Source organism: Lonchura striata, unplaced genomic scaffold (assembly GCF_046129695.1).
Source record: "Lonchura striata isolate bLonStr1 unplaced genomic scaffold, bLonStr1.mat Scaffold_90, whole genome shotgun sequence".
NCBI classification, from domain to species: domain Eukaryota; kingdom Metazoa; phylum Chordata; class Aves; order Passeriformes; family Estrildidae; genus Lonchura; species Lonchura striata.
The window spans coordinates 782,135-854,223 of record NW_027461189.1 but is presented as its reverse complement, the minus strand read 5'-3'; positions in this window follow the sequence as shown (position 1 = coordinate 854,223).

Below are 72,089 nucleotides of genomic sequence, written 5' to 3'. Positions count from 1 at the left end.
AAATCGCACAAGCCAGCAACAGCGACTGCAACACCATGTCAAAGCCACCTGGACGAGAGAGGGAGGACTTTATTTACAAGCGAACGAAAGTGGCCAGCCCAGAGAGGGATCATGCATCAAGGTTGTCCGAGAAACACCCGGACGATAAATACACGATAAATATCCGAGACCGAGATAGTCAGAGCCATCAGGGAGGTACATCTCAAATCCGAATTCCGGGACTGCAAACACAGGTGTTCATCACTCTCCGGACACGTATTGTTCAACTTGCCACAGAGAAAAGAACTCCACATGAATACATGCACTTTGAAAAGGAAGAAAGGGGACTCTGGCTCAGGCAAGGAAAATCGTATAAAAATGGGTCAGACAGGACGGTCGGTGTGAAGCATAGAGGACCCTCTGCTGCAGCTGTCAAACCTGTGTCTCACCCGGTGGCAATCCCGGGCTCCACATTGACTTTTTTTTATAGTGGCTTTTTTTCATTTTTCTCAAAGTTTATATTTGGTACACTTAATAACTTTTATTAAATTAATAATGAATATCTTGGAGCCTTGCATTTGTAACATGTTTATCACATTCAGTTTCTCATGATAAGCCTATCTACTTCTGCTAATTCTGAGATGGGGAAAATGAACTGTCATGATTCCCGCTTCCACTAGAGGATTGTGACATGGGCTGACTTTGTGATGCCAGAGTCTTCTGTGCCATCACAGCGCAACTGTATGACATCCCAGAGTGATAGAGCAGCACTGGCTCTGTGACATCACAAGGGGGATTTGTGAGATCTCAGGGTGGGCTGTGACATCCCAGGAGGCAGTGTGACATCTCAGGGGCTCTGTGACCTTACTGTGGAGGTCACTTCAAGCCAGCTCCCACTCACAGTTCCTCCCAGAGAAGTCCAAAGCTGCTCGTGCCCGGTGGCATCCCGTGTCCCTCTGGGTCCCCCTGCCCCTGGCGCTGCAGCCTCCCGCTGAGGATGTTCGAGGAGATCAAGCCCAGAGCCTGACATGGGGACAGGGGCTCAGGGCCGTCACAGTTGGAACAGGGAGACAGGGACCCCCTAGCAGCATCCCTGTGCCCCCAGGGCCAGAGCTTGGCCAGGGCTCCTTCACCCTCTTATGAAGGAGGGCTTGAGAGCACTTTAAAAATCCCCAGCAGGGGAGTAGCATAAAACAGCTTTAAGATTAAGTGACAGCACCACAGAGTTCCTTGGCAAGAGTCACTCTGCTCCTGACTGGACACTTCAGGCACACCAAGGAAACAAAGCAACAACAAAACCAAACAAAATCCAGGCAATCAAACCAAAAAGGAGTCAAGAACTGTCCCGGTGTCTGTGTGTCTCTGTGTGTTTGTGTGTGTGTGGGGGTGTGGGGGTGTGTGTGTGTGTGTGTGTGTGTGTGACGAAAGGACAGTGAGGGCAAGGATAAAAGGAATACAGCCTAAAAGCTAAAGAGAGCTGTGGAATAACACTTAACAATATTCAACTTTGCTTATAACTTCTATTAAGCTTCACAAATTAGCAAAAGAACAACTCTTAGCAGCATTTAACTTTGCTTCCAACTTGTGACTTTGTCGCTATAAGACACGTGAAAGCACGATGCGAGCCACCTGCTATTTTCAAGGTAAAGCGAAAAGTTTATTCTCTGACTCCAACTTTTATACTTTCCCAAAGGTGACATTGGATTGGAGAGTGAATGGACCACCTGTCCAAAGACATTGGACAAAGCACTAGTACATCAAGTTTTTCCAGCCCCATAAAAGATTGTAAACAATATGTTGTTGAGTGAAATTGTGTGGGAAGGTTCTCCAACAGAATGGAAACTCAGAAGGCTTTAGAAAATCTTAAGAATCAGGGTGACATGACTTAACCTTACTTCCAGGCCTGACTGGCTCAGCTATCCAAGGCAATCAAAGCCCTCAGAGAGCAGCATTTCTGCCACATTTCCCTGAGCACAGGCACTCCTGTGTGCACACAGACACAAAGAGTCACTACAAGGCACCTGTGAGAAATTCCCCTGAGCAAAGGGAAATGTTCCCTATGGAGGCTTTGGCATCTCCCCAGGAAATGAAGGGTTGAGCCTGGAGCAGACAGTGTCTGTGATGAGCTCCAGAGGAGCTGAGCCCAGGGGCTGCTGGCCAAGGCCCTGGCCCAGTGAGCATTTCTCAGCTGGCAGGGCGGCCTGAGAAGGGGAAAGGGGAATGCACCAGACCAGGAACCATGGAACCAAGGGACCATTGTTACACTGTGGGGCCATGTGAGAAGAAGTGACCATTGGGACACTGTGGGGCCTTGTGAGACCAAGGGACCATTGGGACACTGTGGGACCATGTGAGATCAAGGGACCATTGGGATACTGTGAGTCCTCATGGATTCATGGACACCACTGTGACATTGCTGGGCCTCATGGAAGCAAGGGGACCCAGGTGACGCCGTGTGCCTCAGTGGAATGTAGGCATCATTGTGACACTGTGAGGCCCCATCCAACCAAGGCTCCATTGGGACACTGCGAGACCCCACGGAAACAAAGCTCCAGGGTAACACAGAGAGGCTGCCTGTAATCAGTGCTCCATTGTGACCCTGTGGAGCCAAAGGAGAGCGTTGTGACACTGCAAAGCCCCATGGTCCATTGGTCCAAAGGTCCATTGTGACATTGTAGGACTCATGGAACAGAGGAGTCACATGACACTGTGGGGCCTGTGGAACCATGGAGAACATTGTGACACTGCAAGGCCTCAAGGAATCATTAGGACTGTTATATGTCTATAGGATAATTCGTGCAAATAAAATTGTCGTCTATTTTATAGTTATGTGCTGTTAAATTATACTCTTATAAGAAGTTTTTAAATCGCACAAGCCAGCAACAGCGACTGCAACACCATGTCAAAGCCACCTGGACGAGAGAGGGAGGACTTTATTTACAAGCGAACGAAAGTGGCCAGCCCAGAGAGGGATCATGCATCAAGGTTGTCCGAGAAACACCCGGACGATAAATACACGATAAATATCCGAGACCGAGATAGTCAGAGCCATCAGGGAGGTACATCTCAAATCCGAATTCCGGGACTGCAAACACAGGTGTTCATCACTCTCCGGACACGTATTGTTCAACTTGCCACAGAGAAAAGAACTCCACATGAATACATGCACTTTGAAAAGGAAGAAAGGGGACTCTGGCTCAGGCAAGGAAAATCGTATAAAAATGGGTCAGACAGGACGGTCGGTGTGAAGCATAGAGGACCCTCTGCTGCAGCTGTCCAACCTGTGTCTCACCCGGTGGCAATCCCGGGCTCCACATTGACCTCTTTTTATAGTGGCTTTTTTTCATTTTTCTCAAAGTTTATATTTGGTACACTTAATAACTTTTATTAAATTAAAAATTAATAACTTGGAACCTTGCATTTCTAACATGTTCATCACATTCGGTTTCTCATGATAAGCCTATCTACTTCTGCTAATTCTGAGATGGGGAAAATGAACTGTCATGATTCCCGCTTCCACTAGAGGATTGTGACATGGGCTGACTTTGTGATGCCAGAGTCTTCTGTGCCATCACAGCGCAACTGTATGACATCCCAGAGTGCTAGAGCAGCACTGGCTCTGTGACATCACAAGGGGGATTTGTGAGATCTCAGGGTGGGCTGTGACATCCCAGGAGGCAGTGTGACATCTCAGGGGCTCTGTGACCTTACTGTGGAGGTCACTTCAAGCCAGCTCCCACTCACAGTTCCTCCCAGAGAAGTCCAAAGCTGCTCGTGCCCGGTGGCATCCCGTGTCCCTCTGGGTCCCCCTGCCCCTGGCGCTGCAGCCTCCCGCTGAGGATGTTCGAGGAGATCAAGCCCAGAGCCTGACACGGGGACAGGGGCTCAGGGCCGTCACAGTTGGAACAGGGAGACAGGGACCCCCTAGCAGCATCCCTGTGCCCCCAGGGCCAGAGCTTGGCCAGGGCTCCTTCACCCTCTTATGAAGGAGGGCTTGAGAGCACTTTAAAAATCCCCAGCAGGGGAGTAGCATAAAACAGCTTTAAGATTAAGTGACAGCACCACAGAGTTCCTTGGCAAGAGTCACTCTGCTCCTGACTGGACACTTCAGGCACACCAAGGAAACAAAGCAACAACAAAACCAAACAAAATCCAGGCAATCAAACCAAAAAGGAGTCAAGAACTGTCCCGGTGTCTGTGTGTCTCTGTGTGTTTGTGTGTGTGTGGGGGTGTGGGGGTGTGTGTGTGTGTGTGTGTGTGTGTGTGTGACGAAAGGACAGTGAGGGCAAGGATAAAAGGAATACAGCCTAAAAGCTAAAGAGAGCTGTGGAATAACACTTAACAATATTCAACTTTGCTTATAACTTCTATTAAGCTTCACAAATTAGCAAAAGAACAACTCTTAGCAGCATTTAACTTTGCTTACAGCTTGTGACTTTGTCGCTATAAGACACGTGAAAGCACGATGCGAGCCACCTGCTATTTTCAAGGTAAAGCGAAAAGTTTATTCTCTGACTCCAACTTTTATACTTTCCCAAAGGTGACATTGGATTGGAGAGTGAATGGGCCACCTGTCCAAAGACATTGGTCAAAGCACTAGTACATCAAGTTTGTCCAGCCCCATAAAAGATTGTAAACAATATGTTGTTGAGTGAAATTGTGTGGGAAGGTTCTCCAACAGAATGGAAACTCAGAAGGCTTTAGAAAATCTTAAGAATCAGGGTGACATGACTTAACCTTACTTCCAGGCCTGACTGGCTCAGCTATCCAAGGCAATCAAAGCCCTCAGAGAGCAGCATATCTGCCACATTTCCCTGAGCACAGGCACTCCTGTGTGCACACAGACACAAAGAGTCACTACAAGGCACCTGTGAGAAATTCCCCTGAGCAAAGGGAAATGCTCCCTGTGGAGGCTTTGGCATCTCCCCAGGGGATGAAGGGTTGAGCCTGGAGCAGACAGTGTCTTTGATGAGCTCCAGAGGAGCTGAGCCCAGGGGCTGCTGGCCAAGGCCCTGGCCCAGTGAGCATTTCTCAGCTGGCAGTGCGGCCTGAGAAGGGGAAAGGGGAATGCACCAGACCAGGAACCATGGAACCAAGGGACCATTGTTACACTGTGGGGCCATGTGAGAAGAAGTGACCATTGGGACACTGTGGGGCCTTGTGAGACCAAGGGACCATTGGGACACTGTGGGACCATGTGAGATCAAGAGACCATTGGGATACTGTGAGTCCTCATGGATTCATGGACACCACTGTGACATTGCTGGGCCTCATGGAAGCAAGGGGACCCTGGTGACGCTGTGTGCCTCAGTGGAATGTAGGCATCATTGTGACACTGTGAGGCCCCATCCAACCAAGGCTCCATTGGGACACTGCGAGACCCCACGGAAACAAAGCTCCAGGGTGACACAGAGAGGCTGCCTGTAATCAGTGCTCCATTGTGACCCTGTGGAGCCAAAGGAGAGCGTTGTGACACTGCAAAGCCCCATGGTCCATTGGTCCAAAGGTCCATTGTGACATTGCAGGACTCATGGAACAGAGGAGTCACATGACACTGTGGGGCCTGTGGAACCATGGAGAACATTGTGACACTGCAAGGCCTCAAGGAATCATTAGGACTGTTATATGTCTATAGGATAATTCGTGCAAATAAAATTGTCGTCTCTTTTATAGTTATGTGCTGTTAAATTATACTCTTATAGGAAGTTTTTAAATCGCACAAGCCAGCAACAGCGATTGCAACACCATGTCAAAGCCACCTGGACGAGAGAGGGAGGACTTTATTTACAAGCGAACGAAAGTGGCCAGCCCAGAGAGGGATCATGCATCAAGGTTGTCCGAGAAACACCCGGACGATAAATACACGATAAATATCCGAGACCGAGATAGTCAGAGCCATCAGGGAGGTACATCTCAAATCCGAATTCCGGGACTGCAAACACAGGTGTTCATCACTCTCCGGACACGTATTGTTCAACTTGCCACAGAGAAAAGAACTCCACATGAATACATGCACTTTGAAAAGGAAGAAAGGGGACTCTGGCTCAGGCAAGGAAAATCGTATAAAAATGGGTCAGACAGGACGGTCGGTGTGAAGCATAGAGGACCCTCTGCTGCAGCTGTCCAACCTGTGTCTCACCCGGTGGCAATCCCGGGCTCCACATTGACTTTTTTTTATAGTGGCTTTTTTTCATTTTTCTCAAAGTTTATATTTGGTACACTTAATAACTTTTATTAAATTAAAAATTAATAACTTGGAGCCTTGCATTTGTAACATGTTCATCACATTCAGTTTCTCATGATAAGCCTATCTACTTCTGCTAATTCTGAGATGGGGAAAATGAACTGTCATGATTCCCGCTTCCACTAGAGGATTGTGACATGGGCTGACTTTGTGATGCCAGAGTCTTCTGTGCCATCACAGCGCAACTGTATGACATCCCAGAGTGATAGAGCAGCACTGGCTCTGTGACATCACAAGGGGGATTTGTGAGATCTCAGGGTGGGCTGTGACATCCCAGGAGGCAGTGTGACATCTCAGGGGCTCTGTGACCTTACTGTGGAGGTCACTTCAAGCCAGCTCCCACTCACAGTTCCTCCCAGAGAAGTCCAAAGCTGCTCGTGCCCGGTGGCATCCCGTGTCCCTCTGGGTCCCCCTGCCCCTGGCGCTGCAGCCTCCCGCTGAGGATGTTCGAGGAGATCAAGCCCAGAGCCTGACATGGGGACAGGGGCTCAGGGCCGTCACAGTTGGAACAGGGAGACAGGGACCCCCTAGCAGCATCCCTGTGCCCCCAGGGCCAGAGCTTGGCCAGGGCTCCTTCACCCTCTTATGAAGGAGGGCTTGAGAGCACTTTAAAAATCCCCAGCAGGGGAGTAGCATAAAACAGCTTTAAGATTAAGTGACAGCACCACAGAGTTCCTTGGCAAGAGTCACTCTGCTCCTGACTGGACACTTCAGGCACACCAAGGAAACAAAGCAACAACAAAACCAAACAAAATCCAGGCAATCAAACCAAAAAGGAGTCAAGAACTGTCCCGGTGTCTGTGTGTCTCTGTGTGTTTGTGTGTGTGTGGGGGTGTGGGTGTGTGTGTGTGTGTGTGTGTGTGTGTGACGAAAGGACAGTGAGGGCAAGGATAAAAGGAATACAGCCTAAAAGCTAAAGAGAGCTGTGGAATAACACTTAACAATATTCAACTTTGCTTATAACTTCTATTAAGCTTCACAAATTAGCAAAAGAACAACTCTTAGCAGCATTTAACTTTGCTTACAGCTTGTGACTTTGTCGCTATAAGACACGTGAAAGCACGACGCGAGCCACCTGCTATTTTCAAGGTAAAGCGAAAAGTTTATTCTCTGACTCCAACTTTTATACTTTCCCAAAGGTGACATTGGATTGGAGAGTGAATGGGCCACCTGTCCAAAGACATTGGACAAAGCACTAGTACATCAAGTTTTTCCAGCCCCATAAAAGATTGTAAACAATATGTTGTTGAGTGAAATTGTGTGGGAAGGTTCTCCAACAGAATGGAAACTCAGAAGGCTTTAGAAAATCTTAAGAATCAGGGTGACATGACTTAAACTTACTTCCAGGCCTGACTGGCTCAGCTATCCAAGGCAATCAAAGCCCTCAGAGAGCAGCATTTCTGCCACATTTCCCTGAGCACAGGCACTCCTGTGTGCACACAGACACAAAGAGTCACTACAAGGCACCTGTGAGAAATTCCCCTGAGCAAAGGGAAATGTTCCCTGTGGAGGCTTTGGCATCTCCCCAGGAAATGAAGGGTTGAGCCTGGAGCAGACAGTGTCTGTGATGAGCTCCAGAGGAGCTGAGCCCAGGGGCTGCTGGCCAAGGCCCTGGCCCAGTGAGCATTTCTCAGCTGGCAGGGCGGCCTGAGAAGGGGAAAGGGGAATGCACCAGACCAGGAACCATGGAACCAAGGGACCATTGTTACACTGTGGGGCCATGTGAGAAGAAGTGACCATTGGGACACTGTGGGGCCTTGTGAGACCAAGGGACCATTGGGACACTGTGGGACCATGTGAGATCAAGGGACCATTGGGATACTGTGAGTCCTCATGGATTCATGGACACCACTGTGACATTGCTGGGCCTCATGGAAGCAAGGGGACCCAGGTGACGCCGTGTGCCTCAGTGGAATGTAGGCATCATTGTGACACTGTGAGGCCCCATCCAACCAAGGCTCCATTGGGACACTGCGAGACCCCACGGAAACAAAGCTCCAGGGTAACACAGAGAGGCTGCCTGTAATCAGTGCTCCATTGTGACCCTGTGGAGCCAAAGGAGAGCGTTGTGACACTGCAAAGCCCCATGGTCCATTGGTCCAAAGGTCCATTGTGACATTGCAGGACTCATGGAACAGAGGAGTCACATGACACTGTGGGGCCTGTGGAACCATGGAGAACATTGTGACACTGCAAGGCCTCAAGGAATCATTAGGACTGTTATATGTCTATAGGATAATTCGTGCAAATAAAATTGTCGTCTATTTTATAGTTATGTGCTGTTAAATTATACTCTTATAAGAAGTTTTTAAATCGCACAAGCCAGCAACAGCGACTGCAACACCATGTCAAAGCCACCTGGACGAGAGAGGGAGGACTTTATTTACAAGCGAACGAAAGTGGCCAGCCCAGAGAGGGATCATGCATCAAGGTTGTCCGAGAAACACCCGGACGATAAATACACGATAAATATCCGAGACCGAGATAGTCAGAGCCATCAGGGAGGTACATCTCAAATCCGAATTCCGGGACTGCAAACACAGGTGTTCATCACTCTCCGGACACGTATTGTTCAACTTGCCACAGAGAAAAGAACTCCACATGAATACATGCACTTTGAAAAGGAAGAAAGGGGACTCTGGCTCAGGCAAGGAAAATCGTATAAAAATGGGTCAGACAGGACGGTCGGTGTGAAGCATAGAGGACCCTCTGCTGCAGCTGTCCAACCTGTGTCTCACCCGGTGGCAATCCCGGGCTCCACATTGACCTCTTTTTATAGTGGCTTTTTTTCATTTTTCTCAAAGTTTATATTTGGTACACTTAATAACTTTTATTAAATTAAAAATTAATAACTTGGAACCTTGCATTTCTAACATGTTCATCACATTCGGTTTCTCATGATAAGCCTATCTACTTCTGCTAATTCTGAGATGGGGAATATGAACTGTCATGATTCCCGCTTCCACTAGAGGATTGTGACATGGGCTGACTTTGTGATGCCAGAGTCTTCTGTGCCATCACAGCGCAACTGTATGACATCCCAGAGTGCTAGAGCAGCACTGGCTCTGTGACATCACAAGGGGGATTTGTGAGATCTCAGGGTGGGCTGTGACATCCCAGGAGGCAGTGTGACATCTCAGGGGCTCTGTGACCTTACTGTGGAGGTCACTTCAAGCCAGCTCCCACTCACAGTTCCTCCCAGAGAAGTCCAAAGCTGCTCGTGCCCGGTGGCATCCCGTGTCCCTCTGGGTCCCCCTGCCCCTGGCGCTGCAGCCTCCCCCTGAGGATGTTCAAGGAGATCAAGCCCAGAGCCTGACATGGGGACAGGGGCTCAGGGCCGTCAAAGTTGGAACAGGGAGACAGGGACCCCCTAGCAGCATCCCTGTGCCCCCAGGGCCAGAGCTTGGCCAGGGCTCCTTCACCCTCTTATGAAGGAGGGCTTGAGAGCACTTTAAAAATCCCCAGCAGGGGAGTAGCATAAAACAGCTTTAAGATTAAGTGACAGCACCACAGAGTTCCTTGGCAAGAGTCACTCTGCTCCTGACTGGACACTTCAGGCACACCAAGGAAACAAAGCAACAACAAAACCAAACAAAATCCAGGCAATCAAACCAAAAAGGAGTCAAGAACTGTCCCGGTGTCTGTGTGTCTCTGTGTGTTTGTCTGTGTGTGTGTGTGTGTGTGACGAAAGGACAGTGAGGGCAAGGATAAAAGGAATACAGCCTAAAAGCTAAACAGAGCTGTGGAATAACACTTAACAATATTCAACTTTGCTTATAACTTCTATTAAGCTTCACAAATTAGCAAAAGAACAACTCTTAGCAGCATTTAACTTTGCTTACAGCTTGTGACTTTGTCGCTATAAGACACGTGAAAGCACGATGCGAGCCACCTGCTATTTTCAAGGTAAAGCGAAAAGTTTATTCTCTGACTCCAACTTTTATACTTTCCCAAAGGTGACATTGGATTGGAGAGTGAATGGGCCACCTGTCCAAAGACATTGGTCAAAGCACTAGTACATCAAGTTTTTCCAGCCCCATAAAAGATTGTAAACAATATGTTGTTGAGTGAAATTGTGTGGGAAGGTTCTCCAACAGAATGGAAACTCAGAAGGCTTTAGAAAATCTTAAGAATCAGGGTGACATGACTTAACCTTACTTCCAGGCCTGACTGGCTCAGCTATCCAAGGCAATCAAAGCCCTCAGAGAACAGCATTTCTGCCACATTTCCCTGAGCACAGGCACTCCTGTGTGCACACAGACACAAAGAGTCACTACAAGGCACCTGTGAGAAATTCCCCTGAGCAAAGGGAAATGTTCCCTGTGGAGGCTTTGGCATCTCCCCAGGAAATGAAGGGTTGAGCCTGGAGCAGACAGTGTCTGTGATGAGCTCCAGAGGAGCTGAGCCCAGGGGCTGCTGGCCAAGGCCCTGGCCCAGTGAGCATTTCTCAGCTGGCAGGGTGGCCTGAGAAGGGGAAAGGGGAATGCACCAGACCAGGAACCATGGAACCAAGGGACCATTGTTACACTGTGGGGCCATGTGAGAAGAAGTGACCATTGGGACACTGTGGGGCCTTGTGAGACCAAGGGACCATTGGGACACTGTGGGACCATGTGAGATCAAGAGACCATTGGGATACTGTGAGTCCTCATGGATTCATGGACACCACTGTGACATTGCTGGGCCTCATGGAAGCAAGGGGACCCAGGTGACGCCATGTGCCTCAGTGGAATGTAGGCATCATTGTGACACTGTGAGGCCCCATCCAGCCGAGGCTCCATTGGGACACTGCGAGACCCCACGGAAACAAAGCTCCAGGGTAACACAGAGAGGCTGCCTGTAATCAGTGCTCCATTGTGACCCTGTGGAGCCAAAGGAGAGCGTTGTGACACTGCAAATCCCCATGGTCCATTGGTCCAAAGGTCCATTGTGACATTGCAGGACTCATGGAACAGAGGAGTCACATGACACTGTGGGGCCTGTGGAACCATGGAGAACATTGTGACACTGCAAGGCCTCAAGGAATCATTAGGACTGTTATATGTCTATAGGATAATTCGTGCAAATAAAATTGTCGTCTCTTTTATAGTTATGTGCTGTTAAATTATACTCTTATAGGAAGTTTTTAAATCGCACAAGCCAGCAACAACGATTGCAACACCATGTCAAAGCCACCAGGACAAGAGAGGGAGGACTTTATTTACAAGCGAACGAAAGTGGCCAGCCCAGAGAGGGATCATGCATCAAGGTTGTCTGAGAAACACCCGGACGATAAATACACGATAAATATCCGAGACAGAGATAGTCAGAGCCATCAGGGAGGTACATCTCAAATCCGAATTCCGGGACTGCAAACACAGGTGTTCATCACTCTCCGGACATGTATTGTTCAACTTGCCACAGAGAAAAGAACTCCACATGAATACATGCACTTTGAAAAGGAAGAAAGGGGACTCTGGCTCAGGCAAGGAAAATCGTATAGAAATGGGTCAGACAGGATGGTCGGTGTGAAGCATAGAGGACCCTCTGCTGCAGCTGTCCAACCTGTGTCTCACCCGGTGGCAATCCCGGGCTCCACATTGACTTTTTTTTATAGTGGCTTTTTTTCATTTTTCTCAAAGTTTATATTTGGTACACTTAATAACTTTTATTAAATTAATAATTAATATCTTGGAGCCTTGCATTTGTAACATGTTTATAACATTCGGTTTCTCATGATAAGCCTATCTACTTCTGCTAATTCTGAGATGGGGAAAATGAACTGTCATGATTCCCGCTTCCACTAGAGGATTGTGACACGGGCTGACTTTGTGATGCCAGAGTCTTCTGTGCCATCACAGCGCAACTGTATGACATCCCAGAGTGATGGAGCAGCACTGGCTCTGTGACATCACAAGGGGGATTTGTGAGATCCCAGGGTGGGCTGTGACATCCCAGGAGGCAGTGTGACATCTCAGGGGCTCTGTGACCTTACTGGGGAGGTCACTTCAAGCCAGCTCCCACTCACAGTTCCTCCCAGAGAAGTCCAAAGCTGCTCGTGCCCGGTGGCATCCCGTGTCCCTCTGGGTCCCCCTGCCCCTGGCGCTGCAGCCTCCCCCTGAGGATGTTCGAGGAGATCAAGCCCAGAGCCTGACACGGGGACAGGGGCTCAGGGCCGTCACAGTTGGAACAGGGAGACAGGGACCCCCTAGCAGCATCCCTGTGCCCCCAGGGCCAGAGCTTGGCCAGGGCTCCTTCACCCTCTTATGAAGGAGGGCTTGAGAGCACTTTAAAAATCCCCAGCAGGGGAGTAGCATAAAACAGCTTTAAGATTAAGTGACAGCACCACAGAGTTCCTTGGCAAGAGTCACTCTGCTCCTGACTGGACACTTCAGGCACACCAAGGAAACAAAGCAACAACAAAACCAAACAAAATCCAGGCAATCAAACCAAAAAGGACTCAAGACCTGTCCCGGTGTCTGTGTGTCTCTGTGTGTTTGTGTGTGTGTGTGGGTGGGTGTGTGTGTGTGTGTGTGTGTGTGTGTGTGTGTGTGTGTGTGACGAAAGGACAGTGAGGGCAAGGATAAAAGGAATACAGCCTAAAAGCTAAACAGAGCTGTGGAATAACACTTAACAATATTCAACTTTGCTTATAACTTCTATTAAGCTTCACAAATTAGCAAAAGAACAACTCTTAGCAGCATTTAACTTTGCTTACAGCTTGTGACTTTGTCGCTATAAGACACATGAAAGCACGACGCGAGCCACCTGCTATTTTCAAGGTAAAGAGAAAAGTTTATTCTCTGACTCCAACTTTTATACTTTGCCAAAGGTGACATTGGATTGGAGAGTGAATGGACCACCTGTCCAAAGACATTGGACAAAGCACTAGTACATCAAGTTTGTCCAGCCCCATAAAAGATTGTAAACAATATGTTGTTGACAGAAATTGTGTGGGAAGGTTCTCCAACAGAATGGAAACTCAGAAGGCTTTAGAAAATCTTAAGAATCAGGGTGACATGACTTAACCTTACTTCCAGGCCTGACTGGCTCAGCTATCCAAGGCAATCAAAGCCCTCAGAGAGCAGCATTTCTGCCACATTTCCCTGAGCACAGGCACTCCTGTGTGCACACAGACACAAAGAGTCACTACAAGGCACCTGTGAGAAATTCCCCTGAGCAAAGGGAAATGCTCCCTGTGGAGGCTTTGGCATCTCCCCAGGGGATGAAGGGTTGAGCCTGGAGCAGACAGTGTCTTTGATGAGCTCCAGAGGAGCTGAGCCCAGGGGCTGCTGGCCAAGGCCCTGGCCCAGTGAGCATTTCTCAGCTGGCAGTGCGGCCTGAGAAGGGGAAAGGGGAATGCACCAGACCAGGAACCATGGAACCAAGGGACCATTGTTACACTGTGGGGCCATGTGAGAAGAAGTGACCATTGGGACACTGTGGGGCCTTGTGAGACCAAGGGACCATTGGGACACTGTGGGACCATGTGAGATCAAGAGACCATTGGGATACTGTGAGTCCTCATGGATTCATGGACACCACTGTGACATTGCTGGGCCTCATGGAAGCAAGGGGACCCTGGTGACGCCGTGTGCCTCAGTGGAATGTAGGCATCATTGTGACACTGTGAGGCCCCATCCAACCAAGGCTCCATTGGGACACTGCGAGACCCCACGAAAACAAAGCTCCAGGGTAACACAGAGAGGCTGCCTGTAATCAGTGCTCCATTGTGACCCTGTGGAGCCAAAGGAGAGCGTTGTGACACTGCAAAGCCCCATGGTCCATTGGTCCAAAGGTCCATTGTGACATTGCAGGACTCATGGAACAGAGGAGTCACATGACACTGTGGGGCCTGTGGAACCATGGAGAACATTGTGACACTGCAAGGCCTCAAGGAATCATTAGGACTGTTATATGTCTATAGGATAATTCGTGCAAATAAAATTGTCGTCTCTTTTATAGTTATGTGCTGTTAAATTATACTCTTATAGGAAGTTTTTAAATCGCACAAGCCAGCAACAGCGATTGCAACACCATGTCAAAGCCACCTGGACGAGAGAGGGAGGACTTTATTTACAAGCGAACGAAAGTGGCCAGCCCAGAGAGGGATCATGCATCAAGGTTGTCCGAGAAACACCCGGACGATAAATACACGATAAATATCCGAGACCGAGATAGTCAGAGCCATCAGGGAGGTACATCTCAAATCCGAATTCCGGGACTGCAAACACAGGTGTTCATCACTCTCCGGACACGTATTGTTCAACTTGCCACAGAGAAAAGAACTCCACATGAATACATGCACTTTGAAAAGGAAGAAAGGGGACTCTGGCTCAGGCAAGGAAAATCGTATAAAAATGGGTCAGACAGGACGGTCGGTGTGAAGCATAGAGGACCCTCTGCTGCAGCTGTCCAACCTGTGTCTCACCCGGTGGCAATCCCGGGCTCCACATTGACTTTTTTTTATAGTGGCTTTTTTTCATTTTTCTCAAAGTTTATATTTGGTACACTTAATAACTTTTATTAAATTAAAAATTAATAACTTGGAGCCTTGCATTTCTAACATGTTCATCACATTCAGTTTCTCATGATAAGCCTATCTACTTCTGCTAATTCTGAGATGGGGAAAATGAACTGTCATGATTCCCGCTTGCACTAGAGGATTGTGACACGGGCTGACTTTGTGATGCCAGAGTCTTCTGTGCCATCACAGCGCAACTGTATGACATCCCAGAGTGATAGAGCAGCACTGGCTCTGTGACATCACAAGGGGGATTTGTGAGATCTCAGGGTGGGCTGTGACATCCCAGGAGGCAGTGTGACATCTCAGGGGCTCTGTGACCTTACTGGGGAGGTCACTTCAAGCCAGCTCCCACTCACAGTTCCTCCCAGAGAAGTCCAAAGCTGCTCGTGCCCGGTGGCATCCCGTGTCCCTCTGGGTCCCCCTGCCCCTGGCGCTGCAGCCTCCCGCTGAGGATGTTCGAGGAGATCAAGCCCAGAGCCTGACACGGGGACAGGGGCTCAGGGCCGTCACAGTTGGAACAGGGAGACAGGGACCCCCTAGCAGCATCCCTGTGCCCCCAGGGCCAGAGCTTGGCCAGGGCTCCTTCACCCTCTTATGAAGGAGGGCTTGAGAGCACTTTAAAAATCCCCAGCAGGGGAGTAGCATAAAACAGCTTTAATATTAAGTGACAGCACCACAGAGTTCCTTGGCAAGAGTCACTCTGCTCCTGACTGGACACTTCAGGCACACCAAGGAAACAAAGCAACAACAAAACCAAACAAAATCCAGGCAATGAAACCAAAAAGGAGTCAAGAACTGTCCCGGTGTCTGTGTGTCTCTGTGTGTTTGTGTGTGTGTGTGTGTCTGGGTGTGTGTGTGTGTGTGTGTGTGTGTGTGTGACGAAAGGACAGTGAGGGCAAGGATAAAAGGAATACAGCCTAAAAGCTAAACAGAGCTGTGGAATAACACTTAACAATATTCAACTTTGCTTATAACTTCTATTAAGCTTCACAAATTAGCAAAAGAACAACTCTTAGCAGCATTTAACTTTGCTTACAGCTTGTGACTTTGTCGCTATAAGACACATGAAAGCACGACGCGAGCCACCTGCTATTTTCAAGGTAAAGAGAAAAGTTTATTCTCTGACTCCAACTTTTATACTTTGCCAAAGGTGACATTGGATTGGAGAGTGAATGGACCACCTGTCCAAAGACATTGGACAAAGCACTAGTACATCAAGTTTGTCCAGCCCCATAAAAGATTGTAAACAATATGTTGTTGACAGAAATTGTGTGGGAAGGTTCTCCAACAGAATGGAAACTCAGAAGGCTTTAGAAAATCTTAAGAATCAGGGTGACATGACTTAACCTTACTTCCAGGCCTGACTGGCTCAGCTATCCAAGGCAATCAAAGCCTTCAGAGAGCAGCATTTCTGCCACATTTCCCTGAGCACAGGCACTCCTGTGTGCACACAGACACAAAGAGTCACTACAAGGCACCTGTGAGAAATTCCCCTGAGCAAAGGGAAATGCTCCCTGTGGAGGCTTTGGCATCTCCCCAGGGGATGAAGGGTTGAGCCTGGAGCAGACAGTGTCTTTGATGAGCTCCAGAGGAGCTGAGCCCAGGGGCTGCTGGCCAAGGCCCTGGCCCAGTGAGCATTTCTCATCTGGCAGGGCGGCCTGAGAAGGGGAAAGGGGAATGCACCAGACCAGGAACCATGGAACCAAGGGACCATTGTTACACTGTGGGGCCATGTGAGAAGAAGTGACCATTGGGACACTGTGGGGCCTTGTGAGACCAAGGGACCATTGGGACACTGTGGGACCATGTGAGATCAAGAGACCATTGGGATACTGTGAGTCCTCATGGATTCATGGACACCACTGTGACATTGCTGGGCCTCATGGAAGCAAGGGGACCCTGGTGACGCTGTGTGCCTCAGTGGAATGTAGGCATCATTGTGACACTGTGAGGCCCCATCCAACCAAGGCTCCATTGGGACACTGCGAGACCCCACGAAAACAAAGCTCCAGGGTGAAACAGAGAGGCTGCCTGTAATCAGTGCTCCATTGTGACCCTGTGGAGCCAAAGGAGAGCGTTGTGACACTGCAAAGCCCCATGGTCCATTGGTCCAAAGGTCCATTGTGACATTGCAGGACTCATAGAACAGAGGAGTCACATGACACTGTGGGGCCTGTGGAACCATGGAGAACATTGTGACACTGCAAGGCCTCAAGGAATCATTAGGACTGTTATATGTCTATAGGATAATTCGTGCAAATAAAATTGTCGTCTCTTTTATAGTTATGTGCTGTTAAATTATACTCTTATAGGAAGTTTTTAAATCGCACAAGCCAGCAACAACGATTGCAACACCATGTCAAAGCCACCTGGACGAGAGAGGGAGGACTTTATTTACAAGCGAACGAAAGTGGCCAGCCCAGAGAGGGATCATGCATCAAGGTTGTCCGAGAAACACCCGGACGATAAATACACGATAAATATCCGAGACCGAGATAGTCAGAGCCATCAGGGAGGTACATCTCAAATCCGAATTCCGGGACTGCAAACACAGGTGTTCATCACTCTCCGGACACGTATTGTTCAACTTGCCACAGAGAAAAGAACTCCACATGAATACATGCACTTTGAAAAGGAAGAAAGGGGACTCTGGCTCAGGCAAGGAAAATCGTATAAAAATGGGTCAGACAGGACGGTCGGTGTGAAGCATAGAGGACCCTCTGCTGCAGCTGTCCAACCTGTGTCTCACCCGGTGGCAATCCCGGGCTCCACATTGACTTTTTTTTATAGTGGCTTTTTTTCATTTTTCTCAAAGTTTATATTTGGTACACTTAATAACTTTTATTAAATTAAAAATTAATAACTTGGAGCCTTGCATTTGTAACATGTTCATCACATTCAGTTTCTCATGATAAGCCTATCTACTTCTGCTAATTCTGAGATGGGGAAAATGAACTGTCATGATTCCCGCTTCCACTAGAGGATTGTGACACGGGCTGACTTTGTGATGCCAGAGTCTTCTGTGCCATCACAGCGCAACTGTATGACATCCCAGAGTGCTAGAGCAGCACTGGCTCTGTGACATCACAAGGGGGATTTGTGAGATCTCAGGGTGGGCTGTGACATCCCAGGAGGCAGTGTGACATCTCAGGGGCTCTGTGACCTTACTGGGGAGGTCACTTCAAGCCAGCTCCCACTCACAGTTCCTCCCAGAGAAGTCCAAAGCTGCTCGTGCCCGGTGGCATCCCGTGTCCCTCTGGGTCCCCCTGCCCCTGGCGCTGCAGCCTCCCGCTGAGGATGTTCGAGGAGATCAAGCCCAGAGCCTGACATGGGGACAGGGGCTCAGGGCCGTCACAGTTGGAACAGGGAGACAGGGACCCCCTAGCAGCATCCCTGTGCCCCCAGGGCCAGAGCTTGGCCAGGGCTCCTTCACCCTCTTATGAAGGAGGGCTTGAGAGCACTTTAAAAATCCCCAGCAGGGGAGTAGCATAAAACAGCTTTAAGATTAAGTGACAGCACCACAGAGTTCCTTGGCAAGAGTCACTCTGCTCCTGACTGGACACTTCAGGCACACCAAGGAAACAAAGCAACAACAAAACCAAACAAAATCCAGGCAATCAAACCAAAAAGGAGTCAAGAACTGTCCCGGTGTCTGTGTGTCTCTGTGTGTTTGTGTGTGTGTGTGTGTGTGTGTGACGAAAGGACAGTGAGGGCAAGGATAAAAGGAATACAGCCTAAAAGCTAAAGAGAGCTGTGGAATAACACTTAACAATATTCAACTTTGCTTATAACTTCTATTAAGCTTCACAAATTAGCAAAAGAACAACTCTTAGCAGCATTTAACTTTGCTTACAGCTTGTGACTTTGTCGCTATAAGACACGTGAAAGCACGACGCGAGCCACCTGCTATTTTCAAGGTAAAGAGAAAAGTTTATTCTCTGACTCCAACTTTTATACTTTGCCAAAGGTGACATTGGATTGGAGAGTGAATGGACCACCTGTCCAAAGACATTGGACAAAGCACTAGTACATCAAGTTTGTCCAGCCCCATAAAAGATTGTAAACAATATGTTGTTGACAGAAATTGTGTGGGAAGGTTCTCCAACAGAATGGAAACTCAGAAGGCTTTAGAAAATCTTAAGAATCAGGGTGACATGACTTAACCTTACTTCCAGGCCTGACTGGCTCAGCTATCCAAGGCAATCAAAGCCCTCAGAGAGCAGCATTTCTGCCACATTTCCCTGAGCACAGGCACTCCTGTGTGCACACAGACACAAAGAGTCACTACAAGGCACCTGTGAGAAATTCCCCTCAGCAAAGGGAAATGCTCCCTGTGGAGGCTTTGGCATCTCCCCAGGGGATGAAGGGTTGAGCCTGGAGCAGACAGTGTCTGTGATGAGCTCCAGAGGAGCTGAGCCCAGGGGCTGCTGGCCAAGGCCCTGGCCCAGTGAGCATTTCTCAGCTGGCAGGGCGGCCTGAGAAGGGGAAAGGGGAATGCACCAGACCAGGAACCATGGAACCAAGGGACCATTGTTATACTGTGGGGCCATGTGAGAAGAAGTGACCATTGGGACACTGTGGGGCCTTGTGAGACCAAGGGATCATTGGGACACTGTGGGACCATGTGAGATCAAGAGACCATTGGGATACTGTGAGTCCTCATGGATTCATGGACACCACTGTGACATTGCTGGGCCTCATGGAAGCAAGGGGACCCTAGTGACGCCGTGTGCCTCAGTGGAATGTAGGCATCATTGTGACACTGTGAGGCCCCATCCAGCCAAGGCTCCATTGGGACACTGCGAGACCCCACGGAAACAAAGCTCCAGGGTGACACAGAGAGGCTGCCTGTAATCAGTGCTCCATTGTGACCCTGTGGAACCAAAGGAGAGCGTTGTGACACTGCAAAGCCCCATGGTCCATTGGTCCAAAGGTCCATTGTGACATTGCAGGACTCATGGAACAGAGGAGTCACATGACACTGTGGGGCCTGTGGAACCATGGAGAACATTGTGACACTGCAAGGCCTCAAGGAATCATTAGGACTGTTATATGTCTATAGGATAATTCGTGCAAATAAAATTGTCGTCTCTTTTATAGTTATGTGCTCTTAAATTATACTCTTATAGGAAGTTTTTAAATCGCACAAGCCAGCAACAGCGATTGCAACACCATGTCAAAGCCACCTGGTCGAGAGAGGGAGGACTTTATTTACAAGCGAACGAAAGTGGCCAGCCCAGAGAGGGATCATGCATCAAGGTTGTCCGAGAAACACCCGGACGATAAATACACGATAAATATCCGAGACCGAGGTAGTCAGAGCCATCAGGGAGGTACATCTCAAATCCGAATTCCGGGACTGCAAACACAGGTGTTCATCACTCTCCGGACACGTATTGTTCAACTTGCCACAGAGAAAAGAACTCCACATGAATACATGCACTTTGAAAAGGAAGAAAGGGGACTCTGGCTCAGGCAAGGAAAATCGTATAAAAATGGGTCAGACAGGACGGTCGGTGTGAAGCATAGAGGACCCTCTGCTGCAGCTGTCCAACCTGTGTCTCACCCGGTGGCAATCCCGGGCTCCACATTGACCTTTTTTTATAGTGGCTTTTTTTCATTTTTCTCAAAGTTTATATTTGGTACACTTAATAACTTTTATTAAATTGAAAATTAATAACTTGGAGCCTTGCATTTCTAAGATGTTTATCACATTCGGTTTCTCATGATAAGCCTATCTACTTCTGCTAATTCTGAGATGGGGAAAATGAACTGTCATGATTCCCGCTTGTACTAAAGGATTGTGACACGGGCTGACTTTGTGATGCCAGAGTCTTCTGTGCCATCACAGCGCAACTGTATGACATCCCAGAGTGCTAGAGCAGCACTGGCTCTGTGACATCACAAGGGGGATTTGTGAGATCTCAGGGTGGGCTGTGACATCCCAGGAGGCAGTGTGACATCTCAGGGGCTCTGTGACCTTACTGGGGAGGTCACTTCAAGCCAGCTCCCACTCACAGTTCCTCCCAGAGAAGTCCAAAGCTGCTCGTGCCCGGTGGCATCCCGTGTCCCTCTGGGTCCCCCTGCCCCTGGCGCTGCAGCCTCCCGCTGAGGATGTTCGAGGAGATCAAGCCCAGAGCCTGACACGGGGACAGGGGCTCAGGGCCGTCACAGTTGGAACAGGGAGACAGGGACCCCCTAGCAGCATCCCTGTGCCCCCAGGGCCAGAGCTTGGCCAGGGCTCCTTCACCCTCTTATGAAGGAGGGCTTGAGAGCACTTTAAAAATCCCCAGCAGGGAGTAGCATAAAACAGCATTAAGATTAAGTGACAGCACCACAGAGTTCCTTGGCAAGAGTCACTCTGCTCCTGACTGGACACTTCAGGCACACCAAGGAAACAAAGCAACAACAAAACCAAACAAAATCCAGGCAATCAAACCAAAAAGGAGTCAAGAACTGTCCCGGTGTCTGTGTGTCTCTGTGTGTTTGTCTGTGTGTGTGTGTGTGTGTGTGTGTGTGTGTGTGACGAAAGGACAGTGAGGGCAAGGATAAAAGGAATACAGCCTAAAAGCTAAACAGAGCTGTGGAATAACACTTAACAATATTCAACTTTGCTTATAACTTCTATTAAGCTTCACAAATTAGCAAAAGAACAACTCTTAGCAGCATTTAACTTTGCTTACAGCTTGTGACTTTGTCGCTATAAGACACGCGAAAGCACGACGCGAGCCACCTGCTATTTTCAAGGTAAAGCTAAAAGTTTATTCTCCAACTTTTATACTTTCCCAAAGGTGACATTGGATTGGAGAGTGAATGGGCCACCTGTCCAAAGACATTGGACAAAGCACTAGTACATCAAGTTTGTCCAGCCCCATAAAAGATTGTAAACAATATGTTGTTGACAGAAATTGTGTGGGAAGGTTCTCCAACAGAATGGAAACTCAGAAGGCTTTAGAAAATCTTAAGAATCAGGGTGACATGACTTAACCTTACTTCCAGGCCTGACTGGCTCAGCTATCCAAGGCAATCAAAGCCCTCAGAGAGCAGCATTTCTGCCACATTTCCCTGAGCACAGGCACTCCTGTGTGCACACAGACACAAAGAGTCACTACAAGGCACCTGTGAGAAATTCCCCTGAGCAAAGGGAAATGTTCCCTGTGGAGGCTTTGGCATCTCCCCAGGGGATGAAGGGTTGAGCCTGGAGCAGACAGTGTCTGTGATGAGCTCCAGAGGAGCTGAGCCCAGGGGCTGCTGGCCAAGGCCCTGGCCCAGTGAGCATTTCTCAGCTGGCAGGGCGGCCTGAGAAGGGGAGAGGGGAATGCACCAGACCAGGAACCATGGAACCAAGGGACCATTGTTACACTGTGGGGCCATGTGAGAAGAAGTGACCATTGGGACACTGTGGGGCCTTGTGAGACCAAGGGACCATTGGGACACTGTGGGACCATGTGAGATCAAGGGACCATTGGGATACTGTGAGTCCTCATGGATTCATGGACACCACTGTGACATTGCTGGGCCTCATGGAAGCAAGGGGACCCTAGTGACGCCGTGTGCATCAGTGGAATGTAGGCATCATTGTGACACTGTGAGGCCCCATCCAGCCAAGGCTCCATTGGGACACTGCGAGACCCCACGGAAACAAAGCTCCAGGGTAACACAGAGAGGCTGCCTGTAATCAGTGCTCCATTGTGACCCTGTGGAGCCAAAGGAGAGCGTTGTGACACTGCAAAGCCCCATGGTCCATTGGTCCAAAGGTCCATTGTGACATTGCAGGACTCATGGAACAGAGGAGTCACATGACACTGTGGGGCCTGTGGAACCATGGAGAACATTGTGACACTGCAAGGCCTCAAGGAATCATTAGGACTGTTATATGTCTATAGGATAATTCGTGCAAATAAAATTGTCGTCTATTTTATAGTTATGTGCTGTTAAATTATACTCTTATAAGAAGTTTTTAAATCGCACAAGCCAGCAACAGCGACTGCAACACCATGTCAAAGCCACCTGGACGAGAGAGGGAGGACTTTATTTACAAGCGAACGAAAGTGGCCAGCCCAGAGAGGGATCATGCATCAAGGTTGTCCGAGAAACACCCGGACGATAAATACACGATAAATATCCGAGACCGAGATAGTCAGAGCCATCAGGGAGGTACATCTCAAATCCGAATTCCGGGACTGCAAACACAGGTGTTCATCACTCTCCGGACACGTATTGTTCAACTTGCCACAGAGAAAAGAACTCCACATGAATACATGCACTTTGAAAAGGAAGAAAGGGGACTCTGGCTCAGGCAAGGAAAATCGTATAAAAATGGGTCAGACAGGACGGTCGGTGTGAAGCATAGAGGACCCTCTGCTGCAGCTGTCCAACCTGTGTCTCACCCGGTGGCAATCCCGGGCTCCACATTGACCTCTTTTTATAGTGGCTTTTTTTCATTTTTCTCAAAGTTTATATTTGGTACACTTAATAACTTTTATTAAATTGAAAATTAATAACTTGGAGCCTTGCATTTCTAAGATGTTTATCACATTCGGTTTCTCATGATAAGCCTATCTACTTCTGCTAATTCTGAGATGGGGAAAATGAACTGTCATGATTCCCGCTTGCACTAAAGGATTGTGACACGGGCTGACTTTATGATGCCAGAGTCTTCTGTGCCATCACAGCGCAACTGTATGACATCCCAGAGTGATAGAGCAGCACTGGCTCTGTGACATCACAAGGGGGATTTGTGAGATCTCAGGGTGGGCTGTGACATCCCAGGAGGCAGTGTGACATCTCAGGGGCTCTGTGACCTTACTGGGGAGGTCACTTCAAGCCAGCTCCCACTCACAGTTCCTCCCAGAGAAGTCCAAAGCTGCTCGTGCCCGGTGGCATCCCGTGTCCCTCTGGGTCCCCCTGCCCCTGGCGCTGCAGCCTCCCGCTGAGGATGTTCGAGGAGATCAAGCCCAGAGCCTGACACGGGGACAGGGGCTCAGGGCCGTCACAGTTGGAACAGGGAGACAGGGACCCCCTAGCAGCATCCCTGTGCCCCCAGGGCCAGAGCTTGGCCAGGGCTCCTTCACCCTCTTATGAAGGAGGGCTTGAGAGCACTTTAAAAATCCCCAGCAGGGGAGTAGCATAAAACAGCTTTAAGATTAAGTGACAGCACCACAGAGTTCCTTGGCAAGAGTCACTCTGCTCCTGACTGGACACTTCAGGCACACCAAGGAAACAAAGCAACAACAAAACCAAACAAAATCCAGGCAATCAAACCAAAAAGGAGTCAAGAACTGTCCCGGTGTCTGTGTGTCTCTGTGTGTTTGTCTGTGTGTGTGTGTGTGTGTGTGTGTGTGTGTGTGTGTGTGTGTGACAAAAGGACAGTGAGGGCAAGGATAAAAGGAATACAGCCTAAAAGCTAAACAGAGCTGTGGAATAACACTTAACAATATTCAACTTTGCTTATAACTTCTATTAAGCTTCACAAATTAGCAAAAGAACAACTCTTAGCAGCATTTAACTTTGCTTACAGCTTGTGACTTTGTCGCTATAAGACACGCGAAAGCACGACGCGAGCCACCTGCTATTTTCAAGGTAAAGAGAAAAGTTTATTCTCTGACTCCAACTTTTATACTTTCCCAAAGGTGACATTGGATTGGAGAGTGAATGGACCACCTGTCCAAAGACATTGGACAAAGCACTAGTACATCAAGTTTGTCCAGCCCCATAAAAGATTGTAAACAATATGTTGTTGACAGAAATTGTGTGGGAAGGTTCTCCAACAGAATGGAAACTCAGAAGGCTTTAGAAAATCTTAAGAATCAGGGTGACATGACTTAACCTTACTTCCAGGCCTGACTGGCTCAGCTATCCAAGGCAATCAAAGCCCTCAGAGAGCAGCATTTCTGCCACATTTCCCTGAGCACAGGCACTCCTGTGTGCACACAGACACAAAGAGTCACTACAAGGCACCTGTGAGAAATTCCCCTGAGCAAAGGGAAATGTTCCCTGTGGAGGCTTTGGCATCTCCCCAGGGGATGAAGGGTTGAGCCTGGAGCAGACAGTGTCTGTGATGAGCTCCAGAGGAGCTGAGCCCAGGGGCTGCTGGCCAAGGCCCTGGCCCAGTGAGCATTTCTCAGCTGGCAGGGCGGCCTGAGAAGGGGAGAGGGGAATGCACCAGACCAGGAACCATGGAACCAAGGGACCATTGTTACACTGTGGGGCCATGTGAGAAGAAGTGACCATTGGGACACTGTGGGGCCTTGTGAGACCAAGGGACCATTGGGACACTGTGGGACCATGTGAGATCAAGGGACCATTGGGATACTGTGAGTCCTCATGGATTCATGGACACCACTGTGACATTGCTGGGCCTCATGGAAGCAAGGGGACCCTAGTGACGCCGTGTGCCTCAGTGGAATGTAGGCATCATTGTGACACTGTGAGGCCCCATCCAGCCAAGGCTCCATTGGGACACTGCGAGACCCCACGGAAACAAAGCTCCAGGGTAACACAGAGAGGCTGCCTGTAATCAGTGCTCCATTGTGACCCTGTGGAGCCAAAGGAGAGCGTTGTGACACTGCAAAGCCCCATGGTCCATTGGTCCAAAGGTCCACTCTGACATTGCAGGACTCATGGAACAGAGGAGTCACATGACACTGTGGGGCCTGTGGAACCATGGAGAACATTGTGACACTGCAAGGCCTCACGGAATCATTAGGACTGTTATATGTCTATAGGATAATTCGTGCAAATAAAATTGTCGTCTATTTTATAGTTATGTGCTGTTAAATTATACTCTTATAAGAAGTTTTTAAATCGCACAAGCCAGCAACAGCGACTGCAACACCATGTCAAAGCCACCTGGACGAGAGAGGGAGGACTTTATTTACAAGCGAACGAAAGTGGCCAGCCCAGAGAGGGATCATGCATCAAGGTTGTCCGAGAAACACCCGGACGATAAATACACGATAAATATCCGAGACCGAGATAGTCAGAGCCATCAGGGAGGTACATCTCAAATCCGAATTCCGGGACTGCAAACACAGGTGTTCATCACTCTCCGGACACGTATTGTTCAACTTGCCACAGAGAAAAGAACTCCACATGAATACATGCACTTTGAAAAGGAAGAAAGGGGACTCTGGCTCAGGCAAGGAAAATCGTATAAAAATGGGTCAGACAGGACGGTCGGTGTGAAGCATAGAGGACCCTCTGCTGCAGCTGTCCAACCTGTGTCTCACCCGGTGGCAATCCCGGGCTCCACATTGACCTTTTTTTATAGAGGCTTTTTTTCATTTTTCTCAAAGTTTATATTTGGTACACTTAATAACTTTTATTAAATTAAAAATTAATAACTTGGAGCCTTGCATTTCTAAGATGTTTATCACATTCGGTTTCTCATGATAAGCCTATCTACTTCTGCTAATTCTGAGATGGGGAAAATGAACTGTCATGATTCCCGCTTGCACTAAAGGATTGTGACACGGGCTGACTTTGTGATGCCAGAGTCTTCTGTGCCATCACAGCGCAACTGTATGACATCCCAGAGTGCTAGAGCAGCACTGGCTCTGTGACATCACAAGGGGGATTTGTGAGATCTCAGGGTGGGCTGTGACATCCCAGGAGGCAGTGTGACATCTCAGGGGCTCTGTGACCTTACTGGGGAGGTCACTTCAAGCCAGCTCCCACTCACAGTTCCTCCCAGAGAAGTCCAAAGCTTCTCGTGCCCGGTGGCATCCCGTGTCCCTCTGGGTCCCCCTGCCCCTGGCGCTGCAGCCTCCCGCTGAGGATGTTCGAGGAGATCAAGCCCAGAGCCTGACACGGGGACAGGGGCTCAGGGCCGTCACAGTTGGAACAGGGAGACAGGGACCCCCTAGCAGCATCCCTGTGCCCCCAGGGCCAGAGCTTGGCCAGGGCTCCTTCACCCTCTTATGAAGGAGGGCTTGAGAGCACTTTAAAAATCCCCAGCAGGGGAGTAGCATAAAACAGCTTTAAGATTAAGTGACAGCACCACAGAGTTCCTTGGCAAGAGTCACTCTGCTCCTGACTGGACACTTCAGGCACACCAAGGAAACAAAGCAACAACAAAACCAAACAAAATCCAGGCAATCAAACCAAAAAGGAGTCAAGAACTGTCCCGGTGTCTGTGTGTCTCTGTGTGTTTGTCTGTGTGTGTGTGTGTGTGTGTGTGTGTGTGTGTGTGTGTGTGTGTGTGTGACGAAAGGACAGTGAGGGCAAGGATAAAAGGAATACAGCCTAAAAGCTAAACAGAGCTGTGGAATAACACTTAACAATATTCAACTTTGCTTATAACTTCTATTAAGCTTCACAAATTAGCAAAAGAACAACTCTTAGCAGCATTTAACTTTGCTTACAGCTTGTGACTTTGTCGCTATAAGACACGTGAAAGCACGACGCGAGCCACCTGCTATTTTCAAGGTAAAGCTAAAAGTTTATTCTCCAACTTTTATACTTTCCCAAAGGTGACATTGGATTGGAGAGTGAATGGGCCACCTGTCCAAAGACATTGGACAAAGCACTAGTACATCAAGTTTGTCCAGCCCCATAAAAGATTGTAAACAATATGTTGTTGACAGAAATTGTGTGGGAAGGTTCTCCAACAGAATGGAAACACAGAAGGCTTTAGAAAATCTTAACAATCAGGGTGACATGACTTAACCTTACTTCCAGGCCTGACTGGCTCAGCTATCCAAGGCAATCAAAGCCCTCAGAGAGCAGCATTTCTGCCACATTTCCCTGAGCACAGGCACTCCTGTGTGCACACAGACACAAAGAGTCACTACAAGGCACCTGTGAGAAATTCCCCTGAGCAAAGGGAAATGTTCCCTGTGGAGGCTTTGGCATATCCCCAGGGGATGAAGGGTTGAGCCTGGAGCAGACAGTGTCTGTGATGAGCTCCAGAGGAGCTGAGCCCAGGGGCTGCTGGCCAAGGCCCTGGCCCAGTGAGCATTTCTCAGCTGGCAGGGCGGCCTGAGAAGGGGAGAGGGGAATGCACCAGACCAGGAACCATGGAACCAAGGGACCATTGTTACACTGTGGGGCCATGTGAGAAGAAGTGACCATTGGGACACTGTGGGGCCTTGTGAGACCAAGGGACCATTGGGACACTGTGGGACCATGTGAGATCAAGGGACCATTGGGATACTGTGAGTCCTCATGGATTCATGGACACCACTGTGACATTGCTGGGCCTCATGGAAGCAAGGGGACCCTAGTGACGCCGTGTGCCTTAGTGGAATGTAGGCATCATTGTGACACTGTGAGGCCCCATCCAGCCAAGGCTCCATTGGGACACTGCGAGACCCCACGGAAACAAAGCTCCAGGGTAACACAGAGAGGCTGCCTGTAATCAGTGCTCCATTGTGACCCTGTGGAGCCAAAGGAGACCGTTGTGACACTGCAAAGCCCCATGGTCCATTGGTCCAAAGGTCCACTCTGACATTGCAGGACTCATGGAACAGAGGAGTCACATGACACTGTGGGGCCTGTGGAACCATGGAGAACATTGTGACACTGCAAGGCCTCAAGGAATCATTAGGACTGTTATATGTCTATAGGATAATTCGTGCAAATAAAATTGTCGTCTATTTTATAGTTATGTGCTGTTAAATTATACTCTTATAAGAAGTTTTTAAATCGCACAAGCCAGCAACAGCGACTGCAACACCATGTCAAAGCCACCTGGACGAGAGAGGGAGGACTTTATTTACAAGCGAACGAAAGTGGCCAGCCCAGAGAGGGATCATGCATCAAGGTTGTCCGAGAAACACCCGGACGATAAATACACGATAAATATCCGAGACCGAGATAGTCAGAGCCATCAGGGAGGTACATCTCAAATCCGAATTCCGGGACTGCAAACACACGTGTTCATCACTCTCCGGACACGCATTGTTCAACTTGCCACAGAGAAAAGAACTCCACATGAATACATGCACTTTGAAAAGGAAGAAAGGGGACTCTGGCTCAGGCAAGGAAAATCGTATAAAAATGGGTCAGACAGGACGGTCGGTGTGAAGCATAGAGGACCCTCTGCTGCAGCTGTCCAACCTGTGTCTCACCCGGTGGCAATCCCGGGCTCCACATTGACCTTTTTTTATAGAGGCTTTTTTTCATTTTTCTCAAAGTTTATATTTGGTACACTTAATAACTTTTATTAAATTAAAAATTAATAACTTGGAGCCTTGCATTTCTAAGATGTTTATCACATTCGGTTTCTCATGATAAGCCTATCTACTTCTGCTAATTCTGAGATGGGGAAAATGAACTGTCATGATTCCCGCTTCCACTAGAGGATTGTGACACGGGCTGACTTTGTGATGCCAGAGTCTTCTGTGCCATCACAGCGCAACTGTATGACATCCCAGAGTGCTAGAGCAGCACTGGCTCTGTGACATCACAAGGGGGATTTGTGAGATCTCAGGGTGGGCTGTGACATCCCAGGAGGCAGTGTGACATCTCAGGGGCTCTGTGACCTTACTGGGGAGGTCACTTCAAGCCAGCTCCCACTCACAGTTCCTCCCAGAGAAGTCCAAAGCTGCTCGTGCCCGGTGGCATCCCGTGTCCCTCTGGGTCCCCCTGCCCCTGGCGCTGCAGCCTCCCGCTGAGGATGTTCGAGGAGATCAAGCCCAGAGCCTGACACGGGGACAGGGGCTCAGGGCCGTCACAGTTGGAACAGGGAGACAGGGACCCCCTAGCAGCATCCCTGTGCCCCCAGGGCCAGAGCTTGGCCAGGGCTCCTTCACCCTCTTATGAAGGAGGGCTTGAGAGCACTTTAAAAATCCCCAGCGGGGGAGTAGCATAAAACAGCTTTAAGATTAAGTGACAGCACCACAGAGTTCCTTGGCAAGAGTCACTCTGCTCCTGACTGGACACTTCAGGCACACCAAGGAAACAAAGCAACAACAAAACCAAACAAAATCCAGGCAATCAAACCAAAAAGGAGTCAAGAACTGTCCCGGTGTCTGTGTGTCTCTGTGTGTTTGTCTGTGTGTGTGTGTGTGTGTGTGTGTGTGTGTGTGTGTGTGTGACGAAAGGACAGTGAGGGCAAGGATAAAAGGAATACAGCCTAAAAGCTAAACAGAGCTGTGGAATAACACTTAACAATATTCAACTTTGCTTATAACTTCTATTAAGCTTCACAAATTAGCAAAAGAACAACTCTTAGCAGCATTTAACTTTGCTTACAGCTTGTGACTTTGTCGCTATAAGACACGTGAAAGCACGACGCGAGCCACCTGCTATTTTCAAGGTAAAGCTAAAAGTTTATTCTCCAACTTTTATACTTTCCCAAAGGTGACATTGGATTGGAGAGTGAATGGGCCACCTGTCCAAAGACATTGGACAAAGCACTAGTACATCAAGTTTGTCCAGCCCCATAAAAGATTGTAAACAATATGTTGTTGACAGAAATTGTGTGGGAAGGTTCTCCAACAGAATGGAAACACAGAAGGCTTTAGAAAATCTTAAGAATCAGGGTGACATGACTTAACCTTACTTCCAGGCCTGACTGGCTCAGCTATCCAAGGCAATCAAAGCCCTCAGAGAGCAGCATTTCTGCCACATTTCCCTGAGCACAGGCACTCCTGTGTGCACACAGACACAAAGAGTCACTACAAGGCACCTGTGAGAAATTCCCCTGAGCAAAGGGAAATGTTCCCTGTGGAGGCTTTGGCATCTCCCCAGGGGATGAAGGGTTGAGCCTGGAGCAGACAGTGTCTGTGATGAGCTCCAGAGGAGCTGAGCCCAGGGGCTGCTGGCCAAGGCCCTGGCCCAGTGAGCATTTCTCAGCTGGCAGGGCGGCCTGAGAAGGGGAGAGGGGAATGCACCAGACCAGGAACCATGGAACCAAGGGACCATTGTTACACTGTGGGGCCATGTGAGAAGAAGTGACCATTGGGACACTGTGGGGCCTTGTGAGACCAAGGGACCATTGGGACACTGTGGGACCATGTGAGATCAAGGGACCATTGGGATACTGTGAGTCCTCATGGATTCATGGACACCACTGTGACATTGCTGGGCCTCATGGAAGCAAGGGGACCCTAGTGACGCCGTGTGCCTTAGTGGAATGTAGGCATCATTGTGACACTGTGAGGCCCCATCCAGCCAAGGCTCCATTGGGACACTGCGAGACCCCACGGAAACAAAGCTCCAGGGTAACACAGAGAGGCTGCCTGTAATCAGTGCTCCATTGTGACCCTGTGGAGCCAAAGGAGACCGTTGTGACACTGCAAAGCCCCATGGTCCATTGGTCCAAAGGTCCACTCTGACATTGCAGGACTCATGGAACAGAGGAGTCACATGACACTGTGGGGCCTGTGGAACCATGGAGAACATTGTGACACTGCAAGGCCTCAAGGAATCATTAGGACTGTTATATGTCTATAGGATAATTCGTGCAAATAAAATTGTCGTCTATTTTATAGTTATGTGCTGTTAAATTATACTCTTATAAGAAGTTTTTAAATCGCACAAGCCAGCAACAGCGACTGCAACACCATGTCAAAGCCACCTGGACGAGAGAGGGAGGACTTTATTTACAAGCGAACGAAAGTGGCCAGCCCGGAGAGGGATCATGCATCAAGGTTGTCCGAGAAACACCCGGACGATAAATACACGATAAATATCCGAGACCGAGATAGTCAGAGCCATCAGGGAGGTACATCTCAAATCCGAATTCCGGGACTGCAAACACAGGTGTTCATCACTCTCCGGACACGTATTGTTCAACTTGCCACAGAGAAAAGAACTCCACATGAATACATGCACTTTGAAAAGGAAGAAAGGGGACTCTGGCTCAGGCAAGGAAAATCGTATAAAAATGGGTCAGACAGGACGGTCGGTGTGAAGCATAGAGGACCCTCTGCTGCAGCTGTCCAACCTGTGTCTCACCCGGTGGCAATCCCGGGCTCCACATTGACCTTTTTTTATAGAGGCTTTTTTTCATTTTTCTCAAAGTTTATATTTGGTACACTTAATAACTTTTATTAAATTAAAAATTAATAACTTGGAGCCTTGCATTTCTAAGATGTTTATCACATTCGGTTTCTCATGATAAGCCTATCTACTTCTGCTAATTCTGAGATGGGGAAAATGAACTGTCATGATTCCCGCTTCCACTAGAGGATTGTGACACGGGCTGACTTTGTGATGCCAGAGTCTTCTGTGCCATCACAGCGCAACTGTATGACATCCCAGAGTGCTAGAGCAGCACTGGCTCTGTGACATCACAAGGGGGATTTGTGAGATCTCAGGGTGGGCTGTGACATCCCAGGAGGCAGTGTGACATCTCAGGGGCTCTGTGACCTTACTGGGGAGGTCACTTCAAGCCAGCTCCCACTCACAGTTCCTCCCAGAGAAGTCCAAAGCTTCTCGTGCCCGGTGGCATCCCGTGTCCCTCTGGGTCCCCCTGCCCCTGGCGCTGCAGCCTCCCGCTGAGGATGTTCGAGGAGATCAAGCCCAGAGCCTGACACGGGGACAGGGGCTCAGGGCCGTCACAGTTGGAACAGGGAGACAGGGACCCCCTAGCAGCATCCCTGTGCCCCCAGGGCCAGAGCTTGGCCAGGGCTCCTTCACCCTCTTATGAAGGAGGGCTTGAGAGCACTTTAAAAATCCCCAGCGGGGGAGTAGCATAAAACAGCTTTAAGATTAAGTGACAGCACCACAGAGTTCCTTGGCAAGAGTCACTCTGCTCCTGACTGGACACTTCAGGCACACCAAGGAAACAAAGCAACAACAAAACCAAACAAAATCCAGGCAATCAAACCAAAAAGGAGTCAAGAACTGTCCCGGTGTCTGTGTGTCTCTGTGTGTTTGTCTGTGTGTGTGTGTGTGTGTGTGTGTGTGTGTGTGTGTGTGTGACGAAAGGACAGTGAGGGCAAGGATAAAAGGAATACAGCCTAAAAGCTAAACAGAGCTGTGGAATAACACTTAACAATATTCAACTTTGCTTATAACTTCTATTAAGCTTCACAAATTAGCAAAAGAACAACTCTTAGCAGCATTTAACTTTGCTTACAGCTTGTGACTTTGTCGCTATAAGACACGCGAAAGCACGACGCGAGCCACCTGCTATTTTCAAGGTAAAGCTAAAAGTTTATTCTCCAACTTTTATACTTTCCCAAAGGTGACATTGGATTGGAGAGTGAATGGGCCACCTGTCCAAAGACATTGGACAAAGCACTAGTACATCAAGTTTGTCCAGCCCCATAAAAGATTGTAAACAATATGTTGTTGACAGAAATTGTGTGGGAAGGTTCTCCAACAGAATGGAAACTCAGAAGGCTTTAGAAAATCTTAAGAATCAGGGTGACATGACTTAACCTTACTTGCAGGCCTGACTGGCTCAGCTATCCAAGGCAATCAAAGCCCTCAGAGAGCAGCATTTCTGCCACATTTCCCTGAGCACAGGCACTCCTGTGTGCACACAGACACAAAGAGTCACTACAAGGCACCTGTGAGAAATTCCCCTGAGCAAAGGGAAATGTTCCCTGTGGAGGCTTTGGCATCTCCCCAGGGGATGAAGGGTTGAGCCTGGAGCAGACAGTGTCTGTGATGAGCTCCAGAGGAGCTGAGCCCAGGGGCTGCTGGCCAAGGCCCTGGCCCAGTGAGCATTTCTCAGCTGGCAGGGCGGCCTGAGAAGGGGAGAGGGGAATGCACCAGACCAGGAACCATGGAACCAAGGGACCATTGTTACACTGTGGGGCCATGTGAGAAGAAGTGACCATTGGGACACTGTGGGGCCTTGTGAGACCAAGGGACCATTGGGACACTGTGGGACCATGTGAGATCAAGGGACCATTGGGATACTGTGAGTCCTCATGGATTCATGGACACCACTGTGACATTGCTGGGCCTCATGGAAGCAAGGGGACCCTAGTGACGCCGTGTGCCTTAGTGGAATGTAGGCATCATTGTGACACTGTGAGGCCCCATCCAGCCAAGGCTCCATTGGGACACTGCGAGACCCCACGGAAACAAAGCTCCAGGGTAACACAGAGAGGCTGCCTGTAATCAGTGCTCCATTGTGACCCTGTGGAGCCAAAGGAGAGCGTTGTGACACTGCAAAGCCCCATGGTCCATTGGTCCAAAGGTCCACTCTGACATTGCAGGACTCATGGAACAGAGGAGTCACATGACACTGTGGGGCCTGTGGAACCATGGAGAACATTGTGACACTGCAAGGCCTCAAGGAATCATTAGGACTGTTATATGTCTATAGGATAATTCGTGCAAATAAAATTGTCGTCTATTTTATAGTTATGTGCTGTTAAATTATACTCTTATAAGAAGTTTTTAAATCGCACAAGCCAGCAACAGCGACTGCAACACCATGTCAAAGCCACCTGGACGAGAGAGGGAGGACTTTATTTACAAGCGAACGAAAGTGGCCAGCCCGGAGAGGGATCATGCATCAAGGTTGTCCGAGAAACACCCGGACGATAAATACACGATAAATATCCGAGACCGAGATAGTCAGAGCCATCAGGGAGGTACATCTCAAATCCGAATTCCAGGACTGCAAACACACGTGTTCATCACTCTCCGGACACGTATTGTTCAACTTGCCACAGAGAAAAGAACTCCACATGAATACATGCACTTTGAAAAGGAAGAAAGGGGACTCTGGCTCAGGCAAGGAAAATCGTATAAAAATGGGTCAGACAGGACGGTCGGTGTGAAGCATAGAGGACCCTCTGCTGCAGCTGTCCAACCTGTGTCTCACCCGGTGGCAATCCCGGGCTCCACATTGACCTTTTTTTATAGAGGCTTTTTTTCATTTTTCTCAAAGTTTATATTTGGTACACTTAATAACTTTTATTAAATTAAAAATTAATAACTTGGAGCCTTGCATTTCTAAGATGTTTATCACATTCGGTTTCTCATGATAAGCCTATCTACTTCTGCTAATTCTGAGATGGGGAAAATGAACTGTCATGATTCCCGCTTCCACTAGAGGATTGTGACACGGGCTGACTTTGTGATGCCAGAGTCTTCTGTGCCATCACAGCGCAACTGTATGACATCCCAGAGTGCTAGAGCAGCACTGGCTCTGTGACATCACAAGGGGGATTTGTGAGATCTCAGGGTGGGCTGTGACATCCCAGGAGGCAGTGTGACATCTCAGGGGCTCTGTGACCTTACTGGGGAGGTCACTTCAAGCCAGCTCCCACTCACAGTTCCTCCCAGAGAAGTCCAAAGCTTCTCGTGCCCGGTGGCATCCCGTGTCCCTCTGGGTCCCCCTGCCCCTAGCGCTGCAGCCTCCCGCTGAGGATGTTCGAGGAGATCAAGCCCAGAGCCTGACACGGGGACAGGGGCTCAGGGCCGTCACAGTTGGAACAGGGAGACAGGGACCCCCTAGCAGCATCCCTGTGCCCCCAGGGCCAGAGCTTGGCCAGGGCTCCTTCACCCTCTTATGAAGGAGGGCTTGAGAGCACTTTAAAAATCCCCAGCGGGGGAGTAGCATAAAACAGCTTTAAGATTAAGTGACAGCACCACAGAGTTCCTTGGCAAGAGTCACTCTGCTCCTGACTGGACACTTCAGGCACACCAAGGAAACAAAGCAACAACAAAACCAAACAAAATCCAGGCAATCAAACCAAAAAGGAGTCAAGAACTGTCCCGGTGTCTGTGTGTCTCTGTGTGTTTGTCTGTGTGTGTGTGTGTGTGTGTGTGTGTGTGTGTGTGTGTGTGACGAAAGGACAGTGAGGGCAAGGATAAAAGGAATACAGCCTAAAAGCTAAACAGAGCTGTGGAATAACACTTAACAATATTCAACTTTGCTTATAACTTCTATTAAGCTTCACAAATTAGCAAAAGAACAACTCTTAGCAGCATTTAACTTTGCTTACAGCTTGTGACTTTGTCGCTATAAGACACGCGAAAGCACGACGCGAGCCACCTGCTATTTTCAAGGTAAAGAGAAAAGTTTATTCTCTGACTCCAACTTTTATACTTTCCCAAAGGTGACATTGGATTGGAGAGTGAATGGGCCACCTGTCCAAAGACATTGGACAAAGCACTAGTACATCAAGTTTGTCCAGCCCCATAAAAGATTGTAAACAATATGTTGTTGACAGAAATTGTGTGGGAAGGTTCTCCAACAGAATGGAAACTCAGAAGGCTTTAGAAAATCTTAAGAATCAGGGTGACATGACTTAACCTTACTTCCAGGCCTGACTGGCTCAGCTATCCAAGGCAATCAAAGCCCTCAGAGAGCAGCATTTCTGCCACATTTCCCTGAGCACAGGCACTCCTGTGTGCACACAGACACAAAGAGTCACTACAAGGCACCTGTGAGAAATTCCCCTGAGCAAAGGGAAATGTTCCCTGTGGAGGCTTTGGCATCTCCCCAGGGGATGAAGGGTTGAGCCTGGAGCAGACAGTGTCTGTGATGAGCTCCAGAGGAGCTGAGCCCAGGGGCTGCTGGCCAAGGCCCTGGCCCAGTGAGCATTTCTCAGCTGGCAGGGCGGCCTGAGAAGGGGAGAGGGGAATGCACCAGACCAGGAACCATGGAACCAAGGGACCATTGTTACACTGTGGGGCCATGTGAGAAGAAGTGACCATTGGGACACTGTGGGGCCTTGTGAGACCAAGGGACCATTGGGACACTGTGGGACCATGTGAGATCAAGGGACCATTGGGATACTGTGAGTCCTCATGGATTCATGGACACCACTGTGACATTGCTGGGCCTCATGGAAGCAAGGGGACCCTAGTGACGCCGTGTGCCTCAGTGGAATGTAGGCATCATTGTGACACTGTGAGGCCCCATCCAGCCAAGGCTCCATTGGGACACTGCGAGACCCCACGGAAACAAAGATCCAGGGTAACACAGAGAGGCTGCCTGTAATCAGTGCTCCATTGTGACCCTGTGGAGCCAAAGGAGACCGTTGTGACACTGCAAAGCCCCATGGTCCATTGGTCCAAAGGTCCACTCTGACATTGCAGGACTCATGGAACAGAGGAGTCACATGACACTATGGGGCCTGTGGAACCATGGAGAACATTGTGACACTGCAAGGCCTCAAGGAATCATTAGGACTGTTATATGTCTATAGGATAATTCGTGCAAATAAAATTGTCGTCTATTTTATAGTTATGTGCTGTTAAATTATACTCTTATAAGAAGTTTTTAAATCGCACAAGCCAGCAACAGCGACTGCAACACCATGTCAAAGCCACCTGGACGAGAGAGGGAGGACTTTATTTACAAGCGAACGAAAGTGGCCAGCCCAGAGAGGGATCATGCATCAAGGTTGTCCGAGAAACACCCGGACGATAAATACACGATAAATATCCGAGACCGAGATAGTCAGAGCCATCAGGGAGGTACATCTCAAATCCGAATTCCGGGACTGCAAACACACGTGTTCATCACTCTCCGGACACGTATTGTTCAACTTGCCACAGAGAAAAGAACTCCACATGAATACATGCACTTTGAAAAGGAAGAAAGGGGACTCTGGCTCAGGCAAGGAAAATCGTATAAAAATGGGTCAGACAGGACGGTCGGTGTGAAGCATAGAGGACCCTCTGCTGCAGCTGTCCAACCTGTGTCTCACCCGGTGGCAATCCCGGGCTCCACATTGACCTTTTTTTATAGAGGCTTTTTTTCATTTTTCTCAAAGTTTATATTTGGTACACTTAATAACTTTTATTAAATTAAAAATTAATAACTTGGAGCCTTGCATTTCTAAGATGTTTATCACATTCGGTTTCTCATGATAAGCCTATCTACTTCTGCTAATTCTGAGATGGGGAAAATGAACTGTCATGATTCCCGCTTGCACTAAAGGATTGTGACACGGGCTGACTTTGTGATGCCAGAGTCTTCTGTGCCATCACAGCGCAACTGTATGACATCCCAGAGTGCTAGAGCAGCACTGGCTCTGTGACATCACAAGGGGGATTTGTGAGATCTCAGGGTGGGCTGTGACATCCCAGGAGGCAGTGTGACATCTCAGGGGCTCTGTGACCTTACTGGGGAGGTCACTTCAAGCCAGCTCCCACTCACAGTTCCTCCCAGAGAAGTCCAAAGCTGCTCGTGCCCGGTGGCATCCCGTGTCCCTCTGGGTCCCCCTGCCCCTGGCGCTGCAGCCTCCCGCTGAGGATGTTCGAGGAGATCAAGCCCAGAGCCTGACACGGGGACAGGGGCTCAGGGCCGTCACAGTTGGAACAGGGAGACAGGGACCCCCTAGCAGCATCCCTGTGCCCCCAGGGCCAGAGCTTGGCCAGGGCTCCTTCACCCTCTTATGAAGGAGGGCTTGAGAGCACTTTAAAAATCCCCAGCAGGGGAGTAGCATAAAACAGCTTTAATATTAAGTGACAGCACCACAGAGTTCCTTGGCAAGAGTCACTCTGCTCCTGACTGGACACTTCAGGCACACCAAGGAAACAAAGCAACAACAAAACCAAACAAAATCCAGGCAATCAAACCAAAAAGGAGTCAAGAACTGTCCCGGTGTCTGTGTGTCTCTGTGTGTTTGTCTGTGTGTGTGTGTGTGTGTGTGTGTGTGTGTGTGTGTGTGTGACGAAAGGACAGTGAGGGCAAGGATAAAAGGAATACAGCCTAAAAGCTAAACAGAGCTGTGGAATAACACTTAACAATATTCAACTTTGCTTATAACTTCTATTAAGCTTCACAAATTAGCAAAAGAACAACTCTTAGCAGCATTTAACTTTGCTTACAGCTTGTGACTTTGTCGCTATAAGACACGTGAAAGCACGACGCGAGCCACCTGCTATTTTCAAGGTAAAGCTAAAAGTTTATTCTCCAACTTTTATACTTTCCCAAAGGTGACATTGGATTGGAGAGTGAATGGGCCACCTGTCCAAAGACATTGGACAAAGCACTAGTACATCAAGTTTGTCCAGCCCCATAAAAGATTGTAAACAATATGTTGTTGACAGAAATTGTGTGGGAAGGTTCTCCAACAGAATGGAAACACAGAAGGCTTTAGAAAATCTTAAGAATCAGGGTGACATGACTTAACCTTACTTCCAGGCCTGACTGGCTCAGCTATCCAAGGCAATCAAAGCCCTCAGAGAGCAGCATTTCTGCCACATTTCCCTGAGCACAGGCACTCCTGTGTGCACACAGACACAAAGAGTCACTACAAGGCACCTGTGAGAAATTCCCCTGAGCAAAGGGAAATGTTCCCTGTGGAGGCTTTGGCATCTCCCCAGGGGATGAAGGGTTGAGCCTGGAGCAGACAGTGTCTGTGATGAGCTCCAGAGGAGCTGAGCCCAGGGGCTGCTGGCCAAGGCCCTGGCCCAGTGAGCATTTCTCAGCTGGCAGGGCGGCCTGAGAAGGGGAGAGGGGAATGCACCAGACCAGGAACCATGGAACCAAGGGACCATTGTTACACTGTGGGGCCATGTGAGAAGAAGTGACCATTGGGACACTGTGGGGCCTTGTGAGACCAAGGGACCATTGGGACACTGTGGGACCATGTGAGATCAAGGGACCATTGGGATACTGTGAGTCCTCATGGATTCATGGACACCACTGTGACATTGCTGGGCCTCATGGAAGCAAGGGGACCCTAGTGACGCCGTGTGCCTTAGTGGAATGTAGGCATCATTGTGACACTGTGAGGCCCCATCCAGCCAAGGCTCCATTGGGACACTGCGAGACCCCACGGAAACAAAGCTCCAGGGTAACACAGAGAGGCTGCCTGTAATCAGTGCTCCATTGTGACCCTGTGGAGCCAAAGGAGACCGTTGTGACACTGCAAAGCCCCATGGTCCATTGGTCCAAAGGTCCACTCTGACATTGCAGGACTCATGGAACAGAGGAGTCACATGACACTGTGGGGCCTGTGGAACCATGGAGAACATTGTGACACTGCAAGGCCTCAAGGAATCATTAGGACTGTTATATGTCTATAGGATAATTCGTGCAAATAAAATTGTCGTCTATTTTATAGTTATGTGCTGTTAAATTATACTCTTATAAGAAGTTTTTAAATCGCACAAGCCAGCAACAGCGACTGCAACACCATGTCAAAGCCACCTGGACGAGAGAGGGAGGACTTTATTTACAAGCGAACGAAAGTGGCCAGCCCGGAGAGGGATCATGCATCAAGGTTGTCCGAGAAACACCCGGACGATAAATACACGATAAATATCCGAGACCGAGATAGTCAGAGCCATCAGGGAGGTACATCTCAAATCCGAATTCCGGGACTGCAAACACAGGTGTTCATCACTCTCCGGACACGTATTGTTCAACTTGCCACAGAGAAAAGAACTCCACATGAATACATGCACTTTGAAAAGGAAGAAAGGGGACTCTGGCTCAGGCAAGGAAAATCGTATAAAAATGGGTCAGACAGGACGGTCGGTGTGAAGCATAGAGGACCCTCTGCTGCAGCTGTCCAACCTGTGTCTCACCCGGTGGCAATCCCGGGCTCCACATTGACCTTTTTTTATAGAGGCTTTTTTTCATTTTTCTCAAAGTTTATATTTGGTACACTTAATAACTTTTATTAAATTAAAAATTAATAACTTGGAGCCTTGCATTTCTAAGATGTTTATCACATTCGGTTTCTCATGATAAGCCTATCTACTTCTGCTAATTCTGAGATGGGGAAAATGAACTGTCATGATTCCCGCTTCCACTAGAGGATTGTGACACGGGCTGACTTTGTGATGCCAGAGTCTTCTGTGCCATCACAGCGCAACTGTATGACATCCCAGAGTGCTAGAGCAGCACTGGCTCTGTGACATCACAAGGGGGATTTGTGAGATCTCAGGGTGGGCTGTGACATCCCAGGAGGCAGTGTGACATCTCAGGGGCTCTGTGACCTTACTGGGGAGGTCACTTCAAGCCAGCTCCCACTCACAGTTCCTCCCAGAGAAGTCCAAAGCTGCTCGTGCCCGGTGGCATCCCGTGTCCCTCTGGGTCCCCCTGCCCCTGGCGCTGCAGCCTCCCGCTGAGGATGTTCGAGGAGATCAAGCCCAGAGCCTGACACGGGGACAGGGGCTCAGGGCCGTCACAGTTGGAACAGGGAGACAGGGACCCCCTAGCAGCATCCCTGTGCCCCCAGGGCCAGAGCTTGGCCAGGGCTCCTTCACCCTCTTATGAAGGAGGGCTTGAGAGCACTTTAAAAATCCCCAGCGGGGGAGTAGCATAAAACAGCTTTAAGATTAAGTGACAGCACCACAGAGTTCCTTGGCAAGAGTCACTCTGCTCCTGACTGGACACTTCAGGCACACCAAGGAAACAAAGCAACAACAAAACCAAACAAAATCCAGGCAATCAAACCAAAAAGGAGTCAAGAACTGTCCCGGTGTCTGTGTGTCTCTGTGTGTTTGTCTGTGTGTGTGTGTGTGTGTGTGTGTGTGTGTGTGTGTGTGTGACGAAAGGACAGTGAGGGCAAGGATAAAAGGAATACAGCCTAAAAGCTAAACAGAGCTGTGGAATAACACTTAACAATATTCAACTTTGCTTATAACTTCTATTAAGCTTCACAAATTAGCAAAAGAACAACTCTTAGCAGCATTTAACTTTGCTTACAGCTTGTGACTTTGTCGCTATAAGACACGCGAAAGCACGACGCGAGCCACCTGCTATTTTCAAGGTAAAGCTAAAAGTTTATTCTCCAACTTTTATACTTTCCCAAAGGTGACATTGGATTGGAGAGTGAATGGGCCACCTGTCCAAAGACATTGGACAAAGCACTAGTACATCAAGTTTGTCCAGCCCCATAAAAGATTGTAAACAATATGTTGTTGACAGAAATTGTGTGGGAAGGTTCTCCAACAGAATGGAAACTCAGAAGGCTTTAGAAAATCTTAAGAATCAGGGTGACATGACTTAACCTTACTTGCAGGCCTGACTGGCTCAGCTATCCAAGGCAATCAAAGCCCTCAGAGAGCAGCATTTCTGCCACATTTCCCTGAGCACAGGCACTCCTGTGTGCACACAGACACAAAGAGTCACTACAAGGCACCTGTGAGAAATTCCCCTGAGCAAAGGGAAATGTTCCCTGTGGAGGCTTTGGCATCTCCCCAGGGGATGAAGGGTTGAGCCTGGAGCAGACAGTGTCTGTGATGAGCTCCAGAGGAGCTGAGCCCAGGGGCTGCTGGCCAAGGCCCTGGCCCAGTGAGCATTTCTCAGCTGGCAGGGCGGCCTGAGAAGGGGAGAGGGGAATGCACCAGACCAGGAACCATGGAACCAAGGGACCATTGTTACACTGTGGGGCCATGTGAGAAGAAGTGACCATTGGGACACTGTGGGGCCTTGTGAGACCAAGGGACCATTGGGACACTGTGGGACCATGTGAGATCAAGGGACCATTGGGATACTGTGAGTCCTCATGGATTCATGGACACCACTGTGACATTGCTGGGCCTCATGGAAGCAAGGGGACCCTAGTGACGCCGTGTGCCTTAGTGGAATGTAGGCATCATTGTGACACTGTGAGGCCCCATCCAGCCAAGGCTCCATTGGGACACTGCGAGACCCCACGGAAACAAAGCTCCAGGGTAACACAGAGAGGCTGCCTGTAATCAGTGCTCCATTGTGACCCTGTGGAGCCAAAGGAGAGCGTTGTGACACTGCAAAGCCCCATGGTCCATTGGTCCAAAGGTCCACTCTGACATTGCAGGACTCATGGAACAGAGGAGTCACATGACACTGTGGGGCCTGTGGAACCATGGAGAACATTGTGACACTGCAAGGCCTCAAGGAATCATTAGGACTGTTATATGTCTATAGGATAATTCGTGCAAATAAAATTGTCGTCTATTTTATAGTTATGTGCTGTTAAATTATACTCTTATAAGAAGTTTTTAAATCGCACAAGCCAGCAACAGCGACTGCAACACCATGTCAAAGCCACCTGGACGAGAGAGGGAGGACTTTATTTACAAGCGAACGAAAGTGGCCAGCCCGGAGAGGGATCATGCATCAAGGTTGTCCGAGAAACACCCGGACGATAAATACACGATAAATATCCGAGACCGAGATAGTCAGAGCCATCAGGGAGGTACATCTCAAATCCGAATTCCAGGACTGCAAACACACGTGTTCATCACTCTCCGGACACGTATTGTTCAACTTGCCACAGAGAAAAGAACTCCACATGAATACATGCACTTTGAAAAGGAAGAAAGGGGACTCTGGCTCAGGCAAGGAAAATCGTATAAAAATGGGTCAGACAGGACGGTCGGTGTGAAGCATAGAGGACCCTCTGCTGCAGCTGTCCAACCTGTGTCTCACCCGGTGGCAATCCCGGGCTCCACATTGACCTTTTTTTATAGAGGCTTTTTTTCATTTTTCTCAAAGTTTATATTTGGTACACTTAATAACTTTTATTAAATTAAAAATTAATAACTTGGAGCCTTGCATTTCTAAGATGTTTATCACATTCGGTTTCTCATGATAAGCCTATCTACTTCTGCTAATTCTGAGATGGGGAAAATGAACTGTCATGATTCCCGCTTCCACTAGAGGATTGTGACACGGGCTGACTTTGTGATGCCAGAGTCTTCTGTGCCATCACAGCGCAACTGTATGACATCCCAGAGTGCTAGAGCAGCACTGGCTCTGTGACATCACAAGGGGGATTTGTGAGATCTCAGGGTGGGCTGTGACATCCCAGGAGGCAGTGTGACATCTCAGGGGCTCTGTGACCTTACTGGGGAGGTCACTTCAAGCCAGCTCCCACTCACAGTTCCTCCCAGAGAAGTCCAAAGCTTCTCGTGCCCGGTGGCATCCCGTGTCCCTCTGGGTCCCCCTGCCCCTGGCGCTGCAGCCTCCCGCTGAGGATGTTCGAGGAGATCAAGCCCAGAGCCTGACACGGGGACAGGGGCTCAGGGCCGTCACAGTTGGAACAGGGAGACAGGGACCCCCTAGCAGCATCCCTGTGCCCCCAGGGCCAGAGCTTGGCCAGGGCTCCTTCACCCTCTTATGAAGGAGGGCTTGAGAGCACTTTAAAAATCCCCAGCGGGGGAGTAGCATAAAACAGCTTTAAGATTAAGTGACAGCACCACAGAGTTCCTTGGCAAGAGTCACTCTGCTCCTGACTGGACACTTCAGGCACACCAAGGAAACAAAGCAACAACAAAACCAAACAAAATCCAGGCAATCAAACCAAAAAGGAGTCAAGAACTGTCCCGGTGTCTGTGTGTCTCTGTGTGTTTGTCTGTGTGTGTGTGTGTGTGTGTGTGTGTGTGTGTGTGTGTGTGACGAAAGGACAGTGAGGGCAAGGATAAAAGGAATACAGCCTAAAAGCTAAACAGAGCTGTGGAATAACACTTAACAATATTCAACTTTGCTTATAACTTCTATTAAGCTTCACAAATTAGCAAAAGAACAACTCTTAGCAGCATTTAACTTTGCTTACAGCTTGTGACTTTGTCGCTATAAGACACGCGAAAGCACGACGCGAGCCACCTGCTATTTTCAAGGTAAAGAGAAAAGTTTATTCTCTGACTCCAACTTTTATACTTTCCCAAAGGTGACATTGGATTGGAGAGTGAATGGGCCACCTGTCCAAAGACATTGGACAAAGCACTAGTACATCAAGTTTGTCCAGCCCCATAAAAGATTGTAAACAATATGTTGTTGACAGAAATTGTGTGGGAAGGTTCTCCAACAGAATGGAAACTCAGAAGGCTTTAGAAAATCTTAAGAATCAGGGTGACATGACTTAACCTTACTTCCAGGCCTGACTGGCTCAGCTATCCAAGGCAATCAAAGCCCTCAGAGAGCAGCATTTCTGCCACATTTCCCTGAGCACAGGCACTCCTGTGTGCACACAGACACAAAGAGTCACTACAAGGCACCTGTGAGAAATTCCCCTGAGCAAAGGGAAATGTTCCCTGTGGAGGCTTTGGCATCTCCCCAGGGGATGAAGGGTTGAGCCTGGAGCAGACAGTGTCTGTGATGAGCTCCAGAGGAGCTGAGCCCAGGGGCTGCTGGCCAAGGCCCTGGCCCAGTGAGCATTTCTCAGCTGGCAGGGCGGCCTGAGAAGGGGAGAGGGGAATGCACCAGACCAGGAACCATGGAACCAAGGGACCATTGTTACACTGTGGGGCCATGTGAGAAGAAGTGACCATTGGGACACTGTGGGGCCTTGTGAGACCAAGGGACCATTGGGACACTGTGGGACCATGTGAGATCAAGGGACCATTGGGATACTGTGAGTCCTCATGGATTCATGGACACCACTGTGACATTGCTGGGCCTCATGGAAGCAAGGGGACCCTAGTGACGCCGTGTGCCTCAGTGGAATGTAGGCATCATTGTGACACTGTGAGGCCCCATCCAGCCAAGGCTCCATTGGGACACTGCGAGACCCCACGGAAACAAAGATCCAGGGTAACACAGAGAGGCTGCCTGTAATCAGTGCTCCATTGTGACCCTGTGGAGCCAAAGGAGACCGTTGTGACACTGCAAAGCCCCATGGTCCATTGGTCCAAAGGTCCACTCTGACATTGCAGGACTCATGGAACAGAGGAGTCACATGACACTATGGGGCCTGTGGAACCATGGAGAACATTGTGACACTGCAAGGCCTCAAGGAATCATTAGGACTGTTATATGTCTATAGGATAATTCGTGCAAATAAAATTGTCGTCTATTTTATAGTTATGTGCTGTTAAATTATACTCTTATAAGAAGTTTTTAAATCGCACAAGCCAGCAACAGCGACTGCAACACCATGTCAAAGCCACCTGGACGAGAGAGGGAGGACTTTATTTACAAGCGAACGAAAGTGGCCAGCCCAGAGAGGGATCATGCATCAAGGTTGTCCGAGAAACACCCGGACGATAAATACACGATAAATATCCGAGACCGAGATAGTCAGAGCCATCAGGGAGGTACATCTCAAATCCGAATTCCGGGACTGCAAACACACGTGTTCATCACTCTCCGGACACGTATTGTTCAACTTGCCACAGAGAAAAGAACTCCACATGAATACATGCACTTTGAAAAGGAAGAAAGGGGACTCTGGCTCAGGCAAGGAAAATCGTATAAAAATGGGTCAGACAGGACGGTCGGTGTGAAGCATAGAGGACCCTCTGCTGCAGCTGTCCAACCTGTGTCTCACCCGGTGGCAATCCCGGGCTCCACATTGACCTTTTTTTATAGAGGCTTTTTTTCATTTTTCTCAAAGTTTATATTTGGTACACTTAATAACTTTTATTAAATTAAAAATTAATAACTTGGAGCCTTGCATTTCTAAGATGTTTATCACATTCGGTTTCTCATGATAAGCCTATCTACTTCTGCTAATTCTGAGATGGGGAAAATGAACTGTCATGATTCCCGCTTGCACTAAAGGATTGTGACACGGGCTGACTTTGTGATGCCAGAGTCTTCTGTGCCATCACAGCGCAACTGTATGACATCCCAGAGTGCTAGAGCAGCACTGGCTCTGTGACATCACAAGGGGGATTTGTGAGATCTCAGGGTGGGCTGTGACATCCCAGGAGGCAGTGTGACATCTCAGGGGCTCTGTGACCTTACTGGGGAGGTCACTTCAAGCCAGCTCCCACTCACAGTTCCTCCCAGAGAAGTCCAAAGCTGCTCGTGCCCGGTGGCATCCCGTGTCCCTCTGGGTCCCCCTGCCCCTGGCGCTGCAGCCTCCCGCTGAGGATGTTCGAGGAGATCAAGCCCAGAGCCTGACACGGGGACAGGGGCTCAGGGCCGTCACAGTTGGAACAGGGAGACAGGGACCCCCTAGCAGCATCCCTGTGCCCCCAGGGCCAGAGCTTGGCCAGGGCTCCTTCACCCTCTTATGAAGGAGGGCTTGAGAGCACTTTAAAAATCCCCAGCAGGGGAGTAGCATAAAACAGCTTTAATATTAAGTGACAGCACCACAGAGTTCCTTGGCAAGAGTCACTCTGCTCCTGACTGGACACTTCAGGCACACCAAGGAAACAAAGCAACAACAAAACCAAACAAAATCCAGGCAATCAAACCAAAAAGGAGTCAAGAACTGTCCCGGTGTCTGTGTGTCTCTGTGTGTTTGTGTGTGTGTGTGTGTGTGGGTGTGTGTGTGTGTGTGTGTGTGTGTGTGTGTGTGTGTGTGTGTGTGACGAAAGGACAGTGAGGGCAAGGATAAAAGGAATACAGCCTAAAAGCTAAACAGAGCTGTGGAATAACACTTAACAATATTCAACTTTGCTTATAACTTCTATTAAGCTTCACAAATTAGCAAAAGAGCAACTCTTAGCAGCATTTAACTTTGCTTACAGCTTGTGACTTTGTCGCTATAAGACACGCGAAAGCACGACGCGAGCCACCTGCTATTTTCAAGGTAAAGAGAAAAGTTTATTCTCTGACTCCAACTTTTATACTTTCCCAAAGGTGACATTGGATTGGAGAGTGAATGGGCCACCTGTCCAAAGACATTGGACAAAGCACTAGTACATCAAGTTTGTCCAGCCCCATAAAAGATTGTAAACAATATGTTGTTGACAGAAATTGTGTGGGAAGGTTCTCCAACAGAATGGAAACTCAGAAGGCTTTAGAAAATCTTAAGAATCAGGGTGACATGACTTAACCTTACTTGCAGGCCTGACTGGCTCAGCTATCCAAGGCAATCAAAGCCCTCAGAGAGCAGCATTTCTGCCACATTTCCCTGAGCACAGGCACTCCTGTGTGCACACAGACACAAAGAGTCACTACAAGGCACCTGTGAGAAATTCCCCTGAGCAAAGGGAAATGTTCCCTGTGGAGGCTTTGGCATCTCCCCAGGGGATGAAGGGTTGAGCCTGGAGCAGACAGTGTCTGTGATGAGCTCCAGAGGAGCTGAGCCCAGGGGCTGCTGGCCAAGGCCCTGGCCCAGTGAGCATTTCTCAGCTGGCAGGGCAGCCTGAGAAGGGGAAAGGGGAATGCACCAGACCAGGAACCATGGAACCAAGGGACCATTGTTACACTGTGGGGCCATGTGAGAAGAAGTGACCATTGGGACACTGTGGGGCCTTGTGAGACCAAGGGACCATTGGGACACTGTGGGACCATGTGAGATCAAGGGACCATTGGGATACTGTGAGTCCTCATGGATTCATGGACACCACTGTGACATTGCTGGGCCTCATGGAAGCAAGGGGACCCTGGTGACGCTGTGTGCCTCAGTGGAATGTAGGCATCATTGTGACACTGTGAGGCCCCATCCAGCCAAGGCTCCATTGGGACACTGCGAGACCCCATGGAAACAAAGCTCCAGGGTAACACAGAGAGGCTGCCTGTAATCAGTGCTCCATTGTGACCCTGTGGAGCCAAAGGAGACCGTTGTGACACTGCAAAGCCCCATGGTCCATTGGTCCAAAGGTCCACTCTGACATTGCAGGACTCATGGAACAGAGGAGTCACATGACACTGTGGGGCCTGTGGAACCATGGAGAACATTGTGACACTGCAAGGCCTCACGGAATCATTAGGACTGTTATATGTCTATAGGATAATTCGTGCAAATAAAATTGTCGTCTATTTTATAGTTATGTGCTGTTAAATTATACTCTTATAAGAAGTTTTTAAATCGCACAAGCCAGCAACAGCGACTGCAACACCATGTCAAAGCCACCTGGACGAGAGAGGGAGGACTTTATTTACAAGCGAACGAAAGTGGCCAGCCCAGAGAGGGATCATGCATCAAGGTTGTCCGAGAAACACCCGGACGATAAATACACGATAAATATCCGAGACCGAGATAGTCAGAGCCATCAGGGAGGTACATCTCAAATCCGAATTCCGGGACTGCAAACACAGGTGTTCATCACTCTCCGGACACGTATTGTTCAACTTGCCACAGAGAAAAGAACTCCACATGAATACATGCACTTTGAAAAGGAAGAAAGGGGACTCTGGCTCAGGCAAGGAAAATCGTATAAAAATGGGTCAGACAGGACGGTCGGTGTGAAGCATAGAGGACCCTCTGCTGCAGCTGTCCAACCTGTGTCTCACCCGGTGGCAATCCCGGGCTCCACATTGACCTTTTTTTATAGAGGCTTTTTTTCATTTTTCTCAAAGTTTATATTTGGTACACTTAATAACTTTTATTAAATTAAAAATTAATAACTTGGAGCCTTGCATTTCTAAGATGTTTATCACATTCGGTTTCTCATGATAAGCCTATCTACTTCTGCTAATTCTGAGATGGGGAAAATGAACTGTCATGATTCCCGCTTGCACTAAAGGATTGTGACACGGGCTGACTTTGTGATGCCAGAGTCTTCTGTGCCATCACAGCGCAACTGTATGACATCCCAGAGTGCTAGAGCAGCACTGGCTCTGTGACATCACAAGGGGGATTTGTGAGATCTCAGGGTGGGCTGTGACATCCCAGGAGGCAGTGTGACATCTCAGGGGCTCTGTGACCTTACTGGGGAGGTCACTTCAAGCCAGCTCCCACTCACAGTTCCTCCCAGAGAAGTCCAAAGCTTCTCGTGCCCGGTGGCATCCCGTGTCCCTCTGGGTCCCCCTGCCCCTGGCGCTGCAGCCTCCCGCTGAGGATGTTCGAGGAGATCAAGCCCAGAGCCTGACACGGGGACAGGGGCTCAGGGCCGTCACAGTTGGAACAGGGAGACAGGGACCCCCTAGCAGCATCCCTGTGCCCCCAGGGCCAGAGCTTGGCCAGGGCTCCTTCACCCTCTTATGAAGGAGGGCTTGAGAGCACTTTAAAAATCCCCAGCAGGGGAGTAGCATAAAACAGCTTTAATATTAAGTGACAGCACCACAGAGTTCCTTGGCAAGAGTCACTCTGCTCCTGACTGGACACTTCAGGCACACCAAGGAAACAAAGCAACAACAAAACCAAACAAAATCCAGGCAATCAAACCAAAAAGGAGTCAAGAACTGTCCCGGTGTCTGTGTGTCTCTGTGTGTTTGTCTGTGTGTGTGTGTGTGTGTGTGTGTGTGTGTGTGTGTGTGTGACGAAAGGACAGTGAGGGCAAGGATAAAAGGAATACAGCCTAAAAGCTAAACAGAGCTGTGGAATAACACTTAACAATATTCAACTTTGCTTATAACTTCTATTAAGCTTCACAAATTAGCAAAAGAGCAACTCTTAGCAGCATTTAACTTTGCTTACAGCTTGTGACTTTGTCGCTATAAGACACGTGAAAGCACGACGCGAGCCACCTGCTATTTTCAAGGTAAAGAGAAAAGTTTATTCTCTGACTCCAACTTTTATACTTTCCCAAAGGTGACATTGGATTGGAGAGTGAATGGGCCACCTGTCCAAAGACATTGGACAAAGCACTAGTACATCAAGTTTGTCCAGCCCCATAAAAGATTGTAAACAATATGTTGTTGACAGAAATTGTGTGGGAAGGTTCTCCAACAGAATGGAAACTCAGAAGGCTTTAGAAAATCTTAAGAATCAGGGTGACATGACTTAACCTTACTTCCAGGCCTGACTGGCTCAGCTATCCAAGGCAATCAAAGCCCTCAGAGAGCAGCATTTCTGCCACATTTCCCTGAGCACAGGCACTCCTGTGTGCACACAGACACAAAGAGTCACTACAAGGCACCTGTGAGAAATTCCCCTGAGCAAAGGGAAATGTTCCCTGTGGAGGCTTTGGCATCTCCCCAGGGGATGAAGGGTTGAGCCTGGAGCAGACAGTGTCTGTGATGAGCTCCAGAGGAGCTGAGCCCAGGGGCTGCTGGCCAAGGCCCTGGCCCAGTGAGCATTTCTCAGCTGGCAGGGCAGCCTGAGAAGGGGAAAGGGGAATGCACCAGACCAGGAACCATGGAACCAAGGGACCATTGTTACACTGTGGGGCCATGTGAGAAGAAGTGACCATTGGGACACTGTGGGGCCTTGTGAGACCAAGGGACCATTGGGACACTGTGGGACCATGTGAGATCAAGGGACCATTGGGATACTGTGAGTCCTCATGGATTCATGGACACCACTGTGACATTGCTGGGCCTCATGGAAGCAAGGGGACCCTAGTGACGCCGTGTGCCTCAGTGGAATGTAGGCATCATTGTGACACTGTGAGGCCCCATCCAGCCAAGGCTCCATTGGGACACTGCGAGACCCCACGGAAACAAAGCTCCAGGGTAACACAGAGAGGCTGCCTGTAATCAGTGCTCCATTGTGACCCTGTGGAGCCAAAGGAGAGCGTTGTGACACTGCAAAGCCCCATGGTCCATTGGTCCAAAGGTCCACTCTGACATTGCAGGACTCATGGAACAGAGGAGTCACATGACACTGTGGGGCCTGTGGAACCATGGAGAACATTGTGACACTGCAAGGCCTCACGGAATCATTAGGACTGTTATATGTCTATAGGATAATTCGTGCAAATAAAATTGTCGTCTATTTTATAGTTATGTGCTGTTAAATTATACTCTTATAAGAAGTTTTTAAATCGCACAAGCCAGCAACAGCGACTGCAACACCATGTCAAAGCCACCTGGACGAGAGAGGGAGGACTTTATTTACAAGCGAACGAAAGTGGCCAGCCCAGAGAGGGATCATGCATCAAGGTTGTCCGAGAAACACCCGGACGATAAATACACGATAAATATCCGAGACCGAGATAGTCAGAGCCATCAGGGAGGTACATCTCAAATCCGAATTCCGGGACTGCAAACACAGGTGTTCATCACTCTCCGGACACGTATTGTTCAACTTGCCACAGAGAAAAGAACTCCACATGAATACATGCACTTTGAAAAGGAAGAAAGGGGACTCTGGCTCAGGCAAGGAAAATCGTATAAAAATGGGTCAGACAGGACGGTCGGTGTGAAGCATAGAGGACCCTCTGCTGCAGCTGTCAAACCTGTGTCTCACCCGGTGGCAATCCCGGGCTCCACATTGACCTTTTTTTATAGAGGCTTTTTTTCATTTTTCTCAAAGTTTATATTTGGTACACTTAATAACTTTTATTAAATTAAAAATTAATAACTTGGAGCCTTGCATTTCTAAGATGTTTATCACATTCGGTTTCTCATGATAAGCCTATCTACTTCTGCTAATTCTGAGATGGGGAAAATGAACTGTCATGATTCCCGCTTGCACTAAAGGATTGTGACACGGGCTGACTTTGTGATGCCAGAGTCTTCTGTGCCATCACAGCGCAACTGTATGACATCCCAGAGTGCTAGAGCAGCACTGGCTCTGTGACATCACAAGGGGGATTTGTGAGATCTCAGGGTGGGCTGTGACATCCCAGGAGGCAGTGTGACATCTCAGGGGCTCTGTGACCTTACTGGGGAGGTCACTTCAAGCCAGCTCCCACTCACAGTTCCTCCCAGAGAAGTCCAAAGCTGCTCGTGCCCGGTGGCATCCCGTGTCCCTCTGGGTCCCCCTGCCCCTGGCGCTGCAGCCTCCTGCTGAGGATGTTCGAGGAGATCAAGCCCAGAGCCTGACACGGGGACAGGGGCTCAGGGCCGTCACAGTTGGAACAGGGAGACAGGGACCCCCTAGCAGCATCCCTGTGCCCCCAGGGCCAGAGCTTGGCCAGGGCTCCTTCACCCTCTTATGAAGGAGGGCTTGAGAGCACTTTAAAAATCCCCAGCAGGGGAGTAGCATAAAACAGCTTTAAGATTAAGTGACAGCACCACAGAGTTCCTTGGCAAGAGTCACTCTGCTCCTGACTGGACACTTCAGGCACACCAAGGAAACAAAGCAACAACAAAACCAAACAAAATCCAGGCAATCAAACCAAAAAGGAGTCAAGAACTGTCCCGGTGTCTGTGTGTCTCTGTGTGTTTGTCTGTGTGTGTGTGTGTGTGTGTGTGTGTGTGTGTGTGTGTGTGTGTGTGACGAAAGGACAGTGAGGGCAAGGATAAAAGGAATACAGCCTAAAAGCTAAACAGAGCTGTGGAATAACACTTAACAATATTCAACTTTGCTTATAACTTCTATTAAGCTTCACAAATTAGCAAAAGAACAACTCTTAGCAGCATTTAACTTTGCTTACAGCTTGTGACTTTGTCGCTATAAGACACGTGAAAGCACGACGCGAGCCACCTGCTATTTTCAAGGTAAAGCTAAAAGTTTATTCTCCAACTTTTATACTTTCCCAAAGGTGACATTGGATTGGAGAGTGAATGGGCCACCTGTCCAAAGACATTGGACAAAGCACTAGTACATCAAGTTTGTCCAGCCCCATAAAAGATTGTAAACAATATGTTGTTGACAGAAATTGTGTGGGAAGGTTCTCCAACAGAATGGAAACACAGAAGGCTTTAGAAAATCTTAAGAATCAGGGTGACATGACTTAACCTTACTTCCAGGCCTGACTGGCTCAGCTATCCAAGGCAATCAAAGCCCTCAGAGAGCAGCATTTCTGCCACATTTCCCTGAGCACAGGCACTCCTGTGTGCACACAGACACAAAGAGTCACTACAAGGCACCTGTGAGAAATTCCCCTGAGCAAAGGGAAATGTTCCCTGTGGAGGCTTTGGCATCTCCCCAGGGGATGAAGGGTTGAGCCTGGAGCAGACAGTGTCTGTGATGAGCTCCAGAGGAGCTGAGCCCAGGGGCTGCTGGCCAAGGCCCTGGCCCAGTGAGCATTTCTCAGCTGGCAGGGCAGCCTGAGAAGGGGAAAGGGGAATGCACCAGACCAGGAACCATGGAACCAAGGGACCATTGTTACACTGTGGGGCCATGTGAGAAGAAGTGACCATTGGGACACTGTGGGGCCTTGTGAGACCAAGGGACCATTGGGACACTGTGGGACCATGTGAGATCAAGGGACCATTGGGATACTGTGAGTCCTCATGGATTCATGGACACCACTGTGACATTGCTGGGCCTCATGGAAGCAAGGGGACCCTAGTGACGCCGTGTGCCTCAGTGGAATGTAGGCATCATTGTGACACTGTGAGGCCCCATCCAGCCAAGGCTCCATTGGGACACTGCGAGACCCCACGGAAACAAAGCTCCAGGGTAACACAGAGAGGCTGCCTGTAATCAGTGCTCCATTGTGACCCTGTGGAGCCAAAGGAGACCGTTGTGACACTGCAAAGCCCCATGGTCCATTGGTCCAAAGGTCCACTCTGACATTGCAGGACTCATGGAACAGAGGAGTCACATGACACTGTGGGGCCTGTGGAACCATGGAGAACATTGTGACACTGCAAGGCCTCACGGAATCATTAGGACTGTTATATGTCTATAGGATAATTCGTGCAAATAAAATTGTCGTCTATTTTATAGTTATGTGCTGTTAAATTATACTCTTATAAGAAGTTTTTAAATCGCACAAGCCAGCAACAGCGACTGCAACACCATGTCAAAGCCACCTGGACGAGAGAGGGAGGACTTTATTTACAAGCGAACGAAAGTGGCCAGCCCAGAGAGGGATCATGCATCAAGGTTGTCCGAGAAACACCCGGACGATAAATACACGATAAATATCCGAGACCGAGATAGTCAGAGCCATCAGGGAGGTACATCTCAAATCCGAATTCCGGGACTGCAAACACAGGTGTTCATCACTCTCCGGACACGTATTGTTCAACTTGCCACAGAGAAAAGAACTCCACATGAATACATGCACTTTGAAAAGGAAGAAAGGGGACTCTGGCTCAGGCAAGGAAAATCGTATAAAAATGGGTCAGACAGGACGGTCGGTGTGAAGCATAGAGGACCCTCTGCTGCAGCTGTCCAACCTGTGTCTCACCCGGTGGCAATCCCGGGCTCCACATTGACCTTTTTTTATAGAGGCTTTTTTTCATTTTTCTCAAAGTTTATATTTGGTACACTTAATAACTTTTATTAAATTAAAAATTAATAACTTGGAGCCTTGCATTTCTAAGATGTTTATCACATTCGGTTTCTCATGATAAGCCTATCTACTTCTGCTAATTCTGAGATGGGGAAAATGAACTGTCATGATTCCCGCTTGCACTAAAGGATTGTGACACGGGCTGACTTTGTGATGCCAGAGTCTTCTGTGCCATCACAGCGCAACTGTATGACATCCCAGAGTGCTAGAGCAGCACTGGCTCTGTGACATCACAAGGGGGATTTGTGAGATCTCAGGGTGGGCTGTGACATCCCAGGAGGCAGTGTGACATCTCAGGGGCTCTGTGACCTTACTGGGGAGGTCACTTCAAGCCAGCTCCCACTCACAGTTCCTCCCAGAGAAGTCCAAAGCTGCTCGTGCCCGGTGGCATCCCGTGTCCCTCTGGGTCCCCCTGCCCCTGGCGCTGCAGCCTCCCGCTGAGGATGTTCGAGGAGATCAAGCCCAGAGCCTGACACGGGGACAGGGGCTCAGGGCCGTCACAGTTGGAACAGGGAGACAGGGACCCCCTAGCAGCATCCCTGTGCCCCCAGGGCCAGAGCTTGGCCAGGGCTCCTTCACCCTCTTATGAAGGAGGGCTTGAGAGCACTTTAAAAATCCCCAGCAGGGGAGTAGCATAAAACAGCTTTAAGATTAAGTGACAGCACCACAGAGTTCCTTGGCAAGAGTCACTCTGCTCCTGACTGGACACTTCAGGCACACCAAGGAAACAAAGCAACAACAAAACCAAACAAAATCCAGGCAATCAAACCAAAAAGGAGTCAAGAACTGTCCCGGTGTCTGTGTGTCTCTGTGTGTTTGTCTGTGTGTGTGTGTGTGTGTGTGTGTGTGTGTGTGTGTGTGTGTGTGTGACAAAAGGACAGTGAGGGCAAGGATAAAAGGAATACAGCCTAAAAGCTAAACAGAGCTGTGGAATAACACTTAACAATATTCAACTTTGCTTATAACTTCTATTAAGCTTCACAAATTAGCAAAAGAGCAACTCTTAGCAGCATTTAACTTTGCTTACAGCTTGTGACTTTGTCGCTATAAGACACGTGAAAGCACGACGCGAGCCACCTGCTATTTTCAAGGTAAAGAGAAAAGTTTATTCTCTGACTCCAACTTTTATACTTTCCCAAAGGTGACATTGGATTGGAGAGTGAATGGGCCACCTGTCCAAAGACATTGGACAAAGCACTAGTACATCAAGTTTGTCCAGCCCCATAAAAGATTGTAAACAATATGTTGTTGACAGAAATTGTGTGGGAAGGTTCTCCAACAGAATGGAAACTCAGAAGGCTTTAGAAAATCTTAAGAATCAGGGTGACATGACTTAACCTTACTTCCAGGCCTGACTGGCTCAGCTATCCAAGGCAATCAAAGCCCTCAGAGAGCAGCATTTCTGCCACATTTCCCTGAGCACAGGCACTCCTGTGTGCACACAGACACAAAGAGTCACTACAAGGCACCTGTGAGAAATTCCCCTGAGCAAAGGGAAATGTTCCCTGTGGAGGCTTTGGCATCTCCCCAGGGGATGAAGGGTTGAGCCTGGAGCAGACAGTGTCTGTGATGAGCTCCAGAGGAGCTGAGCCCAGGGGCTGCTGGCCAAGGCCCTGGCCCAGTGAGCATTTCTCAGCTGGCAGGGCAGCCTGAGAAGGGGAAAGGGGAATGCACCAGACCAGGAACCATGGAACCAAGGGACCATTGTTACACTGTGGGGCCATGTGAGAAGAAGTGACCATTGGGACACTGTGGGGCCTTGTGAGACCAAGGGACCATTGGGACACTGTGGGACCATGTGAGATCAAGGGACCATTGGGATACTGTGAGTCCTCATGGATTCATGGACACCACTGTGACATTGCTGGGCCTCATGGAAGCAAGGGGACCCTAGTGACGCCGTGTGCCTCAGTGGAATGTAGGCATCATTGTGACACTGTGAGGCCCCATCCAGCCAAGGCTCCATTGGGACACTGCGAGACCCCACGGAAACAAAGCTCCAGGGTAACACAGAGAGGCTGCCTGTAATCAGTGCTCCATTGTGACCCTGTGGAGCCAAAGGAGAGCGTTGTGACACTGCAAAGCCCCATGGTCCATTGGTCCAAAGGTCCATTGTGACATTGCAGGACTCATGGAACAGAGGAGTCACATGACACTGTGGGGCCTGTGGAACCATGGAGAACATTGTGACACTGCAAGGCCTCAAGGAATCATTAGGACTGTTATATGTCTATAGGATAATTCGTGCAAATAAAATTGTCGTCTATTTTATAGTTATGTGCTGTTAAATTATACTCTTATAAGAAGTTTTTAAATCGCACAAGCCAGCAACAGCGACTGCAACACCATGTCAAAGCCACCTGGACGAGAGAGGGAGGACTTTATTTACAAGCGAACGAAAGTGGCCAGCCCAGAGAGGGATCATGCATCAAGGTTGTCCGAGAAACACCCGGACGATAAATACACGATAAATATCCGAGACCGAGATAGTCAGAGCCATCAGGGAGGTACATCTCAAATCCGAATTCCGGGACTGCAAACACACGTGTTCATCACTCTCCGGACACGTATTGTTCAACTTGCCACAGAGAAAAGAACTCCACATGAATACATGCACTTTGAAAAGGAAGAAAGGGGACTCTGGCTCAGGCAAGGAAAATCGTATAAAAATGGGTCAGACAGGACGGTCGGTGTGAAGCATAGAGGACCCTCTGCTGCAGCTGTCCAACCTGTGTCTCACCCGGTGGCAATCCCGGGCTCCACATTGACCTTTTTTTATAGAGGCTTTTTTTCATTTTTCTCAAAGTTTATATTTGGTACACTTAATAACTTTTATTAAATTAAAAATTAATAACTTGGAGCCTTGCATTTCTAAGATGTTTATCACATTCGGTTTCTCATGATAAGCCTATCTACTTCTGCTAATTCTGAGATGGGGAAAATGAACTGTCATGATTCCCGCTTCCACTAGAGGATTGTGACACGGGCTGACTTTGTGATGCCAGAGTCTTCTGTGCCATCACAGCGCAACTGTATGACATCCCAGAGTGATAGAGCAGCACTGGCTCTGTGACATCACAAGGGGGATTTGTGAGATCTCAGGGTGGGCTGTGACATCCCAGGAGGCAGTGTGACATCTCAGGGGCTCTGTGACCTTACTGGGGAGGTCACTTCAAGCCAGCTCCCACTCACAGTTCCTCCCAGAGAAGTCCAAAGCTGCTCGTGCCCGGTGGCATCCCGTGTCCCTCTGGGTCCCCCTGCCCCTGGCGCTGCAGCCTCCCGCTGAGGATGTTCGAGGAGATCAAGCCCAGAGCCTGACACGGGGACAGGGGCTCAGGGCCGTCACAGTTGGAACAGGGAGACAGGGACCCCCTAGCAGCATCCCTGTGCCCCCAGGGCCAGAGCTTGGCCAGGGCTCCTTCACCCTCTTATGAAGGAGGGCTTGAGAGCACTTTAAAAATCCCCAGCAGGGGAGTAGCATAAAACAGCTTTAAGATTAAGTGACAGCACCACAGAGTTCCTTGGCAAGAGTCACTCTGCTCCTGACTGGACACTTCAGGCACACCAAGGAAACAAAGCAACAACAAAACCAAACAAAATCCAGGCAATCAAACCAAAAAGGAGTCAAGAACTGTCCCGGTGTCTGTGTGTCTCTGTGTGTTTGTCTGTGTGTGTGTGTGTGTGTGTGTGTGTGTGTGTGTGTGTGTGTGTGACGAAAGGACAGTGAGGGCAAGGATAAAAGGAATACAGCCTAAAAGCTAAACAGAGCTGTGGAATAACACTTAACAATATTCAACTTTGCTTATAACTTCTATTAAGCTTCACAAATTAGCAAAAGAGCAACTCTTAGCAGCATTTAACTTTGCTTACAGCTTGTGACTTTGTCGCTATAAGACACGCGAAAGCACGACGCGAGCCACCTGCTATTTTCAAGGTAAAGAGAAAAGTTTATTCTCTGACTCCAACTTTTATACTTTCCCAAAGGTGACATTGGATTGGAGAGTGAATGGGCCACCTGTCCAAAGACATTGGACAAAGCACTAGTACATCAAGTTTGTCCAGCCCCATAAAAGATTGTAAACAATATGTTGTTGACAGAAATTGTGTGGGAAGGTTCTCCTACAGAATGGAAACTCAGAAGGCTTTAGAAAATCTTAAGAATCAGGGTGACATGACTTAACCTTACTTCCAGGCCTGACTGGCTCAGCTATCCAAGGCAATCAAAGCCCTCAGAGAGCAGCATTTCTGCCACATTTCCCTGAGCACAGGCACTCCTGTGTGCACACAGACACAAAGAGTCACTACAAGGCACCTGTGAGAAATTCCCCTGAGCAAAGGGAAATGTTCCCTGTGGAGGCTTTGGCATCTCCCCAGGGGATGAAGGGTTGAGCCTGGAGCAGACAGTGTCTGTGATGAGCTCCAGAGGAGCTGAGCCCAGGGGCTGCTGGCCAAGGCCCTGGCCCAGTGAGCATTTCTCAGCTGGCAGGGCAGCCTGAGAAGGGGAAAGGGGAATGCACCAGACCAGGAACCATGGAACCAAGGGACCATTGTTACACTGTGGGGCCATGTGAGAAGAAGTGACCATTGGGACACTGTGGGGCCTTGTGAGACCAAGGGACCATTGGGACACTGTGGGACCATGTGAGATCAAGGGACCATTGGGATACTGTGAGTCCTCATGGATTCATGGACACCACTGTGACATTGCTGGGCCTCATGGAAGCAAGGGGACCCTAGTGACGCCGTGTGCCTCAGTGGAATGTAGGCATCATTGTGACACTGTGAGGCCCCATCCAGCCAAGGCTCCATTGGGACACTGCGAGACCCCACGGAAACAAAGCTCCAGGGTAACACAGAGAGGCTGCCTGTAATCAGTGCTCCATTGTGACCCTGTGGAGCCAAAGGAGACCGTTGTGACACTGCAAAGCCCCATGGTCCATTGGTCCAAAGGTCCACTCTGACATTGCAGGACTCATGGAACAGAGGAGTCACATGACACTGTGGGGCCTGTGGAACCATGGAGAACATTGTGACACTGCAAGGCCTCAAGGAATCATTAGGACTGTTATATGTCTATAGGATAATTCGTGCAAATAAAATTGTCGTCTCTTTTATAGTTATGTGCTGTTAAATTATACTCTTATAAGAAGTTTTTAAATCGCACAAGCCAGCAACAGCGACTGCAACACCATGTCAAAGCCACCTGGACGAGAGAGGGAGGACTTTATTTACAAGCGAACGAAAGTGGCCAGCCCAGAGAGGGATCATGCATCAAGGTTGTCCGAGAAACACCCGGACGATAAATACACGATAAATATCCGAGACCGAGATAGTCAGAGCCATCAGGGAGGTACATCTCAAATCCGAATTCCGGGACTGCAAACACAGGTGTTCATCACTCTCCGGACACGTATTGTTCAACTTGCCACAGAGAAAAGAACTCCACATGAATACATGCACTTTGAAAAGGAAGAAAGGGGACTCTGGCTCAGGCAAGGAAAATCGTATAAAAATGGGTCAGACAGGACGGTCGGTGTGAAGCATAGAGGACCCTCTGCTGCAGCTGTCCAACCTGTGTCTCACCCGGTGGCAATCCCGGGCTCCACATTGACCTTTTTTTATAGAGGCTTTTTTTCATTTTTCTCAAAGTTTATATTTGGTACACTTAATAACTTTTATTAAATTAAAAATTAATAACTTGGAGCCTTGCATTTCTAAGATGTTTATCACATTCAGTTTCTCATGATAAGCCTATCTACTTCTGCTAATTCTGAGATGGGGAAAATGAACTGTCATGATTCCCGCTTGCACTAAAGGATTGTGACACGGGCTGACTTTGTGATGCCAGAGTCTTCTGTGCCATCACAGCGCAACTGTATGACATCCCAGAGTGCTAGAGCAGCACTGGCTCTGTGACATCACAAGGGGGATTTGTGAGATCTCAGGGTGGGCTGTGACATCCCAGGAGGCAGTGTGACATCTCAGGGGCTCTGTGACCTTACTGGGGAGGTCACTTCAAGCCAGCTCCCACTCACAGTTCCTCCCAGAGAAGTCCAAAGCTTCTCGTGCCCGGTGGCATCCCGTGTCCCTCTGGGTCCCCCTGCCCCTGGCGCTGCAGCCTCCCGCTGAGGATGTTCGAGGAGATCAAGCCCAGAGCCTGACACGGGGACAGGGGCTCAGGGCCGTCACAGTTGGAACAGGGAGACAGGGACCCCCTAGCAGCATCCCTGTGCCCCCAGGGCCAGAGCTTGGCCAGGGCTCCTTCACCCTCTTATGAAGGAGGGCTTGAGAGCACTTTAAAAATCCCCAGCAGGGGAGTAGCATAAAACAGCTTTAAGATTAAGTGACAGCACCACAGAGTTCCTTGGCAAGAGTCACTCTGCTCCTGACTGGACACTTCAGGCACACCAAGGAAACAAAGCAACAACAAAACCAAACAAAATCCAGGCAATCAAACCAAAAAGGAGTCAAGAACTGTCCCGGTGTCTGTGTGTCTCTGTGTGTTTGTCTGTGTGTGTGTGTGTGTGTGTGTGTGTGTGTGTGTGACGAAGGACAGTGAGGGCAAGGATAAAAGGAATACAGCCTAAAAGCTAAACAGAGCTGTGGAATAACACTTAACAATATTCAACTTTGCTTATAACTTCTATTAAGCTTCACAAATTAGCAAAAGAGCAACTCTTAGCAGCATTTAACTTTGCTTACAGCTTGTGACTTTGTCGCTATAAGACACGTGAAAGCACGACGCGAGCCACCTGCTATTTTCAAGGTAAAGAGAAAAGTTTATTCTCTGACTCCAACTTTTATACTTTCCCAAAGGTGACATTGGATTGGAGAGTGAATGGGCCACCTGTCCAAAGACATTGGACAAAGCACTAGTACATCAAGTTTGTCCAGCCCCATAAAAGATTGTAAACAATATGTTGTTGACAGAAATTGTGTGGGAAGGTTCTCCAACAGAATGGAAACTCAGAAGGCTTTAGAAAATCTTAAGAATCAGGGTGACATGACTTAACCTTACTTCCAGGCCTGACTGGCTCAGCTATCCAAGGCAATCAAAGCCCTCAGAGAGCAGCATTTCTGCCACATTTCCCTGAGCACAGGCACTCCTGTGTGCACACAGACACAAAGAGTCACTACAAGGCACCTGTGAGAAATTCCCCTGAGCAAAGGGAAATGTTCCCTGTGGAGGCTTTGGCATCTCCCCAGGGGATGAAGGGTTGAGCCTGGAGCAGACAGTGTCTGTGATGAGCTCCAGAGGAGCTGAGCCCAGGGGCTGCTGGCCAAGGCCCTGGCCCAGTGAGCATTTCTCAGCTGGCAGGGCAGCCTGAGAAGGGGAAAGGGGAATGCACCAGACCAGGAACCATGGAACCAAGGGACCATTGTTACACTGTGGGGCCATGTGAGAAGAAGTGACCATTGGGACACTGTGGGGCCTTGTGAGACCAAGGGACCATTGGGACACTGTGGGACCATGTGAGATCAAGGGACCATTGGGATACTGTGAGTCCTCATGGATTCATGGACACCACTGTGACATTGCTGGGCCTCATGGAAGCAAGGGGACCCTAGTGACGCCGTGTGCCTCAGTGGAATGTAGGCATCATTGTGACACTGTGAGGCCCCATCCAGCCAAGGCTCCATTGGGACACTGCGAGACCCCACGGAAACAAAGCTCCAGGGTAACACAGAGAGGCTGCCTGTAATCAGTGCTCCATTGTGACCCTGTGGAGCCAAAGGAGAGCGTTGTGACACTGCAAAGCCCCATGGTCCATTGGTCCAAAGGTCCACTCTGACATTGCAGGACTCATGGAACAGAGGAGTCACATGACACTGTGGGGCCTGTGGAACCATGGAGAACATTGTGACACTGCAAGGCCTCACGGAATCATTAGGACTGTTATATGTCTATAGGATAATTCGTGCAAATAAAATTGTCGTCTATTTTATAGTTATGTGCTGTTAAATTATACTCTTATAAGAAGTTTTTAAATCGCACAAGCCAGCAACAGCGACTGCAACACCATGTCAAAGCCACCTGGACGAGAGAGGGAGGACTTTATTTACAAGCGAACGAAAGTGGCCAGCCCAGAGAGGGATCATGCATCAAGGTTGTCTGAGAAACACCCGGACGATAAATACACGATAAATATCCGAGACCGAGATAGTCAGAGCCATCAGGGAGGTACATCTCAAATCCGAATTCCGGGACTGCAAACACACGTGTTCATCACTCTCCGGACACGTATTGTTCAACTTGCCACAGAGAAAAGAACTCCACATGAATACATGCACTTTGAAAAGGAAGAAAGGGGACTCTGGCTCAGGCAAGGAAAATCGTATAAAAATGGGTCAGACAGGACGATCGGTGTGAAGCATAGAGGACCCTCTGCTGCAGCTGTCCAACCTGTGTCTCACCCGGTGGCAATCCCGGGCTCCACATTGACCTTTTTTTATAGAGGCTTTTTTTCATTTTTCTCAAAGTTTATATTTGGTACACTTAATAACTTTTATTAAATTAAAAATTAATAACTTGGAGCCTTGCATTTCTAAGATGTTTATCACATTCGGTTTCTCATGATAAGCCTATCTACTTCTGCTAATTCTGAGATGGGGAAAATGAACTGTCATGATTCCCGCTTGCACTAAAGGATTGTGACACGGGCTGACTTTGTGATGCCAGAGTCTTCTGTGCCATCACAGCGCAACTGTATGACATCCCAGAGTGCTAGAGCAGCACTGGCTCTGTGACATCACAAGGGGGATTTGTGAGATCTCAGGGTGGGCTGTGACATCCCAGGAGGCAGTGTGACATCTCAGGGGCTCTGTGACCTTACTGGGGAGGTCACTTCAAGCCAGCTCCCACTCACAGTTCCTCCCAGAGAAGTCCAAAGCTGCTCGTGCCCGGTGGCATCCCGTGTCCCTCTGGGTCCCCCTGCCCCTGGCGCTGCAGCCTCCCGCTGAGGATGTTCGAGGAGATCAAGCCCAGAGCCTGACACGGGGACAGGGGCTCAGGGCCGTCACAGTTGGAACAGGGAGACAGGGACCCCCTAGCAGCATCCCTGTGCCCCCAGGGCCAGAGCTTGGCCAGGGCTCCTTCACCCTCTTATGAAGGAGGGCTTGAGAGCACTTTAAAAATCCCCAGCAGGGGAGTAGCATAAAACAGCTTTAAGATTAAGTGACAGCACCACAGAGTTCCTTGGCAAGAGTCACTCTGCTCCTGACTGGACACTTCAGGCACACCAAGGAAACAAAGCAACAACAAAACCAAACAAAATCCAGGCAATCAAACCAAAAAGGAGTCAAGAACTGTCCCGGTGTCTGTGTGTCTCTGTGTGTTTGTCTGTGTGTGTGTGTGTGTGTGTGTGTGTGTGACGAAAGGACAGTGAGGGCAAGGATAAAAGGAATACAGCCTAAAAGCTAAACAGAGCTGTGGAATAACACTTAACAATATTCAACTTTGCTTATAACTTCTATTAAGCTTCACAAATTAGCAAAAGAACAACTCTTAGCAGCATTTAACTTTGCTTACAGCTTGTGACTTTGTCGCTATAAGACACGTGAAAGCACGACGCGAGCCACCTGCTATTTTCAAGGTAAAGCTAAAAGTTTATTCTCCAACTTTTATACTTTCCCAAAGGTGACATTGGATTGGAGAGTGAATGGACCACCTGTCCAAAGACATTGGACAAAGCACTAGTACATCAAGTTTGTCCAGCCCCATAAAAGATTGTAAACAATATGTTGTTGACAGAAATTGTGTGGGAAGGTTCTCCAACAGAATGGAAACTCAGAAGGCTTTAGAAAATCTTAAGAATCAGGGTGACATGACTTAACCTTACTTCCAGGCCTGACTGGCTCAGCTATCCAAGGCAATCAAAGCCCTCAGAGAGCAGCATTTCTGCCACATTTCCCTGAGCACAGGCACTCCTGTGTGCACACAGACACAAAGAGTCACTACAAGGCACCTGTGAGAAATTCCCCTGAGCAAAGGGAAATGTTCCCTGTGGAGGCTTTGGCATCTCCCCAGGGGATGAAGGGTTGAGCCTGGAGCAGACAGTGTCTGTGATGAGCTCCAGAGGAGCTGAGCCCAGGGGCTGCTGGCCAAGGCCCTGGCCCAGTGAGCATTTCTCAGCTGGCAGGGCGGCCTGAGAAGGGGAGAGGGGAATGCACCAGACCAGGAACCATGGAACCAAGGGACCATTGTTACACTGTGGGGCCATGTGAGAAGAAGTGACCATTGGGACACTGTGGGGCCTTGTGAGACCAAGGGACCATTGGGACACTGTGGGACCATGTGAGATCAAGGGACCATTGGGATACTGTGAGTCCTCATGGATTCATGGACACCACTGTGACATTGCTGGGCCTCATGGAAGCAAGGGGACCCTAGTGACGCCGTGTGCCTCAGTGGAATGTAGGCATCATTGTGACACTGTGAGGCCCCATCCAGCCAAGGCTCCATTGGGACACTGCGAGACCCCACGGAAACAAAGCTCCAGGGTAACACAGAGAGGCTGCCTGTAATCAGTGCTCCATTGTGACACTGTGGAGCCAAAGGAGAGCGTTGTGACACTGCAAAGCCCCATGGTCCATTGGTCCAAAGGTCCACTCTGACATTGCAGGACTCATGGAACAGAGGAGTCACATGACACTGTGGGGCCTGTGGAACCATGGAGAACATTGTGACACTGCAAGGCCTCAAGGAATCATTAGGACTGTTATATGTCTATAGGATAATTCGTGCAAATAAAATTGTCGTCTCTTTTATAGTTATGTGCTGTTAAATTATACTCTTATAAGAAGTTTTTAAATCGCACAAGCCAGCAACAGCGACTGCAACACCATGTCAAAGCCACCTGGACGAGAGAGGGAGGACTTTATTTACAAGCGAACGAAAGTGGCCAGCCCAGAGAGGGATCATGCATCAAGGTTGTCCGAGAAACACCCGGACGATAAATACACGATAAATATCCGAGACCGAGATAGTCAGAGCCATCAGGGAGGTACATCTCAAATCCGAATTCCGGGACTGCAAACACAGGTGTTCATCACTCTCCGGACACGTATTGTTCAACTTGCCACAGAGAAAAGAACTCCACATGAATACATGCACTTTGAAAAGGAAGAAAGGGGACTCTGGCTCAGGCAAGGAAAATCGTATAAAAATGGGTCAGACAGGACGTTCGGTGTGAAGCATAGAGGACCCTCTGCTGCAGCTGTCCAACCTGTGTCTCACCCGGTGGCAATCCCGGGCTCCACATTGACCTTTTTTTATAGTGGCTTTTTTTCATTTTTCTCAAAGTTTATATTTGGTACACTTAATAACTTTTATTAAATTAAAAATTAATAACTTGGAGCCTTGCATTTCTAAGATGTTTATCACATTCGGTTTCTCATGATAAGCCTATCTACTTCTGCTAATTCTGAGATGGGGAAAATGAACTGTCATGATTCCCGCTTGCACTAAAGGATTGTGACACGGGCTGACTTTGTGATGCCAGAGTCTTCTGTGCCATCACAGCGCAACTGTATGACATCCCAGAGTGCTAGAGCAGCACTGGCTCTGTGACATCACAAGGGGGATTTGTGAGATCTCAGGGTGGGCTGTGACATCCCAGGAGGCAGTGTGACATCTCAGGGGCTCTGTGACCTTACTGGGGAGGTCACTTCAAGCCAGCTCCCACTCACAGTTCCTCCCAGAGAAGTCCAAAGCTGCTCGTGCCCGGTGGCATCCCGTGTCCCTCTGGGTCCCCCTGCCCCTGGCGCTGCAGCCTCCCGCTGAGGATGTTCGAGGAGATCAAGCCCAGAGCCTGACACGGGGACAGGGGCTCAGGGCCGTCACAGTTGGAACAGGGAGACAGGGACCCCCTAGCAGCATCCCTGTGCCCCCAGGGCCAGAGCTTGGCCAGGGCTCCTTCACCCTCTTATGAAGGAGGGCTTGAGAGCACTTTAAAAATCCCCAGCAGGGGAGTAGCATAAAACAGCTTTAAGATTAAGTGACAGCACCACAGAGTTCCTTGGCAAGAGTCACTCTGCTCCTGACTGGACACTTCAGGCACACCAAGGAAACAAAGCAACAACAAAACCAAACAAAATCCAGGCAATCAAACCAAAAAGGAGTCAAGAACTGTCCCGGTGTCTGTGTGTCTCTGTGTGTTTGTGTGTTTGCGTGTGTGTGTGTGTGTGTGTGTGTGTGTGTGTGTGTGTGTGACAAAAGGACAGTGAGGGCAAGGATAAAAGGAATACAGCCTAAAAGCTAAACAGAGCTGTGGAATAACACTTAACAATATTCAACTTTGCTTATAACTTCTATTAAGCTTCACAAATTAGCAAAAGAACAACTCTTAGCAGCATTTAACTTTGCTTACAGCTTGTGACTTTGTCGCTATAAGACACGTGAAAGCACGACGCGAGCCACCTGCTATTTTCAAGGTAAAGAGAAAAGTTTATTCTCCAACTTTTATACTTTCCCAAAGGTGACATTGGATTGGAGAGTGAATGGACCACCTGTCCAAAGACATTGGACAAAGCACTAGTACATCAAGTTTGTCCAGCCCCATAAAAGATTGTAAACAATATGTTGTTGACAGAAATTGTGTGGGAAGGTTCTCCAACAGAATGGAAACTCAGAAGGCTTTAGAAAATCTTAAGAATCAGGGTGACATGACTTAACCTTACTTCCAGGCCTGACTGGCTCAGCTATCCAAGGCAATCAAAGCCCTCAGAGAGCAGCATTTCTGCCACATTTCCCTGAGCACAGGCACTCCTGTGTGCACACAGACACAAAGAGTCACTACAAGGCACCTGTGAGAAATTCCCCTGAGCAAAGGGAAATGCTCCCTGTGGAGGCTTTGGCATCTCCCCAGGGGATGAAGGGTTGAGCCTGGAGCAGACAGTGTCTGTGATGAGCTCCAGAGGAGCTGAGCCCAGGGGCTGCTGGCCAAGGCCCTGGCCCAGTGAGCATTTCTCAGCTGGCAGGGCGGCCTGAGAAGGGGAGAGGGGAATGCACCAGACCAGGAACCATGGAACCAAGGGACCATTGTTACACTGTGGGGCCATGTGAGAAGAAGTGACCATTGGGACACTGTGGGGCCTTGTGAGACCAAGGGACCATTGGGACACTGTGGGACCATGTGAGATCAAGGGACCATTGGGATACTGTGAGTCCTCATGGATTCATGGACACCACTGTGACATTGCTGGGCCTCATGGAAGCAAGGGGACCCTAGTGACGCCGTGTGCCTCAGTGGAATGTAGGCATCATTGTGACACTGTGAGGCCCCATCCAGCCAAGGCTCCATTGGGACACTGCGAGACCCCACGGAAACAAAGCTCCAGGGTAACACAGAGAGGCTGCCTGTAATCAGTGCTCCATTGTGACCCTGTGGAGCCAAAGGAGAGCGTTGTGACACTGCAAAGCCCCATGGTCCATTGGTCCAAAGGTCCACTCTGACATTGCAGGACTCATGGAACAGAGGAGTCACATGACACTGTGGGGCCTGTGGAACCATGGAGAACATTGTGACACTGCAAGGCCTCAAGGAATCATTAGGACTGTTATATGTCTATAGGATAATTCGTGCAAATAAAATTGTCGTCTATTATATAGTTATGTGCTGTTAAATTATACTCTTATAAGAAGTTTTTAAATCGCACAAGCCAGCAACAGCGACTGCAACACCATGTCAAAGCCACCTGGACGAGAGAGGGAGGACTTTATTTACAAGCGAACGAAAGTGGCCAGCCCAGAGAGGGATCATGCATCAAGGTTGTCCGAGAAACACCCGGACGATAAATACACGATAAATATCCGAGACCGAGATAGTCAGAGCCATCAGGGAGGTACATCTCAAATCCGAATTCCGGGACTGCAAACACAGGTGTTCATCACTCTCCGGACACGTATTGTTCAACTTGCCACAGAGAAAAGAACTCCACATGAATACATGCACTTTGAAAAGGAAGAAAGGGGACTCTGGCTCAGGCAAGGAAAATCGTATAAAAATGGGTCAGACAGGACGGTCGGTGTGAAGCATAGAGGACCCTCTGCTGCAGCTGTCAAACCTGTGTCTCACCCGGTGGCAATCCCGGGCTCCACATTGACCTTTTTTTATAGTGGCTTTTTTTCATTTTTCTCAAAGTTTATATTTGGTACACTTAATAACTTTTATTAAATTAAAAATTAATAACTTGGAGCCTTGCATTTCTAAGATGTTTATCACATTCGGTTTCTCATGATAAGCCTATCTACTTCTGCTAATTCTGAGATGGGGAAAATGAACTGTCATGATTCCCGCTTGCACTAAAGGATTGTGACACGGGCTGACTTTGTGATGCCAGAGTCTTCTGTGCCATCACAGCGCAACTGTATGACATCCCAGAGTGATAGAGCAGCACTGGCTCTGTGACATCACAAGGGGGATTTGTGAGATCTCAGGGTGGGCTGTGACATCCCAGGAGGCAGTGTGACATCTCAGGGGCTCTGTGACCTTACTGGGGAGGTCACTTCAAGCCAGCTCCCACTCACAGTTCCTCCCAGAGAAGTCCAAAGCTGCTCGTGCCCGGTGGCATCCCGTGTCCCTCTGGGTCCCCCTGCCCCTGGCGCTGCAGCCTCCCGCTGAGGATGTTCGAGGAGATCAAGCCCAGAGCCTGACACGGGGACAGGGGCTCAGGGCCGTCACAGTTGGAACAGGGAGACAGGGACCCCCTAGCAGCATCCCTGTGCCCCCAGGGCCAGAGCTTGGCCAGGGCTCCTTCACCCTCTTATGAAGGAGGGCTTGAGAGCACTTTAAAAATCCCCAGCAGGGGAGTAGCATAAAACAGCATTAAGATTAAGTGACAGCACCACAGAGTTCCTTGGCAAGAGTCACTCTGCTCCTGACTGGACACTTCAGGCACAGCAAGGAAACAAAGCAACAACAAAACCAAACAAAATCCAGGCAATCAAACCAAAAAGGAGTAAAGAACTGTCCCGGTGTCTGTGTGTCTCTGTGTGTTTGTCTGTGTGTGTGTGTGTGTGGGTGTGTGTGTGACGAAAGGACAGTGAGGGCAAGGATAAAAGGAATACAGCCTAAAAGCTAAACAGAGCTGTGGAATAACACTTAACAATATTCAACTTTGCTTATAACTTCTATTAAGCTTCACAAATTAGCAAAAGAACAACTCTTAGCAGCATTTAACTTTGCTTACAGCTTGTGACTTTGTCGCTATAAGACACGTGAAAGCACGACGCGAGCCACCTGCTATTTTCAAGGTAAAGAGAAAAGTTTATTCTCTGACTCCAACTTTTATACTTTCCCAAAGGTGACATTGGATTGGAGAGTGAATGGACCACCTGTCCAAAGACATTGGACAAAGCACTAGTACATCAAGTTTGTCCAGCCCCATAAAAGATTGTAAACAATATGTTGTTGACAGAAATTGTGTGGGAAGGTTCTCCAACAGAATGGAAACTCAGAAGGCTTTAGAAAATCTTAAGAATCAGGGTGACATGACTTAACCTTACTTCCAGGCCTGACTGGCTCAGCTATCCAAGGCAATCAAAGCCCTCAGAGAGCAGCATTTCTGCCACATTTCCCTGAGCACAGGCACTCCTGTGTGCACACAGACACAAAGAGTCACTACAAGGCACCTGTGAGAAATTCCCCTGAGCAAAGGGAAATGCTCCCTGTGGAGGCTTTGGCATCTCCCCAGGGGATGAAGGGTTGAGCCTGGAGCAGACAGTGTCTGTGATGAGCTCCAGAGGAGCTGAGCCCAGGGGCTGCTGGCCAAGGCCCTGGCCCAGTGAGCATTTCTCAGCTGGCAGGGCGGCCTGAGAAGGGGAGAGGGGAATGCACCAGACCAGGAACCATGGAACCAAGGGACCATTGTTACACTGTGGGGCCATGTGAGAAGAAGTGACCATTGGGACACTGTGGGGCCTTGTGAGACCAAGGGACCATTGGGACACTGTGGGACCATGTGAGATCAAGGGACCATTGGGATACTGTGAGTCCTCATGGATTCATGGACACCACTGTGACATTGCTGGGCCTCATGGAAGCAAGGGGACCCTAGTGACGCCGTGTGCCTCAGTGGAATGTAGGCATCATTGTGACACTGTGAGGCCCCATCCAGCCAAGGCTCCATTGGGACACTGCGAGACCCCACGGAAACAAAGCTCCAGGGTAACACAGAGAGGCTGCCTGTAATCAGTGCTCCATTGTGACCCTGTGGAGCCAAAGGAGAGCGTTGTGACACTGCAAAGCCCCATGGTCCATTGGTCCAAAGGTCCATTGTGACATTGCAGGACTCATGGAACAGAGGAGTCACATGACACTGTGGGGCCTGTGGAACCATGGAGAACATTGTGACACTGCAAGGCCTCAAGGAATCATTAGGACTGTTATATGTCTATAGGATAATTCGTGCAAATAAAATTGTCGTCTCTTTTATAGTTATGTGCTGTTAAATTATACTCTTATAAGAAGTTTTTAAATCGCACAAGCCAGCAACAGCAACTGCAACACCATGTCAAAGCCACCTGGACGAGAGAGGGAGGACTTTATTTACAAGCGAACGAAAGTGGCCAGCCCAGAGAGGGATCATGCATCAAGGTTGTCCGAGAAACACCCGGACGATAAATACACGATAAATATCCGAGACCGAGATAGTCAGAGCCATCAGGGAGGTACATCTCAAATCCGAATTCCGGGACTGCAAACACAGGTGTTCATCACTCTCCGGACACGTATTGTTCAACTTGCCACAGAGAAAAGAACTCCACATGAATACATGCACTTTGAAAAGGAAGAAAGGGGACTCTGGCTCAGGCAAGGAAAATCGTATAAAAATGGGTCAGACAGGACGGTCGGTGTGAAGCATAGAGGACCCTCTGCTGCAGCTGTCCAACCTGTGTCTCACCCGGTGGCAATCCCGGGCTCCACATTGACCTTTTTTTATAGTGGCTTTTTTTCATTTTTCTCAAAGTTTATATTTGGTACACTTAATAACTTTTATTAAATTAAAAATTAATAACTTGGAGCCTTGCATTTCTAACATGTTTATCACGTTCGGTTTCTCATGATAAGCCTATCTACTTCTGCTAATTCTGAGATGGGGAAAATGAACTGTCATGATTCCCGCTTGCACTAAAGGATTGTGACACGGGCTGACTTTGTGATGCCAGAGTCTTCTGTGCCATCACAGCGCAACTGTATGACATCCCAGAGTGATAGAGCAGCACTGGCTCTGTGACATCACAAGGGGGATTTGTGAGATCTCAGGGTGGGCTGTGACATCCCAGGAGGCAGTGTGACATCTCAGGGGCTCTGTGACCTTACTGGGGAGGTCACTTCAAGCCAGCTCCCACTCACAGTTCCTCCCAGAGAAGTCCAAAGCTGCTCGTGCCCGGTGGCATCCCGTGTCCCTCTGGGTCCCCCTGCCCCTGGCGCTGCAGCCTCCCGCTGAGGATGTTCGAGGAGATCAAGCCCAGAGCCTGACACGGGGACAGGGGCTCAGGGCCGTCACAGTTGGAACAGGGAGACAGGGACCCCCTAGCAGCATCCCTGTGCCCCCAGGGCCAGAGCTTGGCCAGGGCTCCTTCACCCTCTTATGAAGGAGGGCTTGAGAGCACTTTAAAAATCCCCAGCAGGG